Source organism: Lepidochelys kempii, chromosome 4, assembly GCF_965140285.1.
Source record: "Lepidochelys kempii isolate rLepKem1 chromosome 4, rLepKem1.hap1, whole genome shotgun sequence".
Classification (NCBI taxonomy): Eukaryota; Metazoa; Chordata; order Testudines; family Cheloniidae; genus Lepidochelys; species Lepidochelys kempii.
The window spans coordinates 120,400,053-120,472,141 of NC_136383.1; the positions used below are offsets into that span (position 1 = coordinate 120,400,053).

The 72,089-nt window shown below is 43.8% G+C and overlaps 1 protein-coding gene and 1 non-coding gene across 2 annotated transcripts; both read right to left on the reverse strand.

Annotated features, from left to right (window-relative positions):
- Window positions 1–19,683: 19,683 nt before the first annotated feature.
- Window positions 19,684–21,918, reverse strand: ADRA2C (adrenoceptor alpha 2C). Its single transcript, XM_073340140.2, has one exon. It carries the CDS (start codon window positions 21,115–21,117, stop codon window positions 19,813–19,815), a length of 1,305 nt encoding a protein of 434 aa, XP_073196241.1. The 5' UTR covers window positions 21,118–21,918; the 3' UTR covers window positions 19,684–19,812.
- A 41,411-nt stretch (window positions 21,919–63,329) lies between these two features.
- TRNAI-AAU (transfer RNA isoleucine (anticodon AAU)) lies at window positions 63,330–63,403 on the reverse strand. The gene has a single exon. It is a non-coding gene; the product is annotated as a tRNA-Ile (tRNA).
- Window positions 63,404–72,089: the final 8,686 nt, after the last annotated feature.

Sequence of the window (72,089 nt, forward strand, 5' to 3'; positions counted from 1 at the left end):
GGCTTTTCTCCTTCATCCATTCGATCTGGATACAAAAGCAGTCTTCCTCATGCTGCAGGCCATCAGCTCACAGGCCATCCTGGGAATGAATAGCCCCAGGGTGGAGTTTGCATCTGCGCTGGCAGTCAAGTTTTCTCAGTCAACATCTGAGATTGTTTGTGAGTCATATTCTATGATTGTTGTTCTGGGGTATATGGCTGAGTGTACAGAATGAGCCGATCAGATTTCAGAAGAGAGACACTGTTCGCTTTTAAAAATAGTTAAAATATTCTTCCACTTCATATATATCATGAGATATGGATACGAAATGTGCTGTGCTATCTCCTCCTGACTAAATTATACTTCTGTGATTTATGGAATCAAAAATGATCTGCACCACAAGGCAACATGACTCACATATCAGTCACTTCAGTACACAGGGGAAAACAGAAAGAAACTCCACCACGTGCTACAACTCACAGAATCATTCACTCTCCTCTTTTTTTTTTTTTTTTTACAGTAACATTTAAACCACTCCAAAGGCATGCTGGCCAACAAGGCTTAAAGGAGGAATCAGCAGTAGGGAGAAGGTTGTATCAGCCCCTTCAGGCACTGCCTTTACAGGCTAACTGTATAATCCTGAGAGTTATGTCTTATACTTGCATTGTAAGCTCTTCAGGCCAGGGACTTTGTATTCCTTGTTTGTACAGCACCTAGCACAATGGGGCCCTGGTCCATTACTGGTGCTCATAGGCACTATCCAAATACAAATAATATGTGTGGTTGGAACACGATTGGACCAAATGTCGACATGTGACACAAGCCATCAAAATGGCAAAGGCCTGAAATGGTTAAAAGCTGGGTTTTGTGGTACACGGTGCAGCAATTTACAAATTGGACTAGATTTTAACTGTGGTTGCCAAGGTGTAGCAGATGATGTGGCCTTACTGGTCAGTTTCCCATTTGGAGGTGAAATAGTATGTGCAGAGTCAGGGTATTTTCTTATTGGGATTTGTTTGTAAAATGTGCACAAGCCGTGTTTCCTCTAACAAAGGCAGCTACACACTGCATGTGAACAACTCCCTTTTGCAGGCATCTCAGCCACAGCACGTTGGGGACCAAAAAGCAGGCTTCTTGGTCCCTTTGCCTCTTGGTCCCTCACTCCAATATAGTTGCTTAACACACAGCTCCCTCTTCCTGCTCCTGGTCTTGACCTGGGAAACCCCCAAGTTAGGAACTCCTTACCTGGGGCAACAGAACCTTGAAAGATGAACCTGAGTGTCAACCTTCCTTTAGTGCAGCTATTTTACATACAAAGTAACCTTGAAAACTGTACTAACAGCTAAAGGTGAATGCTTTGACCCGGACAGTCTCTTGAAGGTGATCGGGGTAGTTATATGTCAGTGACTTAACAATGTGCAAGCCATTGACTGCTAGCACTTAATCATAACCCTGTTCGGAAAGGATGGTTCCTCATACTGTGAATTAAATATATAAAACACATTCCATCATATGTAACTGTAGAGACAACATCAGTCTTTTGCAGGGTTTGAATCCTGGACTTTCATATCCCTAGCACAGGCACGCCTCTTGTACTGAAATAGTGACCGTTATCTAAGAACATGAGAACGTCCCTAGTGGGTCAGACCAAAGGTCCATCTAGCCCAGTATCCTGTCTTCCAACAGTGGCCAGTGCCAGGTGCCCCAGATGGAAAGAACAGAACAGGTACTCATCAAGTGATCCATTCCTTGTCGCTCATTCCCAGCTTCTCGCAAACAGAGGCTAGGGGCACAATCCCTGCCCATCCTGATTAATAGCCATTGATGGACCTATCCTCTATGAATTTATCTAGTTATAGTCTTGGCCTTCACAACATCCTCCGGCAGAGAGTTCCACAGGTTGACTGTGCATTGTGTGAAGAAATACTTCCTTTTGTTTGTTTTAAACCTGCTGCCAATTAATTTCATTTGGTGACCCCTAGTTTGTGTGTTACGAGAAGGAGTAAATAACACTTCCTTATTTACTTTCTCCACAACAGGCATGATTTTATAGACCTCAATCATATCCCCCCTTAGTCATTTCTTTTCCAAGCTGAATAATCACAGGTTTATTAAACTCTCCTCATATGGAAGCCATTCCATACCCCAATCATTTTTGTTGCCCTTTTCTGAACCTTTTCCAATTCCAATGTATCTTTTTTGAGATGGGGCAACCACATCTGCATACAGTATTCAAGATGTGGGCATACCATGGATTTACATAGAGGCAATATGATATTTTCTGTCTTATCTATCTCAATGATGCCCAGCATTCTATTAGCTTTTTTGACTGCCACTGCACATTGAGTGGTTGTTTTCAGAGAACTATCCACAATGACTCCAAGATCTTTCTTGAGTGGTAACAGCTAATTTAGACCCCATTATTTTATATGTAAGGTGGGATTATGTTTTCCAATGTGCATTACTTTGCATTGCATTTATCAACATTATCAAGATCAGCATTTCTCAATTGCAGCCACCAGTGGGTGATGCGGGTGGGGTGGGGGGGCAAAGCAGCAGACCCCTCCCCCAGGGCCACCAGCAGTGATTGGGCCCTGGCCACCTCTGGAGACACACAAGCTGAAGGAGCAGGCAGCCAATGAGTTCCCCACCTTCCCAGGGCTGGTGCGATCAGGCTTCCACCTTTGGGTGGCAGGCTCCAGCCATGGGGCTTCAGGTCCGTTCCCTGGCCTTACAGTGGAGGGCTCTAGCCTCAAGGTCACCCCTCCTTTCCCCCACCAGTCCCCCTGGTCCCCACTGCCTCCACATCCATCTCCCCATCCAGGGCTTAATTTGTCCCCAGGCTTGCTGGGGCTGAGTAAGTCTGCTGTGAAAAGTGATATTTGTATGTTTATTAATTTCACTTTTCATAGAAGATTTAGTAACTAGCACGTCTTTTTAATAAAGCAACCAAAAAAGCAAAAGACGTCAGAAAAAAGACAAGAATGCACAAAGAACCTTATCTGTGTTTCTGTTTAGGTCCAGTAAAGAATAGACAAGTGTTCATTATTTTTATTGAGTCTGGGGGAAAAAATCCTACATAAATAAATTACAATGATTTGGACATGTATATGTGCATATTTATTTGTTTTTCCTAACCTTAATTAAATATTTTAGGAAAAATTGTCAGAGCAGCCACCAGCAAGAGATGGTGGGCCGCACTCTGAGGCCACCAAAAAAATTGTGAGAACCCCTGATCTGGATGGGTCAGTCACTAGATCAGAACTGGCAGTGCAGTGGAGGAGGCAAGCTGGCTCAGCTGCAATGCAGACTACCCTGCAATATCCAGTACACTGGAGAGCTCTTCGTGCACATTTGACCTGGTAATTTTCAAGCTAGTTTTGATAGTCAAAATTATAAGAGGGTGGGGGCTAAAAATAGGGTTCTGACATGAAGTATGGAGATACTGTTATCTGTCTCTAATCAAGATAGCAGTCTGTTCTATGTATTACATTATTGCAGAATAAGATTTACCTTGTGTTAAGCCAGGCTGAGTTGCAGGACTGTGAGGTCCTGTAGACAAGAAAATAATAATCTTCTGGGAAATTTCCTTCTTATCAAGAAACCTTTTGAATACCCCTACCTAGTAGGGAGAAAATGTACATGGGAAAGCTTTAAAATATGTATAAACAGTAGTTTAAAAGCTGGACATTTTCTATAAGGGTTAACATAAAGGATCTGATTATAATCTCAGTAAAAAGAGCTGCTGTTTCACACTAAAATATGATAATGAACATAATGCAGGAGCTTTTAATTAGACCTGTTTAAATACGATATGCTAAATGTTTTCTAACAAGTAATTGTTGGAAGTTTTTTTTTAATTGGCTGTATTGTTTAGAAAGTAGAAACTCTGTTTTAAGAAGAGAACATAGTTAGCTAAACCACTGGAGAGGTAGTTAAAAATATTCTTCTGAGTGGGATTTTTATAAGTATTTGTCAGAGAGAAAATGGCTAAAACAAGGCATGTAACAGGTCTCTACGGTTGTAGATAGAGCTTTGGAGTTGCTTGTTATGTGCGTATCTCAAAGCTCAGCAAGTATAGCATGTATGTAAGCTTAGAGTTTGTGGCATAATGCATTGTATTCCACAGAATGTTGATGAACTGAATACTTTTATGAGCATTAATGACCCCTACGGTTATAAAAGGTACAACAATATTAAAAGGATAATCACATCTCACAGAAAAGTGTCTGCTGAAGACCTCCGTGACAGCAGAAAATGTTTCCAACCCCAACATGCAGTATTGCACAACTGCAGAATGAGTAGGTCTGTGTGAACCTTTTGTAGTAAACACTGCGTTCTTATTCTGAATCATCTTTAATGCATTAGCATCTAGAGGCTTCAGCCAGGTCAGGGCCTCCTATACAAAAATACAGTAAATGACAGTCCTTGCCTCAAAGCGTTTAGGGACTGAAATCAATGGGAGTTAGGTGTTTTTTTAAAATCCTACTAGGTACCTACCTGCCTGAGTACATTTAAAAATCTGGGCATTGGAAACTAAAATAACTGAACTGAATTCAATTATGCTCTTTTCTCTATGCACATTATGTACAGACAGAATTTGAGCCTTATTCACTGCTGTGTGAACCAGTTTTATGTCTATATAAACTCCACTGACTTCAAAGAAAAATGTACTGGTGAATCAGGGCTATTGTTCCTAGTTCACCAAGCAAACTTAAGGTTTATAGCTGCTGTTCACTGCCACGAGATGACGACAAATGAAACCCTATGGGAGAGCTAAATTTTTAGCAGGCTGCAGCAGTACATACTCCTGTCTGTGGTAAGTCCACTGTAAATGACTGAACTTGTATTTTGGTTTTATTGGTAACAAATTTTACTTCATGAATTTGGTTTTGGAACCCCACAGGTGACTCCATATTGCATAATATTGTTGTATATGCTGCTACACAAATAGAACAGCTTGGATTTCTCCTGCATTTATATATGCAGTATAGGGTTTACTCTTCAAATGTAAATGGGTACATGAGGGGGAGGGAGGAGGACTAGAACAACAATAAACATGACAATGAGCCCTCTGGGATGCTGCCCATGCTGACTCCCAACTGTTGTTCTGAGCATTATCAAATCAAAGGGAAAGTGTGCTAAGTGGAATGAGAATGAATCAATGTGTGGAAAACTGGGGGCAGTATAACACATACTTTGATCTTGTGGCACTGAATTATTTAGGCTTAAGACTGGAAAATGACCTTTCTGCATACATTCACTGACAGTGCAAGGCAGTAATCTCAAAACCAAAGAATATTTAATAACCTTAGTTCATTACCTCAGTAAGTGAAGTCTGTGTGGATGCAAACAGGAACAGTAAGGCCATGAAGTAAGACTGTACTATTTTCTTTAATAAGATCCTACTGTACATGACTGTCTCTGCCCTGCATATGGAGGACAAAGGAGAAAGCAGAGGAAGGAAAATGTAGGGCGTGAAATAGTTTTTGCTTTTAGAATTTGGCTTTGCCATTTCATGTAGGGTTGTTCTTTCCTGCAATGGCTGTATTGAAAATACAGTGAATACTGTGGGCCAAATCCTCCAAAATGAGCACTTTTGGAAACTTAGCACCTGTATTTGCAAATGATACACTTTACACATGGAAACCATATTTGGACAAATGAGTGTTGCACATGCAATTTCTCTCACCTTCAAAGACAGATGTTAGATTCTATCAAATGTGCCTGCAAGCACTGGGACTTCACAAGTGCACATAAAAGCCAGGATGAGGCCCCTCTGGAAATGTGGTCTTGCATGCTTTCTTTTTATACATTAATTCCCACTTGTATATGAATCATATGAGGCACTTTTGCTTTTCAGTTTCATATTATCCAATTGTTTGGTTCTATGAATGTCGTTGGTGATGCGGGAGGGCTTATCCTGCTTCTCTTTTGCCATTGGATGGGAGACAGGACCTTGTGTGCATGAACAATTGTATGTTATTGCAAAGTTACTATACTGATAGCTGCTTAATAGGCATCAAAGGACAGATCCTGCCTGATCTGTACATAGGAGGACAGGGAAAAGGCAGGGACTAAGGAAAGGCAAGGTAGGATTTTTGTAAAGGGACGTCTCACTGCAACAAAAATTACACTTTACTCACAGGACTGTAGGCTGGGAAAGCCACTGCTTTATTCAACTGCATCACAAACAAACTGTGTGGTGGTGGCGGGGAGACAACTCCCACTGACAAGCAGGAAGTAAGGAGAACTGGATCATGGCTCCATCTCATAGTCTGGGTAGCCCATGATGACCACTTTACTACTCAGTTCCAGTTGCAGCACTGAAGGGAGCACAGGGACTGCTCCCACCCTACTCTCTGAGGGGCAAAGAGGAACTCAGTGGAAGTGAGGTGGGGAAGAGAGAGATCCATGGCTCCACCTTCCTTCACAACGTTCTGGCAGCAGATCTGCAGGGTGGAGTCTGCTGTGCCCATTGAAGAAGCGGAGGTGTGTGTGTGTGTGTGTGCTGCCCCTGGGTACTGGAGAGGCATACTGTCTCTTGGAGCAGTGATGTGGCTCTGCACTGCCCTTACTGTGAGCTATGTGCAGTATGCACAAACTAGTCCCAAGTGAAGACCAGCACTCTGTTTTCACTGTGAGTTGGCTTTTTAAGGAAAACATCCATCATTTAGATTGTTCTCATTAGACAGACCCTTATAGTGGGACTATAAAATGAGGATTTACTAAGATTATATAGATGACACCATAGACAGTAAAAAGTGGAAAGTTACATCAGGACCATTTTTAAACATTCAATTAAGTGCACCTTTAATTGAATCCATCTTCACTGGGGATGCATCTGACCCTGGACTGATGATGCAATCTTGAACTTGCAGAAAACAGGCACGTAACAGCACATAAGGCCTCATCTGGAGTACTGTGCCCAGTTCTGGGCTCTACTCTTTGGGAAAGATGTGGATAAATTGGAGAAAATCCAGAGGAAAGCAACAGAAAATGATTAAAGGTCTAGAAAACATGACCTATGAGAAAAGATTGAAAACATTGGGATTATTTAGTCTGGAGAACAGAAGACTGAGGGGAGACATAATAGTCTTCAAATATGTAAAAGATTGTTATAAAGAGGAAGGTGATAAATTGTTCTCCTTATCCATTGAGAACAGACAAGAATCAACAGGCTTCAATTACAGGAAAGGAGATTTAGATTAGACATTAGGAACAACTTCCTACTTTAAGGGTAGTTAAGCACTGGAACAAATTACTGAGGGAGATTGTGGAATCTCCATCACTGGAGGTGTTTAAGAACAGTTTAGAAAAACACCTGTCAGGGATGGTCTAGATATACTTAGTCCTGCCTAGATGACCTATCAAGGATACTGGACTAGATGACCTATCAAGGTCCCTTTTAGTCCTACATTTCTATGTTTCTATGATGTAAGTAAGTCACTGATGCAAAAGTGATCAGAATACAGCTCTTAATTGTGATGTTGCCTATAGGTACGTCTCTGAATCTATTTACTTAGAAATGTCTTATGGACCTTATCAAGAAAGTAATTTAGTTCTTCAGCATTTGACATATTTAGAAATGCAAAGGTCTCTCTGTGTTTCTAAAGGCCTGTCAAGTTTAGATTGTATTAAGTGTCAGATAAAATATTCAGTGAAATGGTCTAAGCTTTCACCTTGCTTACCCTTAATTACCTTAATCTGATGTCATCCCTCATGTGTTTATTTTTCATTTCCTTTTAAGTCAAGAACAATCATTCCTGCAGCTTTGAGTCTGGTTACAACAACATTTGAATGTTGTTTTCGCCCACTCACATGTGGTGTTCTGCTCTTGCTAAGCACAAACGGATGTTCCTCTATCACTTTACTCAGTCTCTTTAATACTTTGTGTACTGTACCGACACAAAGTAATTGTTTTGCATGCAGTGTAATTGTAGCCGTGTTGGTCCCAGGATATTAGTGAGACAAGATGAGTGAGGTAATATCTTTTATTGGACCAACTTCTGTTAGTGAGAGAGACAAGCTTTCAATCCACACACAACTCTTCTTCATACCTTTCCCAGACCTGAAGATGAGCTTGATGTAGCTCACAAGCTCGTCTCTCTGACCAACAGAAGTTGGTCCAATAAAAGATATTACCTCGCCCATCTTGTCTCTCCAATATCGTTTTGTGTTCTAAAATGATATGCAAGCTCTGAAAATGCCACCTTTGCCACCGCACATCCCCAAAAACCATGGGATGGAATTTGAAGTGTTAGTGCACTGACAGGTCAGTCAGTTCCTCATTACCAATTTTCTTCCCTATGGTGTTGTAAGTAATTCCCCATGCTAAGAAATCAAAGGCAATATCAGTGATGCGCCAAAGTTCTATGATGAGGGAAAGTATATTGACAAGCTATCATCTTCTTGCATCACCATTATCCATTCAGATGGGTTTTAAACAACAAATTTTTACACAGCGTCTGCTCTACCAGCCTAGGGCTGGCTTGTAACTTTGCAATCTCCCTTGAGTAATGGGAAGCAGGTAGAAGTTGCCCCACCTCTGGAGCAGACCAAGAGAATGAATTGTGACTCAGTCTCATTTCTTCTACCGCTCCCTGCTTGGTCTGAGAGGGGAATAAATTATTATTCCCACTCCAGATGGGATGATTTAGTTGGGGATTGGTCCTGCTTTGAGCAGGGGCTTGGACTAGATGACCTCCTGAGGTCCCTTCCAACCCTGACATTCTATTTAGTCCCTTTCCATGGAGTACCTTACTCCCTGCCATGCATCAGGCCAGCTGTTCTGACTGTGAATAGCGGGACAGAGACAGGACTCCTTCCGCTCCCCACCCCCTACAGTTCTTGCCCACTCACTCATAGGAGGAGTGCCAGAGGAGCACCATTCCTCTCCCCAGGAATCACAGCAGTCCTTAGTCAGCCATGTAAGGGAAGCTTTATCTCCCACGTTCTCCCGTACAGCCAAGTAAAGACTGTGCCAATCTAGCCTGTAGGTCCAGTCCTGCAGTCTTTCAAAGCAACACTTCTGAACAATTCAGGAGAGAAGGTAAGCAATACGCTATCCAACTGAACCTGCAGGAGGGATTTGGGTAATAGAATGGAATTGCTTGAGTTGGAGTTTAGCCAGGACATCAAAGTTCAATGTTGTATTATTTTTATGAAGGTTTTTACAGATTCTGACAATGGGACATCTTTAAAAAATTCTACAATGGCAGTGGGATACACTGGGAAGAATACCAATAGAGTTATGCCAGCAGGAGTCCATGGGTTACCCATGCAGGGAATTTGGCCCACTATCTATTTAAATACAAGAGAATTCAGAAACTTCTATTGAGGGACAGAATGCAGTTAGAGAGAGCAATTAAATATCTGTTCTACAGCCAGCTGGAAATTGTCTTTGATAGCAGAATTCATCAGTGTTCATAAATGAAACATACCAGAGAGAAGATGAAATAAACCGAAATCTACTATTGTGATTACTGGAGTAACTAGATACATTTCAAAGCATTTTAGCATTTAGCTTAGTTCACTTGAAGCATACACATAACCATTGTGATTCAAGCTAAATCATCTCTACTGCTGACATAGCAATTGGAACGAGGTCTTCCCAAGGTTTTGACAGATACGCAAACTGTAATGTGGTTGCTCTATATACTCTACCCTGAGGATAGAACCCGTTTGCTTTTTCTTCCACGTGAATTTTCCATCACTCTTTGCAATTTATTTTCTATCTGTTGAGCATCTTGTTCTGCGCCCATCAGTGTAGTAGCTGACCATATTGCTACCCATCTGAGCCATGGTGCCCATCTTTCTGTTCTCTACTAAACACGTCCTAGCAAATCCGATCAATAAATCTCACTAGAGTCTAGAGAGAGACCTACACAAAACCCTAGGGGTAAACACCCTTGAACTTGAAGTTCACTATTAGAATCTAGATCTGAATTTTGTGACCTGAACCCATCTGTTATGTAAAAAAACAGGCATTCCCTCTAGGTCTAATATAAATGTCTTCCTCGCTGTGATTGCCTTCAGATTCTTTTGAAAAATGACATTCCTTTTTTTAATTCTCATCTTGCCAACTGCATTTTAGAAGATAAAAATATAAAACAAACCTTTGCTTCAGTAGTAGTGAGCTACCTCATTTTTCATATCTCCTTTTTTAAAAAATAACACACTTTCACCCAGGCATATGATTAGAAACATAACTCGACTTGCTAGGACCAGTTGGGTGCAGAGCTGAGCTTTTTCAAGTTTATGACTGTGTCCATTCACCCCATAATAAAGATGTCCTTGTTTTTACACAGTGCTTCTGAGTGGGGAAGTTCTGACTGTTAAGGACACCTAGGGAAGTTGTATTAAGTTTTCCAAGTTTCCGGGTAGGGGCTCGAGCTGGTTTGGTTCTGCCACATAAGCTTTCTTGTACGTATAATTTACTACCAGAAATTGCAGATGATCTAAAGAGGCTCTCAAGGCTAAAGATACCCAGAGTAACTGACTCATAATGAGCATTAAGCAAGACAATTAGAATATATGACTTCAGGTAAACTTAGTTAAGTAATGGCCTGCATCATGTTTGAAAAGGGACCTTGAATTTCCTGAATTAGGTTTAAAATTGCCCCTTCTTATTGTCCTCATTTCATTTCAATATTTCACTTCCCGCAAGATTCAAGGCAGATTTCCAGGCATAAAATGCGTACAATGACTTAAAGCAAAACCAAAGGAGACTGGAAAGGAAAGAGACAGATTTACTCTTTACAAATAAATTATACCTTGATATCCAATCAAAGAATACTACTACTATTGGCTGTTATATAGCACTTTCCATCCATCGGTCTCCCAGTGTTTTACAAAGAAAGGAAGTATCATTGTCCCCACGTCACAGATAAACAGTCAGAATTCCCGGGATGTGAAGTGATTTGCTCAGGGTCACACAGCAGGCCAGGAGCAGATTCAAGAAATGAACCCACATCTCCTGAGTCCCAGGCAAATGCCCTAGCCACACCATCCAGGCAATTTGAATTAGTGGCTCAAAAGCAAGAGAGAACTTTTATTCCAGCCTTCATACAGCTTCTTAATTGACAAGCAATGGCTGAAGAGTCTGGCTAGAGCATTCTGGCTTGCTGGCGTACATTACAAAGGCTTAAAGAAGTTGGGTCCAGTTTCAGCACCCTTACTCGCTCTGAGTACTGTCTGTTCCATCATTAGTGCAGTTGGAATAAATAGGACCATTTGTGGTGTGAGGTACTATTTGGTGTTAATAATGGTCCAAGATTTTTCTGATGACTGACCCATTTAAAAGGCAGGGAGAAGCCAGGCAGGGATGTGAATCGTTGTAAGCACCACTGCAGGTTGTTTACAGCAAAATAGAGAGGGTGGAAAGGAGGAATGGCTGGTGGTGATGAAAAGAATAAAGAATATTTGCTAGCAGTTGTGGAATTTGGGATAGGTACTGTGCTCAATCCAGGAACAAATCCGGATTTAAAGGGAGGAATCTGGGGTCAGGGGAAGGGTTAGCCAGTGGAACCATGATTATGCTCATTCTCTGGCCCAATCCCTCACATAGGCAGAGCTCAATTTTGCACAGAAGCTGCCTCTGCCCTGCCTAGCAGCTACAGACGGGCTCTTCTCAGACTTCACAGCACCTTTGGCCCTGTAAATCGTTGTTGTTCTTGAGCATTACCATATAGGTAATAAAAATATGTTGGCTCCTGAAAACTAAATGAAGGACTATATCCCTTCTTTAGGGTTATTTTACAGTCGTCTACTCAACGTATTTATTGCCAGCCAGCTAGCCGACCATTAGAAATATATTACTGTGATGTTGTGTCCTAGGGCACCACCAATGCTGAAGTTGTAAAAAATGAGTTGATGATTTGATAGGAAAAGGGAATTTGCAATTCCAGATGCGACAACAGGGCCATAATTTCAGGAAGCAAGTAAGCATTCTGAATGTGGGGAGTAAGTACCTGATCCTACAAAGAGGCTGTCGCTTCCTGAGAAATACTAAGCACCCTCAGCACTGAAATCCAGGGGTGCTGAGTGCCTTCAGTTCCCATTGAAGTGCTCAGAACTTAGCATGGTTGAGCCTTTAATCAGATATAGGCATGGAAACATAGTGATTTCCTCACTACTTTTGAGTCAATCTGGATGAATAACTAACTTTTCCGTTTGCTGGATGTTCTGAAAAATCAAAATCAAAATTTGGTTTGGGTCAACCAGAATATTTCACTTGATCTGAAACAAAACATTTTATTTTCATTTGGGGCATTTTTAATTGATTATTTTTAACAGCAAAAGAAATTTAAAAATGAAGGGCTAGATTCACAAGAGGACTTAGGTGCCATTGACAAAATGGGGGGGGGGGAGAAAGGTGGTGTCACACTTATACCCAATAGCCCAGTGGTTAGGGAACTCACTGAAGCAGGGATAGGTGTCTCCCCTCCCAGGTGAGTGCCCTCACCACCAGGCTATAGAGTCAGTCTCGTGCCGTCTCTCTCTATTTGACCCAACGACTATTTAATTTATTTATATCAAGTGGAACCACTTCAACAGGAGAGGTTGAGAGAAACCCACCCCAGAATACCCAGTATGTTAGGGCATTCACCGGGGAGCAGGGCATGACTTGGGTGTAAGTCCCTGCTCCAGTGCAAGGATTCAAACCTGTGCCCCTACATCCTAGGTAAGTGTCCTGGCTGTTGGGCATAAATGGGGGTGAAGAACACCACTACCTGCTCCTCCTTCTCATTTTTGTGACGGGTCCCTGACTGGAGCTCAGAGGTGCTATGATGATTACAAATAATAAAAATCTCTGCAGAGAACCAACAGCAGTCTATAGTATTGACAGATTTGTTAGTTCCAGTAGCTGCCTTTGACTGGTTTTGGTTTTATTACGTACTAACTGCCAGCTGTGTGCTTGGCGCATTACAGACAAATAAGGAGAAAGGCTTGGAGCCAAACCCACCACTTGGATTCACAGGCATTCTGACTTCAGGGGTGTTGCATTCCATTAACCAAGTAGTGAATTAGTTAATTGGAGTTTAGATTTATTTGTGACCACACATTTTTGAATGGTTAGGTTCCTATCCTGTTCACTTCAAATGTTCAGATTCACATCATTCAAAATGGGGGGTAAAATATGTGTTTTGTGGTTATGTAAAATCATTCTTTGCAGTGTTAGAGTTTTTTCCTCCTCTGAGGGAAAGGGTACAGAAGAGAGTGGGAGAACAAATAAATGGTAGGGTCTGTCCTGAATTAGCAGCAACAAAATACAGAACGTAGGACCCTCTTTGCAACTGCCTTGAAGGCAGCTTCAATCTATATGACAAACAGCCCGAACTGGAGATGAGCTACTGTTGAGCCTTTCCTCCAGTGAGCTAGTCACAGAAAGATTTTTTTTTTCAGTCAACATTTACCATGCGTGACTTTTATTTTTACTTGGTGTTTTTCCCTTTAATAACCATATTTAGGGACAAGCTCTGCTCTCAGTTGCATGCACAGGACTCCCACTGAATCTGGTGGAAGTTGACTGTGCATATCTGAGGGCAGAACTGCCAGAACCATTCAGATTTTTGTTTCTCTGACCATGTCACTTGCTAGAAAATATTCCACAACAACCACTCCTATTGGCCTGTTTTAATTTATAGAAGGAAGATATAATGGAACTAATTCAGAAAAACACAAATCCTCATTATCTGTTCTCATTGTGTTGATGTACATCTTTCTTTGAATCAGCTGAGCACACAGGGGGAAAAAATGCTGTTCCCAGAAGTGCTGATAACTCATACAACTAACTGACATTAAGGCAGAAGAAAGGGAAATACCTTTATGGCTATACCTTAAATGTGGGCATTTAAAAATGCATTTGAATTGATATGTTAAGACAAATTGAATAAGTAATTGTGTTACTTTTCATTAGATTTTGCAGAACAGAACAATAGAGAAAATTTGTGTTAAAGCTGAATTATACTGACAAGAAAGCACTTTGTTCCTATGTAAAAATAGCATAAATGTAATCTTTTAAAGATAAAAAAAATTATGCTATTTTGTGTCAATTTCAATTTTTTAAAATACATATATAAAAGCTGAAAAATGAAAGGAAGTCTGGTCTTATGACAAGGCACTAGTCTAGTACTTTGAAGACCAGTCTTCAATTCCCAGGTCTGCCACTGATCACCTAAGTGACCTTGGACAAGTCACTTAGTCTTTCTGTGACTCAGTTTCCCTTTCAGTAAAATAGGAAAAGCCTTTCCCAACTTTGTAGGGGTGTTCTGAGGCTAACCCCATAAACATTTGGAAGGCACTCAGATACTATGGGGAAGGGTTTGTATAATTGAATTGAAAAATATACTCTATAAAATATAGTAAAGGGCTTAAATGTTCTTTGTTGTAATCCAAGGACTTTGGTTTGAAAGAGTTAACTGAGTATGTCTCACAGTGAACATGTACCCAGATTATGCCCAAGGAATAAAAACTCACAGAAGGTCCAAGAAACTCCACCTCCTCCTCTTAAGAATAGTAGCACAGTTGTCTACTCTTATGGAGGGGGCATGTGTCGGCATTCACATGAAGGCCTGGTGTTTCCTGTTTTCTAGGGACTATACATCATCTCTCCCTTCTTATGGTAGCCTGGTTCCTTCAAGAGCCATATAGCCACTGGTGCCCTGCCTGTGTATGCCCCCAACACTTCCTTGAGGGTGAAGTGATTACCTTTGTGGGTTCCAAACCATACTACGTCAGACAGAGTTAGTATTGTCTTACATGGGGAAATCTCTACACAGTGGCAGCGTATAACGCCACTGAGAGCTGCTCTCCCTTGACCTTTCCTTCCTTGTCTAGCCATGTCCCTTCCCCCACCACTGCAGAGTGACACTTGTGTAGGTTCAGTCTTCCTCTCTCTGACAGGATTTGGCCTATTTGGGAGAATGTCTTCTATTTTCTGTCTCACAGCAGAGATTTCATAGGCCATCGTATGGATCAATGATTTTTGCAAACAGTGGGCCACGTGCAGCCCTGGTGTAACATTGCTGACTCCGATGGGCTGGTGTGTCATGAAACTCTAGGCACCACATTTTGCTTTTGTCTTCATTTCAGGTAGATAGTGCAAGTTTGGCCTTTATGCAGCTGTGCAGGGGAGTAAAATGGGTCTGAGGCTCCACCCCAGCTACAATGTGGTGTGCCTAGATCACAGGTCTGGGTGCGAGGGAGAGAAGATTTTGTGGGGATGCTACTTCCCTCCCCCCAGGAGGCAGAGGAAGTAGCATCCCCTTCAGTCTTCCCCTCAATGTGTTGGCCAGCAGAGCTGAGCTGGTGCAAGGAGGAGGAAGTAAATTACAATCTATACAGGGCTGCAGTAATTTGCTCCCTGCCATCGGGCTCCTCCTAGGGCAGCTCAACTACTCATGACCTCATATTCATAGCTGGGTCACAATTTAGCTCATGGTGCTTGTCCATTGCAAAGGATATTACAAGTATCATGTTGCACTTGGTTTGCAAACCCTTTTGTTCTTTTTCATTCTAGCTCCTCGGGTCACGTAAATCTTTGCAAGGCTTTGTCTACCTTAAGCACTAAATGGGTGCTGCTGCGATCAATGCAGCGGCGTCCATTTAGTGGGTCTGGTGAAGACACGGTAAGTTGACATAGCTTCTGCCTCTCATTGAGGTGGATTATGTCAATGGGAGAACGTCTCCCGTCAACGTAGCACAGGGTAGACACTGCTTTAAGTCGCTGTAAGTTATGTCTACTTAAGTTACTTAACTTACGTAACTTAACTAGCGTAACTTACATTGACTTAGGCCTAGTCTCCACTAATACTGTAAGTCATGCATGGTCAGAGTTTAAGGTTAGTAAAAACAGAGTTGAATGTAAGGCATCCAGTATTAGAAACGTGCTTCTGGAATACATACCATGACCCTGACTTTACCAACAGTGCCCCACAAATGGAACAAAACCACTCCCCCTCTATGATGCTGCTCTAAACAGTACCGAGTGCCAGAAACCAAAAGACAAACATCTTAGTTCCGTGAGAAGTTGAGAGGATCAAATAAACTTTATATGGCTTATTGAAGGAAATGCGGTGGAGTCTGTTGCTCAACCAGTGAAGTAAATCATTGTTCATGTTATCTGACTCTCTCCATCCCAGGGCTGAACAGTGATTTATCTGAGGAATTTTTTGCATCAATAATTAAGTAAATATTCACGGATAATTATTTACACAATCAACCGCATCTACTGAGCAGATGTAATCTGTGGAGAGGTTGCTCACACTGAGTAGCTCTTTCATCCACGGGTAGCTCCACTGAAGTCAATGAGATTACTAGTCAGTGTGAGTAAGGCTATCAGAATCTCACCCTCAGTCTTGATATTGAACCTTAAAGATTGCATTAACTGCAATGGTCTTTCCATCAAATCCTAAATGGAGATCACACAGATTAATTAGGGGCCAGATTCTTATTTTAGATACTGATGTAAGGAACTGATGCTGCTAACCACCTGTGCATAAAGCCTATTGTAGCAAATGGAGGTTGATTCTGCAGTTCTCATTCAGGCAAAATGAATGAATTCCCTCCAAAGTGAATGGGAGTTTTGCCTGAGTAAGGACTGCAGGGCTCTCATCCTAACCAGGTCTGTGATATCTGTGGTGGTAACTTACAATCCTGCAATAGTTACACTGGTCAGGAAACAGACTTTTTATAAACATCATATAAACGTCTCACACTAGACTGGAGGGGACTTTTCTGCAAAGTGAAAATGAACAAGTATAAGTCACTGGTCAGGTGCTTGTTGTTAAAATCATTTATGGCTTTACAGGAACATTTAATTCCTATTGAATAACTGAGTGGGAACGTTTTAACCAGCTCAGCAGATCTGATCAAAGATTCCTCTATGCAAAGCTAAAGGACACAAATCCCCTTTCAGTAGAAGCACAACTACAGGGTGAATTGTAAAGCTGTAAACTTTTTATGAAATATTAACACACAATATGTTAACAGGCACACGCTGATCATCACAACAAGTGATAACAGAATACTGTACTTAAAAAAATAAATTGGTTCCTATTGTAATTATTTGAAACATATTCAATAGTTACATTAAAAAAAACTTTCATAGAAATCCACTTTATTGACTGATTTGTAGGAAAATATACTTACAAATGGACTTATGCAGTACATCTTTAAGCCAGTCAGGGTGAATATTAGTCTATGTATCAGTCAAAAGAAAAAAAGTTAATATTCTTTGGGGGAGTTCAGTCAAATGAGTAATTGTAAATAAAGGTAAAATAAAACCACAGGGAAATGCCCTGCTTTCAAGTGCATTGCTGTACAGATCAGATGGTCAGCATCTGCAGAAATCTTTCCTTATTCAGTTACGTAAAAGCAAAAAACCAGAAAATAAAGCCACAGTTTGTTACATGTTCCAACCAATTAAAATGATTTTATGGCAAAGAAATTACTTTTAAGGCATATGTCCTCTGTTCCATCCGTACTTCACCCCCACTCAAATTTAACTGTCAACCATCTTTTCTCTTTCAGACTCCGTCTGTTTTTACAAAGAAAAACACAGGGAAATGACTGTTTATGGCACGCCAATCTGATTTAAAAATTAGGAGTGCAACAGTGAAATGTGTCTGCAGAGTGAGAAGCCACTCCAACCTGAGCACCCAGTGACAAATACAAACCTTTCTGGTGGTAAGAATGGATATTTTAATGAAGCTTTCCAGCATCTCCGAGGTAGCATATTTACCATGTGTTGCTTTGGTTGTTCTGACAATTATATAGTTTATTGACTTATTTAGCCCCACACTGCCATCTCATGCTGCCCTCAAACTACCTGAGTTTGCCTCACCTCCCCTTCATGCCATTTTAAAATGAATTCTCCATTTTACAGAAGGGAAAATGGCTTATATTTTTCTCATCTCCGCCACTTCCATTATTTTCTAATATTAGCAGCCTTGTGTGTGCACTGCATCAAGACGGCTGCTTTCATCTAACCATCAGTAGTTTGCAAAGGTGGGACAGCCCTTCAAAACAAGTCTTAATGACTCTTCTTTCAAGAGTGTGAACATTTAAACCAAGTTTGATTCTTTTCATCACTTGAATCCTTATTTCCCCCAAAAGGCTATAGGTTAAAGAGCCTGAATTTGAAAATGTCCCAATTTGGTTTTCAGCTGAACCATTCAAACTCAGTGGGCCACAAGCTGTAGTCTTTACTTAGGCAAAACTGCCATTTGAGTTAGTCCTGAAGGGAAACAGTCTATTAAATCTACACCTAAACCTGAACCACTGAAGACCTGCATCTATGCCCAAGATTAGTCTAAGTGAACTGAGCAGTAATAATATAAAGCAGATAAAACAGCCTAAGTTACTGGTTTATCATTTCTGACATAGGGATCCCAAGGGAAGAGGGTCTGTTGACACCTTCCTGTAAAACAGCCAGCAAGGAAGTGGATATCTCGTGAATCAAAGCTATAGATTTGATTTGGATGCTTCAAGGTGCCTGCCGTATTAGATTAGATCTCCTTCCATTTCAAGGAGTTGTTTACTAGGGAAAGGTTTATGTGGCAGATGCCAAATCCTACTGCCTATGGAGGGAATGATGTGCATAATAAGACAGAGCAGAATTTCCTCCCTCAGACAAACGCACCTTGCAGCAGTACAGTTGGAGAGGGACTCTTCGATTCTTTAAATGTTGGCTGTTGGCAACAGGCAATTGGAAATCTGTTGATGAATGCACAGATGCCATCCTGTTTCTCATCCTACCCATCAGCAGTTATGGGATTTCATAAATCCCTAGGAGGGGGGAGTGTTTGTTTTAATCATTGCTCAAAACACAAATTTGGACTCAAACTATAAGTGCAAATAGAAAAATGAGAGATTAATATTAAACGGTCATCCATCCACAGAAATGTGTTCTTGTATCTCAGTGATCATCGCCTGCTTTTGTTTCTCATTTTAAAAAGTAAATCTAATGGGTTTAATTTGCCCTAAGATTGTAAATGTGAAGGATTTAAAGCATCTGTGGTGTGGGGATTGCTGTTCCTTTGAACAGCTGCACAGCAGGGTGCTGTCAACTGCACATGTGAGAATGAGTCCAGAACCCAAACTCAGCCCCTGAGACTAGCCCCTTTGAGGGGTACTGAGGGAGAGAGGAACAGAAACTCTCAGGGGTATATGCAAAGGGCCACTAGAGGGCAGAAAGCCCCAAGTACCTGTTTTCACTTAAGCCCTATGTAAAACCACAATTGAGAAGGTTTAGAGTACAAAGATTTATTTAGAAAAGAGTTTGGATTGTTCTTTAGAATTTTTTTTGGCAAACACTTAAATCCTTTCAGACTATCAAAGACTGTCAGTGGCTATTACCTGGCATCTTCTTTCTCACTTGTCCCCCACCTCACCAGTAAAACCTGGTTTCTTCCTGGGATGAGTCCAGCACAAGTCCCAGCTTCTCTAACTGCTAATAAACACCTGCTAATAAATCTCCCACTCCACCACCAACCCATCCCTCCCTCTCCCCATCTTTGATTGATTGGCTTCTAGACCTCAGAGACCTTTACAGTTGTGGTCATGCCTGAAACATAATGTCCCACCCTCTTCTTTATGGTTCCCCTCCTCCCCTCCAAGGTCAAAATGCAAATTCATCTCCCCTCCCCTTCATTATTTATCCCTCTTTACTCAAACACTGGTTCCCCCACCCCCACTTCACTCCACTCCAAGGTCAGTGAACTCACACCCTTACTCACATCCCCCACTTCTTCACTACTCTACTCCAGCACTCAGGCCCCTCTGCTCTCCACTCCAAGGTCAGTGCAGACCCTTCCCCTCCACTCCAGCTCAGTGCAAAAAATTCTTCTTCTTCCTCTTGAAGAGGATGTGTTTGAAAGACCTGCGGAAGTCCTGGTTGAAGATTGTGTAGATGACCGGGTTGAGGGAACTATTGCAGTACCCGATCCAGAAGAAGAACTTGAAGAGAGTCTCGGGGACCTCACATGCCTTCCGGCAGATGCCATAGAGGCTGTAGCTGAAGAAGAAGGGGAACCAGCACACCACAAAGACCCCCATGACCACAGCCAGCACAAACGTGAAGCGTTTCTCCCGGGCCTGGGTGACCTTCTTACGGCAGACGCTGCTGCGTTTCCTGCGGCGGTGAGAGGAGAAGAGATCCCTGGAGCGATTGCTGGAGCGCTTGGAGGAGTAGGAATATGAAAAGGACTGGCTCTTACTGCTTTTGCGGGGGTGCTCATCCCGGCTCCGCCTCCGCCTGCTCTCTGAGGTGCTGCTCTCCTCCAGCTCAATGTCCTCCAGCTCTGAGGCTTTGCGCCACTGGTGCACCGAGTAATGTCCATTCTCCCCTGGCTGCATCCTCAGTGACGTGCAACCCCGAGGGGCCCGGCTCAGCCCATTCTCAGACAGGGAAGAGCCCTCAGGCACCGTGCGCTTCTCAGAAAGGGTCCTGGTCCTCAGCTTGGCCACCCGGTAGATGCGGACATAAACCAGCACCATGATCAGGCAGGGGGCAAAGAAGGAGCCAATGCACGAAGAGAGGATGTACCAGGTTTCATCATTGAGTTTGCACAGGGGGAAGAGGTCCCCCTCGGGGTCTCGGTACACGGAGATCAAGGGGGGGAAGGAGATAACAGCTGAGATGAGCCAGACAGTGAGGATGATCCCCTTGATCCTCCGTGGGGTCCGTTTGAGGTTGTACTCCACCGCCTGGGTGACAGACCAATACCTGTCCAGGCTGATGGCGCACAGGTGCACTATGGAGGATGTGCAGAACAGCACATCCAGCGCCAGGTAAATGTTGCACCACGCTTTGCCGAAGTACCAGTAGTCCATGATCTCATTGGCCAAGGAGAAAGGCATGACCAAGGTGGCCACCAGGATGTCAGCGCTGGCCAAGGACACCAGGAAGAGGTTCTGCGGGGCTCGCAGCGCCTTGCTGGTCAGCACGGCGATCACCACCAGCACGTTGCCCACGATGGTGAAGACTATCAGGAAACCCACCACAGCTGCCAAACTGGCCACAGCCCCAGGGGAGTAGTGGGAGGGAGGCTGCTGCAGGGGCGAAGTGGAGGGGAAGGCAAGGGAGCCATTGGGGGTGCCAACACTGATGTTCATCAGCACCAGCAGATCCATGGTGGGAGTGGGAGGGTCCTATTCAGCCATGGGGGCCAACCTCCCAGCCCCGGAGACCAAGCCACTGGGGCTGCCTCTCCAAGTTGGTGCCTTCATCCCCACCAGGGGGGAGGAGGCTGCTTCCTTCTGTCACACAGCCAGCTGGAGAGCGGGGCTCCCCCTCCGCCCCCCAAACAAAATATCCTGCCCCCTCCCCCGGCTGCAGGCTTTCCTCCTCGCTAAGTACCCAGGCACATGGCCGAGCCCAGGAACGGCCGGCACCGGGCGGGCTCTGCCTTCCCCCTGCTCCTGTAATCCTGCCGGGGCGGGCAGCGGAGGTCAGGAGGCGCCCAGGTGTGCAGGTTACCCCCCCTCCGCGCCGCTCTCCCGGGTCAGGAGGGAGCCAGCACCGCGGAGTGGCGAGTGCCCCTTGCGCGGAGAGCTCCGAGGCGGCGGCGGCGGCGGCAATCCCATTCGGCGGCGCCTCCTCCGTTCGCCCCGCGCCGGAGCGAGCTCGGCGCGAAGCCGCAGCTGCCCGCTGGCTCCGCTGTAATCTCACACGCGGCTCCCCATCAGCTGCCTGCCCGGGCGATCTGAGCATGCTCCGTCCCAGCCCCGAAGCCGCCGCTGCCTGCAGCCCGCGCCCGCCCCTCGCTCGCTGGCTGTTACAGGCTGCAGCCCCCGAAGCCGGCTGGCGGCGCGCCCTCCTCTGCCGCCTCGTCGCGCCCAGGCGCCGCTCCGCCGCCCGGTGCTGCAGCCGGGGAAGGGGCCGACACGCGGCGGCTGCGATCCGGCGGCCGCTCCATCGCCTTAGCGCGGACCCGCCTTGGGTTGGTTTTTGTTTGGGTTCCCCCCACCCCCCCCAATACTTCCGCCTCACTCTGCAGCCAGCGTTGCCGCCCCTCGGCGCCCCGCCATGGAGGGGATGCAGTGGCCAGAGTCCGTCCTCCTGGCGCCGTTTCCACGCCAGCCCTCGCTGCTCTATTGTCTCTTCTGGTCACAGCACTAACTTTGCGGGTCCGATCGCGCCCCGCACGCTGCCTTGTGAAGCGGCAGGTCAATGCTGTGCCCGCTAGAGGCCGCTCTGACAGTGCCCGTCCCACCGCAGCTCGGGGTGGGCAGCCCAGCGGGAGATGAAGCGGACCACCGCGGCGTTTCATCTCCCGGCTGTGTGTTCTGTGAGTAACGGGAACGGCGCTGGCAGTTTGTAGGACCGTGCGGGGGGGTTGAATTTCTTGATTTTTTTTATTTATCGGGATTTCGTTTTAAGCCTTGTACATCTAGCATGCTGCTTCCCCCCCCCCCCCAAAAAAAAAAAAACAGAGTCTGGCTCTCCGTCTTCACTCTAGCTGGAATGGATTGGAAAGGTGGTTTATAACTGATCTTTAAAAATGCACTCTGTTTGCGTTTAGATCTGCAGATCAGCTTGAAACACACAGATCGGATTGTGAGGTGCACCTTTATAGAATTAAGGGTAATACTCTTCTAGAGCTTGGCTTTCCTATTTAAGGCAAAACTCCAGCTGATTTTGATGGGAGCTGGATTGGGCGCTTAAAAAGCCCATTCAGCTCATTAAGTTTAGGAAATAAGTCTTGTTCTCTGGAAGAACTCAGTGGCACAGGAGACTATTATTAATCTCTGGTATCTGGGGACCAGGTTCAGAACGTGATGTTCCCTTGTGGTCATTTCTTGTGACAAGCCAAAGGCTATAACAGGGCATGTTGAGCTGTTTTCTTCTCTCAGACCCCAGACCTTTGCACCTGTCCAGAAGATGTGAGCTAATAACATAAGCACAACTGCAACAAATATGTTACTTCCTCTTCTGAACATCCAGTCTTCTCTGAGTCTGTCTTTTTGATTACAAGTTCTTGGGGCAGTGTCTCTCTCTCTCTCAGTCTCTCTCTTTAGTGAAGCAGTGAATTTGCGAATGCTTTAATAATAACATAATTTTGCTCACACGGTTAGTCCCACAGATTTCAGGTGAGCTGGCCTTGGAATTCAGTGTCCACTCCCGTTAGTGTCAGTGAGGGCTCTGAATTCAGAGCAACATATGGCCTTTAAGATTGAGCTTTTGTTGACAGAGCTGAATGGAGATGTTTGTGTATTACCAGCAAGTACTATGCTTGCTCCTTGTAGCCTGTTTAATAATCCTTCATGCTCATGAGCACCAAAGGCACACTGGAATAATGTAAACAGTAAGGATACGTTTGATGCTAACAGGAGTGGCTTTTATTGTCTCTAGCTTAGTTACTTTATAAAGGATTGAGTCAACAATGATCAGACACGATATTGCTTGATTAAGTGCTAACAACATCCCCATTTTCCATATTACAACTTTAAAAAATGCAAAACAAATATATGCAATATAACAATCTCTGCCTTGTGAAAATTAGGGAAAAGCTGAATGTCTTTGAAACAAATGTTGTCACAATGATGGCTTTTTACATATTTAAGGCTTCTAGAGCATAGTAATGTAGGGCTGGCAGGGACCACATGGGGTCATCCAGTCTAACCCCACATGCTGAGGCAGGAAAAAGTAAATGTTAATTTAGGGAAATTTTCTTGATTTTTTTTTTCATTTCTTCTCATACTCAAAATTTAAATGCTATGATCAGATTTTTTGGTCTGACCCAGCTGACTTTGGCACAGGACCAGTGTTGTGATGAGGGCAAAGATGACTTGCCCACCTTTGTGTCTCCTGGATCAAGCTATGGAATGGTCCGTTCTCTAGTGTAAGTTAGAGTAGCCTTTAGACTACTCTAATTACACCCAGCTGTACACCGCTCCAAAGGGATGTTCTTCCAGCTGGGGATAGCCAACTGCAGAGGAAATGCCACTGGACCAGGGGCCAGGATCTTGCTCTGGGCCTTTTATAGTAATTTTTGTCTATGTGTAGGACATTAGGTTCTGATATTTCCTCTTCTGAAAAATACATTTCAAGATTGTGAAAAAACCTGGGTTGATGGCAGTGGTGCATGACATCCACCAAAGAAATGCAGTATCAGTAGTGCTGATTCCCCAGTGCCAAACCAATATGCCTCAGTTGTTACCTGGAAGGAGCCACTCTCGGACCAAGCAGGTATTTCAGTAACTCCATCCACCAGTCAGGCCTTGGCCGTGCTCTTCAAAGCCAAATCTCAAAGGTATCAATTAGTGTCAAATCCTCAGAGCCATATCAACCCACCCCAAATCTTCAAATCCTTCTCACCCCACTCAGAAAGGTAGTCTTGCTGACTTCAGGGGACTAATTATATAAATAAGGCAAGCAAGCTGGATCTGAACCATTTGGTGAATACATACATGCTAAATAAGTTCAATAAACAGTACAAACCTACTCGTGTACGGAGACCTTGCAAACGAGTGGTAAAGATACTACCATATGCTGTTGACTTTGTTTGCTATTTCCCTCACCCGCCCCCCCCCCCCCGCAATCTGTTTGGGCCCTGTTTGAAATCTTTGATAGACTTCAGTATATCTCTGTAGCTAAGAAAGGATGGTCTGGTGGTTAGGGAACTAGTCTAGCACTCAGGAGACCTGGGTTTAATTGCCTGTTCTAGCACCAACTTCTTGTGTGCCCTAGGACAAGTCACTTAGGAACCCAGGCACAAAGAGACTATCTGTAAAATGGAGGTAATAGTACTTCCTTGCCTTACAAGAGTATTATGAGGATAAATGCATTAAAGATTCTGAAGGACTCCGCTACTATGGTAATGGGGATATATAAGTACCTAAAACAGAGTGTATTGTTAGTTCATTTTTTTAACTCAAAGTATTATGAGAACGCTCGCTGCCCACTTAAAAAAAAACGTGGTGAAAAAATACAAAAACTGAAAGTTATCAAAATGAATGAAAAGTAAAATCATTGATTCATGATTAAAGTATAACTTCATCATATTTTGGGACCAACAAGCCAAGAAATGTTGAGAGGATTATAAAACAGCTTGAAGCAAATTTGTTTCTTTCATTTGATCTGAAGAGAATGAAAATACATCTAAGAGAACAAAACTAGACAAGAAAACAAACAAATACGACTTTATAGGGAAGTTAGCCCCTACTTCACCAAAGTGCTTAAGCACATGCTTAATTCTAATCGCATTGAGTAGTCTCGTTGACTTCAGTGAACTACTCGTGCTTAATTTTAAGCATGTGCTTAAGCGCCTTGCTGAATTAGAGCCATACATATTTATGGTTCAGTCCTGGAAGGTACTGAACACTCGTGCAGAGTGTGTAACTTACCAACTTGCTTACCACAGTGCAACACTCGGGTTTCAGATGGAGTGGAAGGTGTTCAGCACTAAAGCTGGTTGGGACTTTTCCAGTGAACTGCTTTTTTGTCAGAAAATGCTGATTCATGTAACCAAAATTGTTTGCAGGTATGAGCTGGCTTTGACAATTGTTTTGCCTTTTGAAACAAGTTTTGAACCATCAAATCATTTTGTTTGGGCATTTTCAAAATGGAAAATTCTGGTTTTTCCAGTTGAAAATGACTTTTTGTTTCCAAATTAAAGCTAATTATAGTAAATAATTAAAATGTTCAAAATTGAAATAAAACACTTTGAAATTATCAAAGTATTTCGACTGACCTGAGCCAATCTTTTTTCCAGATTTTTGTTTCACGAATATTTTCACGATTTTGACTCTCTTTGTCCCATTCAGGATGGGAAATTTTTTTTTGACATCTTGAAAATGTTCACAGGATGGAAAACCAGATTACCCCTGTGCTCTCCCTAGCCCCTCACAGGAGCAATCAGCATCTAGTAGGAAGGAACCTTTAAGGTCTGATTTTCAAAACAGGCATGCTCCCTAAATAGGAGGTCAGCAAAAGCGCTGGGTGCCCAGCACCTCTGAAAAATTCAGACCCTTAGGGATTATATCAAGGGGTCCCATTGGCACTGCTGCAAGTAAGATTCGAGGTTCCCATTTTAATTGCCTGTTCTCATGGATCCAGGGTTTTGATCTAAGGCTCTGGATACTCTAGAGAACTTATAGCAGGGCAGCTGCAAGCTTTCTAGTGTAGCCACACTAAACTGACAGGAGAGAGTTCTCCCATCAGCTTAGTTATTCTATCCTCTACAAGTGGCAGTGTCAAGGTTCCTTCCCCACCCTGAACTCTAGGGTACAGATGTGGGGACCTGCATGAAAACCTCCTAAGCTTACTTTTACCAGCCTAGGTTAAAACTTCCCCAAGGTACAAACTATTTTACCCTTTGCCCTTGGACTTCCACTGCCACCACCAAACTTTATCTGGGTTCCTAAGAAAACGTTGTTTGGAAACGTCTTTCCCCCCAAAATCCTCCCAACCCTTGTGCCCCACTTCCTGGGGAAGGTTTGGTAAAAATCCTCACCAATTTGCATAGGTGACCACAGACCCAAACCCTTGGATCTTAGAACAATGAAAAAGCATTCAGTTTTCTTACAAGAAGACTTTTAATAGAAGTAAAAAAGAATCACCTCTGTAAAATCAGGACGGTAAATACCTAACAGGGTAATTAGATTCAAAACATAGAGAATCCGTCTAGGGAAAACCTTAAGTTACAAAAAAGACACACAGACAGGAATATTCATTCTACTGAGCACAGCTATTTTCTCAACCATTTAAAGAAATCATAATCTAATGCATATCTAGCTAGATTACTTACTAAATTCTAAGACTCCATTCCTGTTCTGTCCCCGGCAAAAGCATCACACAGACAGACACAGACCCTTTGTTTTTCTCCCTCCTCCCAGCTTTTGAAAGTATCTTGTCTCCTCATTGGTCATATTGGTCAGGTGCCAGCAAGGTTACCTTTAGTTTCTTAACTCTTTACCGGTGAAAGGATTTTTCCTCTGGCCAGGAGGGATTTTTAAAGGTGATTACCCTTCCCTTTATATTTGACACGCCCCCCAAATCTCAGCTAGGGTGAAACGCTGGCTGGGATTTTTTCCTGGAGCTTTAGGGAAAAAGAGAGTTAATAAGACACATGCACCTCTAAATATACTACCAAGTACATAAAGCCTAACAATATTTTCCACATTTCAAGGACGATTTTAACCATTTGATTCTGGGAAACTTTCACGGGAGAGTGCATCAGCCACTTTGTTAGAAGCTCCTGAGATGTGTTGGATGTCGAAATAAAAATCTTGGAGAGCTAAACTCCACCGCATAAGTTCTTTGTTATTTCCCGTGGCAGTTTGAAGCCACCGTAGTGCAGCATGGTCGGTTTGCAGGTGGAAACGCCGTCCCCAAACATAATGGGCGTAGCTTTTCTAGGGCGTAGACAATGGCATAACATTCTTTTTCACTGACTGACCAGTTGCTTTCCCTCTCAGACAGCTTCTTGCTGAGAAATGCTACAGGGTGTAATTCTTGATCCGGTCCTTTCTGCATTAAAACTGCTCCCACACCACGCTCGGATGCATCTGTGGTTACTAGGAACGGTTTGTCAAAGTCTGGGGCCCTTAGTACAGGGTCAGACCTGAGTGTCGCTTTAAGCTGGTTAAAGGCCTTCTGACATTCTTTGGTCCACTGAATGGCATTTGGCTGTTTCTTTTTGGTTAGGTCTGTCAGTGGGGCGGCGATTTGGCTGTATTGCGGTACAAATCGTCTGTAATAACCGGCCAAGCCTAAGAAGGATTGAACCTGTTTCTTTGATTTTGGGACAGGCCACTTTTGGATAGCGGCCACTTTGGCCTGTAGGGGGTTGATAGTTCCTTGACCTACCTGGTGTCCAAGGTAAGTCACTCTGTTTAGGCCTATTTGACACTTCTTAGCCTTAACAGTTAGTCCTGCCTCCCTTATGCGCTCAAAGACTTTGTAGATGTTCCAGGTGTTCTGCCCAGGAATCCGAAAATATGGCCACATCGTCAAGGTAGGCGACTGCATATTCTCCTAATCCCGCTAGGAGACCATCTACAAGTCTTTGGAAGGTGACTGGTGCATTTCGCAGCCCGAAAGGGAGTACATTAAATTCATACAGCCCGAGATGTGTGGTGAAGGCTGACCTTTCCTTGGCAGATTCATCTAGCGGTACCTGCCAGTACCCCTTGGTTAAGTCCAAGGTAGAGATGAACTGGGCCCGTCCCAGTTTCTCTAATAGTTGATCTGTGTGTGGCATTGGATAGTTGTCTGGGCGAGTTACAGCATTTACAGCGAGTTACAGCATTATAGCTTACGGGAGTCCACCCAAAAACGTATCTCCCCATCTGGTTTGGGAACTAGAACCACTGGAGATGCCCATGCACTTCCAGAGGGGCGGTTTATACCCATCTGTAACATATCCTGGATCTCCCGTTCTATAGTAGTTTTATCTTGATGAGACACCCTGTAAGGTCGGACTTTAATTGGGTGAGCATTACCTGTGTCAATGGAGTGGTATGCCCGTTCAGTCAGTCCTGGGGTGGCTGAGAATGTCGGCACGTAGCTAGTGCACAGCTCCTTGATCTCCTGTCACTGCATACGCCCAAGGGTCATGGAGAGGTTCACGTCTTCCACGCCACCAGCACTTTTCCCTTTGTAGTAGACACCTTCAGGCCACTCAGTGTCATCTCCTCCCTGGGCTATAAACTGACAAACATTTAATTCTCTGGAATAAAAGGGCTTTAGAGAATTAATATGGTACACCTTAGGCTTTCAGTTGGAGGTGGGGAAAGCTATGAGATAATTAACAGCTCCCAGGTGCTCCTGGACCGTGAATGGCCCTTCCCATTTTATGGGCCTGGAGCGCCTTTAAGACCATGACCTGATCCCCTACTTTGAAGGAACGCTTTCTGGCATGTTTATCGTACCAGGCTTTTTGCTCTTTTTGAGCATCCTGTAAGGTTTTTTAGCAAGTGCTAAAGAGGTTTGGAGGGTGTTTTGTAGGTTGGTTACAAAGTACAGAATGTTAGTTCCTGGAGAAGGTGTAAATCCCTCCCATTGCTGCTTCACCAACAGTAATGGCTCTTTAACCTCGCGGCCATATACAAGTTCAAATGGTGACAACCCTAAACTGGGATGTGGTACAGCTCTGTAGGCAAAGAGCAACTGCTGCAACACTAGGTCCCAATCATTGGAGTGCTCATTTACGAATTTACATATCATGGCCCCCAAACTTCCATTAAACTTCTCCACCATGCCATTTGTTTGGTGGTGGTAAGGAATGGCAACCAAGTGATTTACCCCATGAGCTTCCCAAAGGTTTTCCATAGTTCGTGCCAGGAAATTTACTTCCTGCATCTGTGAGGATGTCAGAGGGCCAACCTACCCTGGCAAAAATGTCTGCTAGTGCCTGGCACACACTTTTAGCCCTGGTGTTGCTTAGAGCTACTGCTTCCGGCCATCGGGTGGCAAAATCCATGAAAGTCAGTATGTACTGCTTTCCTCTGGGTGTCTTTTTTGGAAAAGGACCCAGAATATCCACAGCTACTCACTGAAATGGAACTTCAATGATGGGGAGTGGCTGGAGAGGGGCTTTGACCTGGTCTTGGGGTTTTCCCACTCTTTGGCATACTTCACAAGACTGGACATAGGTAGAAACGTCCTTGCCCATTCCCTCCCAGTGGAGTGACCCCCCCAACCGGTCTTTGGTCCTGTTCACCAACAAACCTGGATCGATTAGAAGAGCTGAGAGGTGGTAGGTTGCTCCGTGCCGCCGTCCAAGCTCTCTGGAGGCTTTCATCTGCTTCCTGTTCGGTCTGGAACTGTTCCCTTCATGCTGGAGACATCAGTTCCTCATTGGATTGTGGACCTATGCTTGGTCCCTCTGGAAGCGATATAGGAGATGGGGCTGTTTCTGTTGACTGTGAACCGCTCTCCGCTGGGGCACTATGTTGGGATTCAGGCTCCGGCTGAGCCTCTTGTGTAGGGTAATGGGCTGCTGCTGGTTCAGGTTCGGTGGGACCCTCTGATGTTGAGGTTGCAAGTACTGGATTCCGTGCTGGCAATGGGTCTGCTGCTGGTTGTTTCGCTGGTTCCAGGTCTGGGACTGGATCCGCTACTGCTGTTGCAGACGTTGGCCTGGGGTCCGGGTCCATCACCTCTGACCGGGTCCTGATAGAAGTTTCCGGAACAGAGCTAGGCGTCACGGCTTGTTTAGCCTGGCTGCGGGTGACCATTCCCACCCTCTTGGCCCGCTTCACATGATTGGCCAAGTCTTCTCCCAACAGCGTGGGGATCAGATAATCATCATAGACTGCAAAAGTCCACGTTCCTGACCAGCCCTGGTACTGGACAGGCAACTTGGCTGTAGGCAAATTGAAAGAGTTGGACTTGAAGGGTTGAATTGTTACTTCGATCTCTGAATTGATTAAATTGGGGTTGATTAAATTAAATAAGGAAGCATGGATACCTGACACTTGTGCTCCGGTGTCCCTCCACGCGGTGACCTTCTTCCCGCCCACACTGAGTTTCCCTCCGCTCCAAGGGTATCTGGGAGGTATCTAGGCCTGCGGACCTCTGGTGTGATTCTGGTGCAATGAACTGTAATCTGTTGGGGTTCTTGGGGCAGTTGGCCTTCACATGCCCCAGCTCGTTACATTTAAAACATCGTCCAGCTGATGGGTCACTGGGGCGATGTGGGTTGCTGGAGAAGAGTGTGGTGGGACGATAAGGTGTGGGGGGGTTCTTTGGGGGGTAGATGGGGCCTTGGGCAGCCCACAGTAATAGGGTGTGGTCGGGGGTTGTCCCTTCTGGTCTCCGCTCCAACTGTGACCAGTTTTCTTTTTCTCTGCTACCTCCACCCATTTGGCTCCAATCTCCCCCGCCTCGATTAGTTTTGGGCTTTACATCTAGGATGTATCTTTCTATTTCCTCAGGAACACCCTCTAAGAACTGTTCCATTTGCATGAGGAAGGGCAACTCTTCTGGAGATTTAATACTTGCTCCTGATATCCAGGCATCCCAATGTGTCACAATGTGGTAGGCATGTCGGGTAAATGACACGTCTGGTTTCCACCTTAGGGCTCTGAACCTCTGACGAGACTGCTCGGGTGTTAGCCCCATTCTGACTCTCGCCTTGGTTTTAAACAGTTCATACTTGTTCATGTGGTCCTTAGGCGTTTCAGCCGCCACCTCAGCTAAGGGTCCACTGAGCTGTTGCCTCAGCTCTACCATGTATTGGTCTGTAGAGATGCCATACCCAAGGCAGGCCCTTTCGAAATTTTCTAAGAAGGCCTCCGTATCATCGCCTGCCTTGTAGGTGGGGAACTTTCTGGGATGGGAAGTGGTACCTGGAGAAGGATTGCTAGGGTTTGTTGGTATATTCTGCTGAGCCTTTACCTTCTCCATCTCCAAGTTATGCTTCCTCTCTTTCCTTCCCCTCCTCCACATGCTTCCTCTCTTTTTCCTTCTCCTCCGGTTCTTTGGCCCTTGCCTCCATTTCTTTGTCCCTTGCTTCCATAGCTCTCCTGTGAGCAGCCGCTTGGTGGTGTTCTGCCTCTTTCGCTGCCTCCCTTTCTTTGTCCTTTGCCTCCATTGCTCTCCTGTGAGCAGCTTCTAGGGCTTTTTCGGCTTCTTTCATTGCCTCCAGTTTGGCTAACTCCAATTTGGATAGTGCCTTGGTGTCTGTCATCTTTACCTCTCTGTTTTTAACTAACTTTACACCCAAGGGTTAGAAATAAAAACAAACAAAACTTGGCTTGTAAAATTTTGCTGTGCTGGAGTAGGATACCTATATTTTCTGATAGTGATTATCAGCCTACAGAAAAATCCAAAAAAAAAAAAAAAAATTAAAAAAAAAACCCACACAAACCAAAACCCTAACACCTTTTTCTCCAGGCAAATAGGCAGAAAAACCCCTCTAGTTACTTTTAGGGGGGAAAAAACTTCAGGTTTGTGAAGACTTGTGAATTTCCCTGCAGGAGGTTAACTACTCTGCCTCCAGGCAAAGAAAACCTGCAGTTCACAAAAGGTAATTCCCTTTTGTCTCTGCTCTGGCCCCAAAGCAAAGAAAAAAAAAATCCTTTTTAAAATCTGTGTTTCTGGTTCAAAAAAATCTCAAATTGATCTCAAAATGATTTCAGGTTAATTCCACCGCTCTGCCACCATGTCAAGGTTCCTTCTCCACTCTGAACTCTAGGATACAGCTGTGGGGACCTGCATTAAAACCTCCTAAGCTTACTTTTACCAGCTTAGGTTAAAACTTCCCCAAGGTACAAACTATTTTACTCTTTGCCCCTGGACTTCCACTGCCGTGACCAAACTTTATCTGGATTCCTGAGAAATCGTTGTTTGGAAACGTCTTTCCCCCCAAAATCCTCCCAACCCTTGCAACCCACTTCCTGGGGAAGGTTTGGTAAAAATCCTCACCAATTTGCATAGGTGACCACAGACCCAAACCCTTGGATCTTAGAACAATGAAAAAGCATTCAGTTTTCTTACAAGAAGACTTTTAATAGAAGTAAAAAAGAATCACCTCTGTAAAATCAGGACGGTAAATACCTAACAGGGTAATTAGATTCAAAACATAGAGAATCCCTCTAGGGAAAACCTTAAGTTACAAAAAAAGACACACAGACAGGAATATTCATTCTACTGAGCACAGCTATTTTCTCAGCCATTTAAAGAAATCATAATCTACCGCATATCTAGCTAGATTACTTACTAAATTCTAAGACTCGATTCCTGTTCTGTCCCCGGCAAAAGCATCACACAGACCGACACAGACCTTTTGTTTTTCTCCCTCCTCCCAGCTTTTGAAAGTGTCTTGTCTCCTCATTGGCCATTTTGGTCAGGTGCCAGTGAGGTTACCTTTAGCTTCTTAACCCTTTACAGGTGAAGGGATTTTTCCTCTGGCCAGGAGGGATTTTAAAGGTGATTACCTTTCCCTTTATATTTATGACAGGCAGTAACAATGTCAGCGAGAGAAGCTCTTCTGCCAACATAGCACTGTCCACACTGACGCTTAAGCGTGCATAAGTTACATTGCTCAGGAGGACATGGCTAATTCACACCCCTGAGCAACATAATTTATGTCGATTTAAGCTATAGTGTAGTCATAGCCTAACCCCGTCTCTGCTGAATCTATAAACTTTCAGGTAAGAGACTTAAACACAACATGCACCTTACAGTGCTATTCCCAGGAGAACCATTCCCAATGTGAGTTGTCTCTTAGATCATATACAGCAGCAATATCATTAGAGTAAAGTGTGACTGCAAGTCTTACTCTAAGACTGCAAGTCTTACTCTATAAAATGGGGGCAAGTCTTACTCTAAGACTGCAAGTCTTACTCTATAAAATGGGGGCAAAACATTGTCTGCTTCAATTTCTATACATGGGCCCAGATCGGCACACTTTTCTCCATGGCCTTTACTCATAGGAGGAGTCCTATGGAAATCAACAAGGTTAGTGTGAATAAGGACTTCTCTCATGAGTAAGGATTGAAGAATCAGGCCCTATTTTTGCTCTTTGATAAATTATTTTTACTCTTTGATAAATGGCCTGTCATTCAAACTTCAGCATGATATTTATTATTATTACAGTAATACCTAAAGGCCCCTTTCAGGGGGTCAGGATCCCATTGCTCTATGCAGTGTATAAATACATAAATGCTGCTCTGAAGTGCCTGCAATTTAGCTAGAGTAGACGGACAAAGGATGAAAGATAGAAAGCATTTTTTCCATGTTACAGATGTGGAACCAAGACACAGATTAAATGACTTGCCCAAAGTCACACAAGATTTCTGTAGCAGAACCAAGAACTGACCCCAAAACTCCTCGCTCCCAGTATAATGCCTTAACAACAAGACCATGTTACCTCCTGTTGCTATAGGGACACTGTGAGATTAAAAAAACATGGACTTTTATATAACAAATTCTCCGGCATAGGTTATAAACAGCACCTTCAATTATTAAAACTGAAAGAATTTTAAAGCTCCAATTTGTTTGGTTATTTATGTTGTACAAATACTTTTTTCTCATGGCTGGGACAACATACCTCAGATGAAACCATGTCATTTTTATTTATAGTCAGTCTCATCAATTTGACTTTCAGGTCCCCATGCACTAGCCCGGTGGTGTAATATGTGGGTTTTAGAGACAAGGTGGGTGACGTAATATCTGTTATTGGACCAGCTTCTGATGGTGAGAGAGACAAGCTTTCGAGCTTACGCAGACCTCTTCTTCAGGTCTGGGAAACTAACTCAGAGCATCACAGCTAAATACAAGGTGGAACGGATTGTTTAGCATACCTAGTTAACACATATCTCAAGGGACCATTCAAGATGAAGTGGTCCATTAACACCCCTCCAGTCATAAGGAGGAAAAGAAGGGGAGACAGCATTTGGTGGGGATGTTATTTGTGGGTTACAGATTGTTCTCTTCTTTCGTATGGCTGGTGCAGAGCAGCAACTATAATGTCACCTGAAGCTGACGGAGCCAAATTGCCACATCAGGAGTAGCAGAATTTATTGCAGTGATGCCTCCTTCATGTTTATACATTGGGCAGTAGGTAGTGATATGTTCGAATGTCTGTCATGGGGAACCACACTCACATGCTGGGGGAGTCCTTGATTTTCCATTTGTGCATTAGATGTCTGCATCTACCATGGTTGGTTTGGATTTGGACGGGTTGTTGTAGTAAGCCATAAATCCAGTGTCTCTATTCAGTCCATGATTTGTAAGGTCTGGCAAAGTTATGAATTTAAGCTCCCAGGCTCACCTTTTGAAAGTGTTTTGCAGGTTTCTTTGAGGACGAGGACTGACAGATCAGATATAGAGTGATCGCTTTGTGAAAAGTGTTCACCACAAGTGATAGGGTGTTTTGGTCTTTTATCATTTACCTGAGTGAGTTAATTCACGAATGCAGTGGTTGTCTGCTTTCACCCACATAGTTGCTATTGGGGCATTTAGTGCACTGGATGGGGTATATTACATGTTGTGATAGGCATGTTTAGGACCCATGCATGACAGGTGTTGATCATTGTAGCAGTAGAGATATATCTGCAGGTTTTGCAGGTGTTCTGGCAGTGTCTGGTGCCACTTTGAGTTGCTGTGTCCTGGCCTGTGGGGAGATTGCTTCTGATAATGAGGTTGGGGAGGGGTTGTTTGAAGGCCAGAAGAAGGGGTTCAGGAAAAATTTCTTTCAGGATGCGGTCCCCATTTAGTATGGGTTGTAATTGTTTGTTGATATCCCACATGGGTTCCAGTGTGGGGTGGTAGGTGACAACTAGGGATGTGCAGTCAGAGCGGGTTTTATTTCTGTATTGAAGAACGTTCTCTCGAGATTTGGGTGGCCCATTCTGTGATGCAATCTACTTATCTGGTGGAGTGTCCATGTTTGGTGAAGGCAGCTTTTATAGTACCTGGTGCACCTTGTCTATTCAACATCCTGGTACCAGCACAGCCACAACACCACAATATCTGGGTTGTTAGTACTGCATAAAAATGTTTAATTTTTTTTTTAAATGCTTCAACTGGATATGGGTTTTTTTTAGGTGTTTGTTCATCTTAAATTAGGTAAATATATAATTTCACAAAACCTACCTTTGAGTTCACCTTTGCCCTGATGGTGTTTCTTTAACATTGTCATTTTATAGAAGTGGATGTTGATTTTTTTTTATGATACTTTGTTGGCATAAGAATGTTTAAGTGATTGGATTGCATGTATGCGATTGACAATAGATGACTGCAAATGGTAACTTAGAGTTCATCTCTGTCACTGTCTAATACAGTGGCAGCTGGAAGCAGTTGAGGTACACCAAGTAGTAGCATCTTGGTTTAAGTGGAAGGGAACTGACATATGGTGCTTTCAGGGGAGGGTCATTGACTCTAGAACTCATTTCCTCCATCCTCCAGAAATTACGGGGCCAAATTCTATGTTGTGTTTATGCAGGAGGCCAGAGTAGATTATCATAATGGTCCCTTCTGGCCTTAATATCTGTGAAATAAAAATCTCTGAAATCTGTTATCCAACCCTGATATGAATCCTTTAATGATCTACTCCTATACAGTGAGTGAGAGTCACCAACAGGCCAACTCTTGGCAACCTCCAACACTGGGCTTCACAAGAAAGCTGTGATTTGAAATCCCAGGATTTGGGACTTGAAATAATCCCCTATCTAATGCTAGTGGGCAAAATGATCCACCTTGCTCAGATATTAGCCTAAAATTCACCTAGTAATTTGACTCTCCTGTAGGGATTTATTTATCCTTTGCTTAAAATAAGTTGAAACAGAAGGTTTGGTTCAACAAGAACCAAAACAAACAAATATCTGAGACGGTGCGATTATTTGGCAGTCTTGATACAGAAAAAATAAATTTCAGTTGTAATTATATAAAAACAATGATGAATAAATGTACAATATATCTGTATTGTTATTTTAGTAGTTACTTCTGCAGTACCAAAGGTGAGAAACATAGCACTGAAAGAGGGAAATCAGTACAAACACAATAGTCCATGTTCTTATTTTGTTACACCAGTCTGATCCCAGTGTAATTTCATTGAAGCCAGTGGAGTGACTCCGGACCTTCATTAATATAAGGTGAGATCCCAATGTGGCCCACTATATGTAATTAGCAGTATACCACCCCAGCCTATGAATGCACAAGTGGGAAAGCTCTCTAGAGTACAGGTGCCAAAAATGGTTCAGCTTCAGAGAGCTCTGTTGACTTCACTGGGGGGATAATGAGAGCTAATCCTAAACATCTAGGGGGGATTTGGAAAGCACAAATAGCAGTGAGGCATCCAACTCCAATTAGAAGTTACTTGGAGTTAGGGCCCAGATTCTCAGATTTATTAAGGTGCCTACCTCCCAGATCTGGACTTAGGTGCCTGTTCGTTTATGTTCTACGGGGAGATTCTTCAAAACAAAGACTCTCTCCCTGACTGCAGTGGGCTTTGGGTCATGTCCTTAGTTCACATCCTTAGTCTTCTATAAGGCTTCGTGAAAACTACTGTGACTAGTGCTCTTTGTAGCATTTATAGTTGAACACACCCGCACGCACTGTTGACATGTTTGTATGAGAGCCAGAAGAACTTGGAAGAACTCTCTGCTGAGCTAGTTCTTTCTTTTCACAGGGATCTTCCAAGTATACAGAATGTTCAACAAGGTTATTTCTATTTAAAAAAATAAGAGCCTCCTGCCCCCTTCAAACCGCAAAGTTATTATCATTGCAGAAAGGGATACGTCTCTTTTTTCTAATAAATAAGGGGAAGAGTTCAAAGGGCAGGTAGACTTCAACTCCCATTGACCTAATGGCCCTTTGTGACTTGGAAAACACCCCTAGATAAACAAAAAGGATGATAGGGCAACCTGATCTACTAAACATCTGGAAGTTCTCTTTAATCTTTAAAAGTAGACTCAACATCAATATTGAAAATGATGCAGACTCACCAGTTGTAAAAGCAATTCATCTGCTGACAATACATTCGGTGCAACTGTACACTGGTAAGAGACATGATTTGTGTTATAAATCTTCTACATAATGCCGAGATCCAATTGAATGGATGAGCTGGAAGTTCTGTAAGTAGTTAAGGAGATAAGCTGGAATACAAGCCATGGGATATCAAAATGAGATAAAAGGCAAAGAATGAGTAGCCTGTCCTAGATTTATGCAGTTACATTGTGAGGGATTCAAAGCATTTTTAAATTTGAACATAGGTTTCAGTGGGTGTGTGACTCTAGGGTATGATATAAGGATTAATGTCCAGATTTTTAAAAACCCTAGGGGTAGTCTTTCAGGTGTTCAGCACCCACATTTGGGGCCAGATTTTCAAAAGTGCTCAGCCCCACCACTGCTCCCATTGTCACAATTATAACTAGATTTGTTGAGCTCTTTTGAAAAATTCACCATTTATGTTGATGCTTACATTGGAATTGAGCTCTTTTGTGAAGTCCGCCTCCAGTGAGAGCTGAGCTCTTTTGAAAATATGGCTTATAATCTTTTTATTTTTCTTTCAGTTGGGGTGAATGAGGTGTCCCAAATCAGTGGGTGCACAGTGCCTGCTTCTGCTTGCCCTACCAATGGTTGGCACAACCACTGGCAGTAGCATCCTCTGCCACAGCACCACCAACCATAATCCCCACTCGGAGGAGAGGGGACGGCCTGGGGGTGGGGCTTGGAGAGTGAGCCCACCCTACATTCCACCCCACAGCAAGGGGTACTGTCCCATGGTGCTGGGCCTGACTCCTCACTCTGGGCGTGGTGACTTGCTGGACACAATCAGTGTGCCACTCATTCAAATGTGGCCCAGCTGCCTGGCTATTATGACAGAGAGATGGCTGGGCTAAACCTGAGATAGGGGCTCTCTGCAATTGCACCCATCAACCCCAGGTAAAGCTGCCACTGCTTTCAATTCATTAGGGCTCTGGTTCAGAAAGCACATGTTTAATTTTAAGATCATGCAAAGTCCCATTGGTTTTATCTGCAGTTGGTCAGAAGAAAATGGAGGTTTATTCCACAGAAAATTTCGTTTTGGTCAAAAAGTGAACTTTTCAGCTGAGAACTACTAAAACCACCAACCTTTCAGGCAACAGTTGCCAAAAACAGAACATTTTTTGGCCATAAACCAAAAACTGTACAGTAAAGAGCCAGTCCTTTCATCTGCTAAATGTGCTGAAGGGTGGCTCTTCTGAAGCAAGAGTATTTAGTTCACAGTGAAAGCACAGCAAGCGGTCTAGGAAGCACTGTCATGTGTGGACCCACTGTTACTCCTCGCCCATGCAGAGGGACTCGAGATATGGCTACCCTTCCTCTCCCACCATCTCTACCTTTTTTGGAGTGTGTGGCTGGCAGCATTGTTGGCTAGACATTGTTCCCATGGGAATGCACAACTTGCCGTTATGTCCAGTCCTTGCAGAGGAGACCCCTTGAGATCTTCCTCTCTGTACATCAGTCAATCCGTATCAGCCAATCTGGCTCTAAGAAAAAAATAATTTAAAAAGATAGTTAAATTGTGCATGCAATTGAAATCTGAGAGGGAGCTACGGTTTTAAAGGCGAGAGCAGGGAAATGTTGCACTTGTGGTGTTTCAGTCAAAATAATGTAAAGCAATGTCATAACCAATTTCTTTGACAAACTCCCGGAAACCATTCCCCCTTGTTCAATTACCATTTCCTGGCTTCCTGGCATTTAAGCCCCATAGGTCATGTGACTGTTTTGCCAGCTTAATTCTGTTCACACAGATACTCAAGACAAACTCAGTCAGCAACCATCAGAAGAGCAGTCACTCACAGGCTGATATTTTGGCTTTCATTTAAGTCAAAGGTTTTTGGGCAAAAGCCCTGAGCAGACTGTCATCTCTCCTGCAGTGCACACTCTGCTGTTCAGCCTAGCTATAACCAGCATAACAAGTCCATTTCGTCTCCTCTTACCGCATGACTTATTCTGCCCCATAAAGAAAACAAATCTACAATCAAATTATTGAAAACTTGAAGATCAGCATCATTTTGCCATTCCTTCTGGTGCAGCTACTTGCTAAAGTGCATTGAATACAATGTGGGATTTAATATTAATTAGGAATGTGCCTATATTGAAGCATATGAATTACAGGCAGTGAAAACAGATTATTCTGCACTGTCATGAGACTTGCATAGTTTTAAAAATGTAAATGCAATAATATCCAGCACTAGGCATTAATTCATTGTATACTGCCTTTCTGTACAGATAATGGGCCTGGGTATATATGTTATCATTTACGTCCGTTTAACACCAGTCTAAGTTGATGGACTTCAGTGGAGTTCCTCCTGATTTACACTGAAGTAAGTGGCAGGAGAATAAATTCCAATGTGTCCTTCCAAACAGACATAGACAATTTGCTAAGGTAGCATGTGATGTACTTTGAAGAACAAACAACAACAAAAAATCCTATTAACCTTAAGGGCCATATTGTGTCTGACTGTTCCAGTAGTCTTCAATGCAGGGGGTGGAGGGAGAAAAGGACACAAGAAGTCCCCTGTCATGCTCCTTCACAAAAGCTGAGCCCCACTGCAGCCCTCCCTCCCCCTCTTCTGGAATAGGGACTGCTCCCTTCTGGCTCCTCCTTCAGAACAGGCTGTGGGTGCAGGGAGGAGGCAGGACCACAACGCCACTTCTGTAATAGCAAAACTGGCAGGGCACGTATGTGCTGCTCACCCTGAAGGTGCACTCATCGTGCAAGCTGGAGATCTCTGGCAGGAATTCTGACACCATGAGGATGAATTCTACCTGCAGGTCTCACTAAGGTAGTGGAGCGCCACACTACCCTGCCATGGGTCAGTGCCAAACAGATGTGACTGAGCCTTATAGCAGCAAATTACATTTGAGGTTTCTTAAATGGCCTCTCCCCTTAGAATAATACTAGAGTCTAACATTTTTTGCCTTATTTTGAAAGGTGCATCCAAGCATCTATTTTCGTGAACAACTTTGTGCATATTTGCAAATGGAAGGAGAGCAGAAACTGCAGCAGACTGTACTTTAGTTGATAGCCTCAGTAGCTGGAAGGCAGTATGGGGATGGGATGGTGATCTAAAGATTACTAGCGATATGGGAAGGAGGAGGCTTTTACTCCGAGCTTTCCAACAGCAGTATCTATTATTCTTTACAAAGAATTGCTATGACATGTGGGCTACTTTGTGTGTAAAACAAACCGCCCATTCCATGAGTTCTTCTTGCAGGTAACATGAGATATAGATGAAAGTGGATATGTGGTTGTTCATGAAGAGCATACTGTCAAGCATACACATACTGTGTTATCTTCTCTTTTTTCAGACATGAGAAATGTTTTTAGAGGACTTCAAGAACAAACCAAATTTCAGGCGGTTTAGCTGGTGGAGTGTCTCGAACCGAAAACCTTCTGAAGAACATATATTAGTATCACTGCACTGCTAATTTATTTTGAAAGGAGAAACTGAACAACTATTGGAAATGTATATTGTAATGGGATGCAGAAATATATTATTTACTATGCTTGAGATTTCCAGCTTTTCAAAGGATCATAGAATCATAGAATATCAGGGTTGGAAGGGACCCCAGAAGGTCATCTAGTCCAACCCCCTGCTCGAAGCAGGACCAATTCCCAGTTAAATCATCCCAGCCAGGGCTTTGTCAAGCCTGACCTTAAAAACCTCTAAGGAAGGAGATTCTACCACCTCCCTAGGTAACGCATTCCAGTGTTTCACCACCCTCTTAGTGAAAGTTTTTCCTAATATCCAATCTAAACCTCCCCCACTGCAACTTGAGACCATTACTCCTCGTTCTGTCATCTGCTACCATTGAGAACAGTCTAGAGCCATCCTCTTTGGAACCCCCTTTCAGGTAGTTGAAAGCAGCTATCAAATCCACCCTCATTCTTCTCTTCTGCAGGCTAAACAATCCCAGCTCCCTCAGCCTCTCCTCATAACTCATGTGTTCCAGACCCCTAATCATTTTTGTTGCCCTTCGCTGGACTCTCTCCAATTTATCCACATCCTTCTTGTAGTGTGGGGCCCAAAACTGGACACAGTACTCCAGATGAGGCCTCACCAATGTCGAATAGAGGGGAACGATCACGTCCCTCGATCTGCTCGCTATGCCCCTACTTATACATCCCAAAATGCCATTGGCCTTCTTGGCAACAAGGGCACACTGCTGACTCATATATCCAGCTTCTCGTCCACTGTCACCCCTAGGTCCTTTTCCGCAGAACTGCTGCCTAGCCATTCGGTCCCTAGTCTGTAGCGGTGCATTGGGTTCTTCCGTCCTAAGTGCAGGACCCTGCACTTATCCTTATTGAACCTCATCAGATTTCTTTTGGCCCAATCCTCCAATTTGTCTAGGTCCTTCTGTATCCTATCCCTCCCCTCCAGCGTATCTACCACTCCTCCCAGTTTAGTATCATCCGCAAATTTGCTGAGAGTGCAATCCACACCATCCTCCAGATCATTTATGAAGATATTGAACAAAACCGAAATGTTTGTTTTCAAATGCCAATGATCCATGTTTCTGGTTGCTTTTTATGTGTTTCTGAATAGATTGCCGTTGGAATTAATGGCATATATCAGGGCGTTCATTGTTAAGTATGAGTAAGACTGTCAATTTTGTCACCATGTTGCCTTTTAGCTCTTGACTTATCTATCTTCTTGTTTCCATGAAATGGTGCTTCAATATCCTTGCAGTGACAACACTGAAACACCTATATAATTGAAGTGTGTGTGTGTGTGTGTGTGTGTGTGTGTTTGAGAAACTGACAAAGAATACTTGACCTTGAAGAGTAAGGGTGTATGGGAACAAGGGAGCAAGATTTCTTTGCTTTCAGTTGAAAATTTTATTATGATAATTTGCAACCATTTCACCCCCTTCTATTTCCTTACACAACCATCCTGGGAGTCACGATCCACCACTTCAGAAACATTGACTGAGTGAATCATCACAAATGCAGTTCCAAATTAGTGAATATAAGTTGGAACATAGTCCAATTAGGTTTTTAATAATGACAATAAAGTTATCAGATATGTAATTCTGCAGTCTAATTAATTAGTGGTCACGCTTTATTTATTATTATTATTACCTATCTCTTGTAGTTTTTTTCATCAGCAGATTTCAAAGTACTTTACAAAGGAGGGCAGTATCACTATCCTCATTTTGCAGATGGAAATAGAGGCAAAGAGCGTGGAAGTGACTTGCTCAAAGTCAAGCAGTAAGTTGGTGGCAGAGCCAAGAATAGAACCTCGCTCCTTAGTCCCAGTCCAGTTCTCTCTTCCCCAAGGCAACACTGCCTTCCTTTGCAGGGCAGGGGAAGTAGGTGTATGTTTTAGCTGCCATGATGGTTAAATAAAGATGTAAGCAGTGTCAGGATGAGATCCACCCTGACATCTGGTGGTGAGGTGTGGCAAGTTGTGGAAAAGAACTTCAGGGGCTGATCTCATTTGCATAGGCACACCCACCCCGCCTAGAATGAGGCCATAGCTGCCCAAATGGTCACTTTGACTGCTGTGGGATCCCCAGTGTCTCTGTTATTGGGGCAGGAAGAATAAATTATTATTACCCTGATTATGGGAACTGTGCTTGGAACTGTACTTGGCCTTTTGTTATGATGGAGGGACTCACCATCAACTAAGTAGCACTCGCTAGGCAAGGGTCATGGGTTTTAAAACTCTGTGAGTTGAGAGAGGCTGGGGACAAGTATTAATACTTGGTGGCATGGGTCCTTTGGTGAGGGCGTTACATGCTAATTGCACTTCCTCCTCTCTCCACTGTGGAATATCAGAGCTAATTTTGATTTTATTAGGAGTCTAGTTACAGGCTGCTGAGCTCACTTTGGGCTAATGGTGTACCAGCACTGAGGCTCCCCTACTACAAGCTGAATTCACCAAAGAGCTGAACTGACTAAGAGCTGAAATCACTGAGTGTTGTGTTAAGTAGTGGGGGAGCCTGAAGGTATATTGTGGAGCAGTTTGCGGGACGGCTGGAGTGCCTTGTGGACAGGCTAGGGGAGCAGTTTGTAGGATGGCGGGAGCTGCTTGTGGGCCGCGGAGCTGAGTGAAGGAGTTCGTGGGGCGGCTGGTGGAGCGGAGCGAAGCGAAGGCATATGGAGCTGTGGGGCGGTCAGCTTCAGATCATGTAAGGTGCCTCTTACCCCCATCCCATTTCCACCCAGGTTGGGAGGTAAAGCTCCGCAGATAAACTTTTGAACTCTGGGGCTGCCCTGACCAGGGACAGAGACTTTTGGGTCATTGGACTTTTGGGACTTTGGGTGATTTGGGGTTGCTGGATTCAAGAACCAAAGGAAAAGGGGCATGCCCCAATTTGCTTGGGGTGGGTTTTTTTGCTCATGGGTTGTGTTATGAATCCTGTTGGTGGTGTTTCCCCAACATAATGCCACATTGTTTCTCTCTGTTATTAAAAGGCTTTTGGTACACTCAGACTATGTGCTTGGGAGAGGGGAAGTATTGCCTCTTGGAGGCGCTCAGCGGGGGTGGTATATATTTGTCCCAGGTCACTGGGTGGGGGCTTGAGCCGGTTTGCATTGTGTTATTGGAATGGATCCCCTAGATATTGAACCCGGCCCTTGTTGCTGCCAACTCTGACGGGCAGAAGGGTTACAAATAAAATGATTGTGATGCTGTATGGCATATGGGAGACACTTTATGATATTGTTAACACCAATATTATAAAATGGCAAGGAATCTTACCTTACATGGCATATCTGGAATCTCTGAAAATGTTATGATTAGCCAAGTATGATGATCTTGTTTGTATCACCTTTGTATTGCAAGTTATAGATATGTATGGTGTATCTCAATTTCCAAACTTGTGCTGTGTTTCTGGGTGACGCCCCCAGACAGATTGGCATCAGCACTGCCTACCCTGTTCAGTGGTCCATCAAGGGTCATCAACGGTACAATGAACCCATTGAAAGGAGCCAGTGGATACACCTTAGGAGTCAGCAGGATTGTAGGGGCATGCCTATGGACCAAGAACTCTAAGGCTTTTCCATGCAATGTGCTGGGAAGCTTGTGTTTGGGACACAGGAAGTACATGCCACACGGCAAAAGGAATATAAAGAGCAGCTGCATCATGTCTATTTTGTCTTCATTCCTGCTTCTTACCTCTGAAATAACTTTTCTACAAACTGTAGCTCTGAACAAAGGACTGAATGACCCATCCAAGCTGTGGATGTGTTCCAGAGGGACTTTCAAGCCAGCAAACTCACTAATACTGCTAAGAACCTGATATATGGACTTTGAAGTCTCTGTATGTATCTGACTGCTTTACCATTTAACAGCTCTCTTTTCTTTCTTTCTTTCTTTTATAATAAACCTTTAGTTTTAGACACTAAAGGATAGATTGGCAGTGTGGTATTTTGAGTAAGATCCAAACTAATATTGGCCTGGAAATATGGTGGCCTTTTGGGGTCAGAAAAACATTTTGTATAGTGAGCAGAGTTTCAAATAACTTTTCACTGAACTGGACCTAGGTGCAGATTGGGAGTCAGAGAACTGGAAGGCAATAAAGGGGGCTGTGTGATTTCTTCTTAAGCTTCTTGATAACCAGTGTGGGGGATCAGGAGCACAGTTTGTGACTGGTTGGTGGGTCTAACTTCAGTGTTAACCCCCAGTTTGGGGACAATCTGATCTTTTTACAACCTGCCCTGACCTTGGCATTTTCAGTGAGGGCTGCCCCAGGCATACCAGGTCACAGTGATGACCCTGTTGACAGAATTTAAGGGAGGAACCTGTGTGCATGCAGCTCTACTAGGTTAATAATATTTAAGGAAAACACACGGGAAAAATCTGGTGCCTTCTGGGTTGCCTGGCTCCCTGAGCTCCCAGGCTCCCCACTTACCCAGACTCTCCAGCTAGTTGGCTGCCTGGCTTCTTAGGTTCCCTACCTAGCCAGGTTCTCTGCTTTCTGGCTCCCTGGGTTCACCAGCAAGCTAGCTCCTGGGCTGCCCAGCTCCCTGGATTGCCAGCTCCTCAAATGGGAAGCTGGTGTGCTGGCTAGCCAGCTTTCTGCCTGGAATTTTGAAAAAAATCCATGTTGGATTCCAATAAACCATTTTGGAAAGGTAATGTTTTCTGGGCAACAGAAATTCCAGTTTTTGCTCCCCAGTTCTGCTACTGCAACTGAGAGCACAATCCTCCTGGTTTAGAACATCAGAGGAAACACACAACTTTTGTTCCTATTTTCCCTAGTGTTCTTTAACCTGCTCTTTATCAATAACTGTTCTTACATGCATCCGATGAAGTGAGTTTTAGCCCACGAAAGCTTATGCCCAAATACATTTGTTAGTCTCTAAGGTGCCACAAGTACTCCTAGTTTTATTTTGTTCTTACAGAGTTTTCATTGCTTCATCATTGTCTGAGTTTCTTGTCCTTATTTGTTCTTTTAAATATCTGCTTTCAGCAAGGAGTTCAGTATTGAATTAGCCATTATTGAGTCATCATTAATAATATTTCATCTCACTTAGTAGTGGGTCTGCTTTCTCCCTAGCATCTCTTTTCCCTCCTATGAAAAGAGCCCTTACTCACTCTACTTGTTTTTGGCCCTTATCTTTTCCCTATTTTCTCCACCATCATTTATGTCCCATTTTGTTTTTTGACTTCTCTTCTCTAATGAAAGTGTGTGTTGTTATCTTAAGCAGCTATTCCTGCAATAGGTGTGGGCTATAGAGTGTCTATCTGCTTCTTCTACTTCCATGGTGCCTTAAAGAAAGGGAACTTAGCTGAGTATTGACAGTACGTTTGACACAAAAGAAAAGACACTTCTCCAGAAAGATTGGGAATTGGGTCCAGAGTGTAGCTAGGCACATTAATACTTGTATGTGTTGAGTATGGAATGGACTTGCATTCCTGCAAAATGCCCCGTCCCATCCGACATTCGGCATCTTTGCTGGACTAGTGTGCCAGGCTGTGCAGGGGGAATCCAGGACACTGTGAGCACAGCAAAAGTTTATAGTAGAAGGAGGAAGAATAACATTGCTTGTGACACCCCTGTGATTAGAAAAATGTGGTGGTGTTTTTTATCCACTGAAACTGCTGTCTGTAAAAATATGTTCACCTTTCCATGAAACTGGCATTTCTGCCCCGACGTAAGCTGAGTGTGTTTCCCTTACTGTGTGCAGTATTTCCATGACAATGTGATCTGTCTCTGTAAGAAACTGGCTGGGCTTTTTTTCTCCCCATGATTTTCATCTCTGTTCTGTCCTTGGTTTGTCTGGTGTGAGCATATGAGTAAATGTGATATGAAAGAACAGTGAAAGTATGTTATTCTTTTGTTTTGTTTCCTCTTTTTGCTACTCACTGCAACATTCGTTCATTCTTTTTATCCTTCCTAGAAAAAGGACAAATTTGCAAGTACTTATACCTGAGTGAAGAGCTAAGGGGGATGGTGGCTGGACTATTAATTGCAGCAGCCAGATAAGCATAGGTGCAGCTGGTTAGCAAATGGGAGTCTGAGTCACTGGAGTCAGGATTAGAAAACCCCAGAAATGTGAGGAGCAGGGGGTTAGCCAAGGAAGCTCTGGGTTAAGGCTTAATATGATTTTTGGCTAAGACCTCTATGCCATTATTTATGGTGTCATAAATATAAAGGGAAGGGTAAACCCCTTTAAAATCCCTCCTGGCCAGAGGAAAACTCCTCTCACCTGTACAGGGTTAAGAAGCTAAAGGTAACCTCGCTGGCACCTGACCAAAATGACCAATGAGGAGACAAGATACTTTCAAAAGCTGGGAGGAGGGAGAGAAACAAAGGGTCTGTGTGTCTGTCTTTATGCTGCCTTTGCTGGGGATAGACCAGGAATGGAGTCTTAGAACTTTTAGTAAGTAATCTAGCTAGGTATGTGTTAGATTATGATTTCTTTAAATGGCTGAGAAAAGAATTGTGCTGAATAGAATAACTATTTCTGTCTGTGTATCTTTTTTGTAACTTAAGGTTTTGCCTAGAGGGATTCTCTATGTTTTGAATCTAATTACCCTGTAAGGGATCTACTATCCTGATTTTACAGAGGGGATTTCTTTACTTCTATTTACTCCTATTTCTATTAAAAGTCTTCTTGTAAGAAAACTGAATGCTTTTTCATTGTTCTCAGATCCAAGGGTCTGGGTCTGTGGTCACCTAGGCAAATTGGTGAGGCTTTTTACCAAATCTTGTCCAGGAAGTGGGGTGCAAGGTTTTGGGAAGTATTTGGGGGGAAAGACGTTTCCAAACAGCTCTTCCCCAGTAACCAGTATTTGTTTGGTGGTGGTAGCGGCCAATCCAAGGACAAAGGGTGGAATATTTTGTACCTTGGGGAACTTTTTGACTTAAGCTGGTAAAGATAAGCTTAGGAGGTTTTCATGCAGGTCCCCACATCTGTACGCTAGCGTTCAGAGTGGGGGAGGAACCTTGACATAGTGGCAGAGCGGTGGGATTAAGCTGAAATCATTTTGAGATCCAGGTGAGATATTTTGAACTAGAAATACAGACTTTAAAGAGAGGATTTTTTTTTTCCTTTGGAGAGGAAGTCCAGAAAGCAGCTGAAACTGAAAGCAGCTTGTTTTTTCTCTGCTTTGTGGCCAAGCAGAGACAAAAGGGGATTATCTTTGTGAATTGCAAGTTTTGTTTGCCTGGAGGCAGGGTACTTAACTCCTGCAGGGAAATTCACAGTCTTCCAACCCAGAGTTTTTTTTTTCCCCTAAAAGTAAAGGGGGGGGGGGTGTTCTACCCATTTGCCTGGAGACAAAAGTGGCAGGGGTTGGGTTTTTTTTTTTTTTTTTTTTTTAGGATTTTGATTTTTTTACAAGGAGCACAAGTTTGAAAAGGATTTTTTTTTTCCTTTGGGCTGCTGGTAGGCAGGTTTCCAAGTAGTTGGAGGTTTTTTGCTTTGATTTGGGCCCAGAGCAGAGACAAGGGAATTGTCTTTTTCTGTAGGCTGACAATCACTATCAGAGAATAGGTATTCTATTCCAGCACAGCAAAATTTTACAGCCAAGTTTTGTTTGTTTATTTCTAAACCTCGGGTGTAAAGTTACTTAAAAACAGAGAGGTTAGAATGACAAAATCCACAGCTCGACAAAAGCTGGAATTAGCCAGATTTCAGGCTGAGGAAAGACAAAGGGAACTGAAAGACAGATAGAACTCATGCGGCTGAAGAAGGAGGAGAAGGAACAAGAAAGGGAGGCAACGAAAGAGGCAGCACAACACCAAGCGGCTGCTCACAGGAGAGCTATGGAAGCAAGGGACAAAGAAATGGAGGCAAGGGCCAAAGAACTGGAGGAGAAGGAAAAAGAGAGGAAGCATGTGGAGGAGATGGAGAAGATAAAGGCTCAGCAGAATATCCCAACAAACCCTAGCAATCCTTCTCCAAGTACCACTTCCCATCCCAGAAAGTTCCCCACCTACAAGGCAGGCGATGATACTGAGACCTTCCTAGAAAACTTCGAAAGGGCCTGCCTTGGGTACAACATCTCTACTGACCAATACATGGTAGAGCTGAGGCCGCAGCTCAGTGGACCCTTAGCTGAGGTGGCAGCTGAAATGCCTAAAGAAGGACCAAAAAGTGTCAGAAGGCCTTTAACAAACTTAAAGCGACACTCATGTCTGACCCTGTACTAAGGGCCCCAGACTTTGACAAACCGTTCCTAGTAACCACAGATGCGTCCGAGCGTGGTGTGGGAGCAGTTCTAATGCAGAAAGGACCTGATCAAGAATTCCACCCTGTAGTGTTTCTCAGCAAAAAACTGTCTGAGAGGGAAAGCAACTGGTCAGTCACTGAAAAAGAATGCTACACCATTGTCTATGCTCTGGAAAAGCTACGCCCATATGTTTGGGGACGGCGTTTCCACCTGCAAACCGACCATGCTGCACTGAAGTGGCTTCACACTGTCAAAGAAACTAACAAAAAACTTCTTCGGTGGAGTTTAACTCTTCAAGATTTTGATTTAGATATCCAGCACATCTCAGGAGCTTCTAACAAAGTGGCTGATGCACTCTCCTGTGAAAGTTTCCCAGAATCAACTGGTTAAATTCGTCCTTGAGATGTGGAAAATATTGTTAGTCTTTATGTACTTGGTAGTATATTTAGAGATGCATGTGTCTTATTAACTCTGTTTTTCCTAGAGCTCCAGGAAGAAATCCCAGCCAGTGTTTCACCCTAGCTGAGATTTGGGGGGTGTCATAAATATAAAGGGAAGGGTAAACCCCTTTAAAATCCCTCCTGGCCAGAGGAAAACTCCTCTCACCTGTAAAGGGTTAAGAAGCTAAAGGTAACCTCGCTGGCACCTGACCAAAATGACCAATGAGGAGACAAGATACTTTCAAAAGCTGGGAGGAGGGAGAGAAACAAAGGGTCTGTGTGTCTGTCTGTATGCTGCTTTTGTCGGGGGTAGACCAGGAATGGAGTCTTAGAACTTTTAGTAAGTAATCTAGCTAGGTACGTGTTAGATTATGATTTCTTTAAATGGCTGAGAAAAGAATTGTGCTGAATAGAATAACTATTTCTGTCTGTATCTTTTTTGTAACTTAAGGTTTTGCCTAGAGGGGTTCTCTATGTTTTGAATCTAATTACCCTGTAAGGTATCTACTATCCTGATTTTACAGAGGGGATTTCTTTACTTCTATTTACTCCTATTTCTATTAAAAGTCTTCTTGCAAGAAAACTGAATGCTTTTTCATTGTTCTCAGATCCAAGGGTTTGGGTCTGTGGTCACCTATGCAAATTGGTGAGGCTTTTTATCCAACATTTCCCAGGAAAGGGGGGGGGGGGTGCAAGTGTTGGGAGGACTGTTCATTGTTCTTAAGATCCAAGGGTCTGGGTCTGTAGTCACCTAGGCAAATTGGTGAGGCTTTTTACCAAACCTTGTCCAGGAAGTGGAGTGCAAGGTTTTGGGAAGTATTTGGGGGGAAAGACGTTTCCAAACAGCTCTTCCCCAGTAACCAGTATTAGTTTGGTGGTGGTATCGGCCAATCCAAGGACAAAGGGTGGAATATTTTGTACCTTGGGGAACTTTTTGACCTAAGCTGGTAAAGATAAGCTTAGGAGGTTTTCATGCAGGTCCCCACATCTGTACCCTAGCATTCAGAGTGGGGGAGGAACCCTGACATATGGTAACTCTTATTGTGTGCTGTTTTTTTATTTTGTTCCTTTCACCAGAGAGGGAAAGACTAATAAGGGGGGTTTTCTTTTACATTGACTGCACTGAAGCACCCTTTTTTCTTTCTAAGATGACTCAGCTGTTTAGTCTTTACGGCCATTTCACTTTGCTCCATTTAAGCAGGGTTGCTGATATGTTGGCGAGGTTGGCATTCATTCTTGTATGAGTAGAAAGCTCAGCATCCCAGGTACTAAACTGGCTTCCTTCTTTTTCTCTTGAACTAAAGACCTGCTTCTTTAAAAATCATGGTAGTAATAGTCTGGGACAGAAACGAAGAACCAGTACGATTTTGTCAGTAGGAAGATTTCCTCTACTGAAGGGGAAAGAATAGCTACCTTTAGCATTGCTGTCTCTTCTTCTAGCCTCTCAAAATGTAGCTGAAGGAGGCGTTAAAAGGTATGCATAATTATCTGAAGCTATACTAGACTGTTTTTACATACAGCAATCTAGAGGATGCCAGCCGGGGATAAGAAGATAATTGAATGAAGCAAGTGTACTCAAAGAAGGGCAGCTTAGTGGAGAGGTTGCTAGTGAAAGATATACCGCTCGGTGCAGTGTATATCAGGATTTATCTATGTACTGGAATGAGCCCACTGGCATTGGATTACTTACAGGCATTAATGAATTTAGGCTTATAGTAGTACCCCACTGAGAGTTCTTTGTGGCCTTGCTTATAAAATGACTCCCCTCCCCCATTTTACAAGTGCGACACAGAGAGGAAGTGGCTTAGCCAATCTCACATAGGAAGTCTGTGACTCAGCTGGACCTTGAACACCTGTCCCTTGAGTCTTGGGCTAATATGTTATACACAATACTATCCTTCTAGCACTTTGTGGGTGTGGAACGAAGAGGCCTATGCTATTCATACTCTCAATTCAGAGGGCCAAGCTCTGTCCTAAGATATAGACCGTGTAACCCCAGTGATGTCAAAGTCAAGACGAGAGCTGGATGAAAAATTACAATTCTGATTTTGAACATTTTCGGGGGGACACCCCTAAATGTCTAGTTTCTTTTTTAAACAAAAAAACCTCTGCAAAATAAAAATTTTGGGGGGAGGGGTTCCATTTTTTTCCCCTCTGCATTTTGTCACTGGAAAAGGAAGACATGGAGTAGGGGAATAATAACTAGAAAATGTTTTGTTCCAAAATCTGATACATTTACAGGCTTGCAGGAGGGGGGCATAAAAAAGGAGACCACATCAAACCAATTTTCTGTGAAAATTTTCAGTTTTGAGGAAAAAGCTATTTTTCACTGGAAAAAAATTGTTGAATGTAAAGTTTGACTAGCTGTGAAGAGCTTTCCAGCTGCTGGTTTTTATGTACACACTGTGGCTAAGTCTGACTCTGGATAACACACTGTGCAGCACCATGTAGATCTTTGTATCTGATTTTGAACTTGCGAACACTACTGTAAATAAGTGTTTGTTTAGAATCCCCCTACATATGCATATTTGCATAGGGTCTACTCTAAAGTAAGCTAGGTATATGTTCTCTAGCATGCCCCTGATGGTTACATGAATAATAATACACTCGTTTAAGGTAAGGTGGTAAGAGAAATTTGCTTGAAATATATAGAGCAGGAACTGTACTTCTTGAGATTAAAAAAGAAAATGCTATGACACACCAAAAACAGACAAGTATATCCAAACACATGTATAATATGTCTTCGTTAAATGCTTTATAATACAGGGACAGTTTTTCACTGTGCGTTTATCTATCTTGCTTTGGCCCTAAAGGATCATGATGATTCAAGGAATGTACTTTTGATCAATTTATAATTTTAAAATATTATGGATCTTATTTGATTCTTAATATGGTAAATTATTTACTAATGTGTAGTATTTGTAGTGCTGATCAAAATTTGGAATGTCCATCCTATGGAAGATTGAGATTTTGAAATTTGGTTTCATCCTGAATCATGAGGAAAAAGTGGAAATCTAAGACTTTTTCACAAAGTGAAATGGTCCACAAACAGTTTGTTTAGATCTTATTGAAACTTTTCAATAAGGTTGAAACACTTCATTTCAACTTTATTTCAAGGAACATATTATAATATAACAAAAGTAAAAATAATTGAAATGAAACATTTCAATTAGGTCCCATGAAAAGATCAATAAAATTATACATTTCCACCAAACTTTTTGGTTTATTTGCATCAGCACTTTCCAACAGAGAACTTTTTCCATCAGAAACGTTTGACCAGCATTACTTATTTGTATGTGATAATGGGATATTGACCTAGGTTGGAATCAATGATTGTGCTGTTCGTTCATTTCCTGTTCATGGCTTGATGGCTTTTGTGCGTGTGACTTCCTCAGGCAGGGAGCTTGTGTAGTGACAACACTTTAATATCAGGATATTAACCACCTGTGAAGCATTTATGTGCTTAATAAGGGATTATTTTAAATACAAAATTTTGGGGTGTGCTTCTCCTGGGCAGCATGGTCAGTGCATCAGCAGCACCATGGTTTTCCAGTGAGGAGCTCCAATCTTAAACGGCAAACAACACTCTGCGCACACATTTGTGGGGAGAAAAGGTGTTGGTGAGGTCATGGGCTGGGAGGAATGGAGACGCAAAACAGCTATCTCTTGCTTTTAGCTTAGCTGGAGGTGCCTCAGGAACAGACCTTTTATTTTTATGTAGTTTCTTAAAAATTCATTTGAAAGAACTTCAGAGACCATTCTGCAATTATTGCTGCAGCTAAGGCACTGGGTGGTGGTCACAGAAAGGGCAGCAATTGCCTGCAGTCACCATACCGTGATATCAAAGGTACCACAGTCTTTCCTCTTCAACTAGTATTGAAAGCACTGCAGTAAATCTCATGCTCCAGAGTGGTAAATATTTGTGAATGTTCATTTTAATGATGTCTCCTGTAATCTACTGCAAATTATGCCCATTGACTTTGTCATAAAAATAAAGGGAAGGGAAACCACCTGTCTGTGTGATGCTTTTGCCGGGAACAGATCAGGAATGCAGTCTCAAACTCTGTTAAGTTAGTAAGTAATCTAGCTAGAAATTTAGATTTCCTTTTGTTTAATGGATGGTAAAATACGCTGTGCTGGATGGAATGTATATTCCTGTTTTTGTGTCTTTTTGTAACTTAAGAGGGATTCTCTCTGTTTTGAATCTGATTACCCTGTAAGGTATTTACCATCCTGATTTTACAAAGGTGATTCTTTTACCTTTTCTTTAATTAAAATTCTTTGAAAAAGCAATCAGGTTCTTAAACATTGTTCTTAAGATCCAAGGGTTTGGGTCTGTGTTCACCTGTACAAATGGGTGAGGATTTTTATCAAGCCTTCCCCAGGAAAGGGGGTGTCGGATTTGGGGGGATATTTTGGGGGAAGATGTCTCCAAGTGTTGTTTGTTTAACATGCTTAGTGGTGGCAGCATACGGTTTAAGGACAAGGCAAAGTTTTGTACCTTGGGAAGTTCTTAACCTAAGCTGGTAAGAATAAGCTTGGGGGGTCTTTCATGCAGGTCCCCACATCTGTACCCTAGAGTTCAGAGTGGGGAAACGAACCTTGACAGACTTCAACATAATAGACACCATTAAAAGGTCACTATTTATTCCTTGATACCAATGCAATCACTGTTTCCACTATACCTAGAATAGGAAAAAACAGTCACCTTATATGTTACTGTCTGTTAATTATCAGTAAATACATTGACCACCCACAGTGAATAAAAATGGGGCATTTGAAACATACAGTGGATGCCACTTCTTTTTCATTCTCCAATGGATTCATGTCTTTAAATACTTTTATTCATTAATGTGTCAGAAATTAGGATGAAGATAAATATCAAGGTGATTACATTTAAAGCATTTTTAAAATATTTATTTCATTTTCTTTCAAATGCCTGCATATTATTCTAAGCAATCTAGGGAGAGGCGAGAAATATAAAAGTGAATTATTTATCCTTCTTATCCTTTAAATTGTTGTGCCTGCTTAAAACAGACAGAGCTTTGTATTATTCCTCATTCTATAATGACTTTTTTTAAAAAAGCAAAAGATTGCAGAAATCTTCACATTCTCCCCCTAGCTGGGGATTCATTCTTCCCAAATGGCCAGGTATCGGAGCTGTAGTTAAAGTGAATGACTCTGGCTCCGGTAAACAGTTCCGGTAAATGCTGAGGGCTGTAGTCCGTCTGCAGGGAATACTAAACAATAGCTGAGAATGGAGTACAGTGCATGCAGTATGATTATGAACATTGTTATTTCCCTTCCCTACTCCGCTCCCCAAAAGTGAGCAAGTTTTACCTGATTCTTTTTCTAGAAGCTTTTGTTATACGTTTCATTGTTTGGGGCCCGATGCAGTGCCTGTTAAAGTCAATGGAAATCTTTCCGACAGACTTTGGATCAGACCTTTCTATTCTTCCATTTATGAATTAATTGAAGGAAAAAAAAGATAAGTTCAGCCCACTTTTAAAATTAGTAAGTGTGTTTGAAACAAGGTGAATAGGGGATGATGAAACTGCTACATCTCTTATATTCTGGAAAAAACAAATTGTCTAGAAATATCCTAAATTAAAACCTAAATGAAATAGGTTGATCAATCATTGAAAATAAGCACAATGGGTCTGATTCTCCGCTGCCTTGCACTATGTATAGCCATTTACACCTATGCAAAGTGGCTCTAAAATGTTACCAGATCAGGACAGTGCACTGAACGTACGGTGGGATTGGAATTCACACGTATATTTGTGGGAGGAAGTTTGTAATTATATCCTCCTAACGAATGGATTCATTTTTGCAAAGGATGTCTATGTTCTCCCATAAACAGCAGCAGGTTTTGAGGGCAAGAATTGTGAAATCTTGCTACAACGATAGGAAAGTCAATGAAATTGTGGTGAAAATTTGAATAGTGTACCTACATAGCTGCAATCAATATTGTCTCATTTTTTCCAAGCAATGGAACAAAGCTATTACAGGATGTTATTTCAGCCAATAAGAGTCAAGAAAAAAATGAACGTGGGCCCGATAGTCATGTAGATAAAATGCAATGTGGGGGGAGGGAGGTCCAGAAGTGGGGGGTGATTTCTAGCTCCCTTTACTTGTTTGTTTTTTAATTCATAAACCATAACTGATTATGAACTACAGTTTCTGTAAAATATAAATCATCTGACCTTTTCTTAGGAGACTTTCCAAATCCATTACTAAGGAAATAGGAATCAAAGCTGCAATGAAATAATTGTGCATAATTGCCCCAAAATGGAGGTTTCTTGCGCTGAGACAACTGATTAGGGGACATCAATAATTAATTTGCTGGCATTACAACTCTTCCAATTGACATGAAGAATAGGAGAAACTTACTCAGAAATTCTCTCTTCAGTGACTTCAGCTGTAAATAACAAAATTCTATATGCCTGGCTTCATACAGTCTCTTTACGTAACCCTTCTGCCCGTCAAAGTTGGCAGCAACAAGGGCCGGGTTCACTATCTAGGGGTTCCATTCCAATAACACAATGCAAAACCGGCTCGAGCCCCCACCCAGTGACCTGGGACAAATATATATCACCCCCGCTAGGTACCTCCAAGAGGTAATACTTCCCCTCTCGCAAGCACAGAGTCTGAGTGTAGGAAAAAGCCTTTTAATAACAGAGAGAAACAATGTGGCATTATGTTGGGGAAACACCACCAACAGGATTCATAACACAACCCATGAGCAAAAAACCCATCCCAAGCAAATGGGGGCATGTCCTTTCCCTTTGGTTCTTGAGGCCAGCAACCCAAAATCACCCAAAGTCCCAAAAGTCCAACAACCCAAAGGCTGCCCCAGAGTTTGAAAGTTTATCTGCAGAGTTTTACCTCCCAACCTGGGTGGAGATGGAGCGGGGTGGGTTTCGGGGCACCTTATGTGGTCTAAAGCTGATTGCCCCACCTCTCCATGGGGCTCCACTCTGCCAGCTGCCCCCATGAGCTGCTCCAGGCAGCCGACAAACTGCTCTGCTCCACCAGCCGCTCTGCTCTGCCGGCCGTCCCGCAAACTGCTCCACAATATATGTTCAGGCTACTTAACACAACACTCAGTGATTTCAGTTCTTAGTAAGTTTAGCTCTTTTGTGATTTCAGCTTGTAGTAGGGGAGCCTCAGTACTGGTGCACCATTAGCTTAAAGTGAATTCAGCTCAGCATCCTGTAACTAGACCCCTAATAGAATCAAAATTAGCTCTGATATTCCACAGTGGAGAGAGGAGGAAGTGCAATTAGCATGTAAGGCCCATACCACCAAGTATATTAATACCTGTCCCCAGCCTCTCTCCATTCACTGGGTTTTGGAATCCATGACCCTTGCCTAGCGAGTGCTGCTTAGTTGATGGTGAGTCCCTCCATCATAACAAAAGTACAGTTCCACTGTCCTTGATTCACATGATCAGGATAATAACAGTTTATTCCTGCCCCAATAACAGAGAAACTGGGGCTCCTACAGCAGCCAAAGTGACCATCTAGACAGGGTGGGTTTGCCTATGCAAATGAGATCAGCCCCTGAAGTTCTTTTCCACAACCCACTATGACTCGCCACCAGATGTCAGGGTAGAGCTCATCCTGACTCTGCTTACATTTAATTCAATGTGATTTCATACATAATTGTTTCCTATTTAAGATATGCCTTCTCTTCCCTCTTTCTGTGTATCTACTTTAATGATTTATTCAATACCCATTAAAAATGTAAGTAAGGTTCCCCACATTAAGATCTTTTGTTAAAAATCTTCAGAGACCATCCTCTTCATTCAAATGAGATGTTCCCTGGACAGTCCTCTTCCCAGTGCATTCAATCTGGTAATTTAAAATGTTACTTTATTTCAGTATAAAATCTTAGACCTGTTTTCCATCAAGACTCTCATTCTTTCCAGGTGAAAGCACGCTACTTTTTTTTTTTAAGGTAACTCATTCTAGTTCACTAAGCCTAGGCTTAGTTAAACCAGATTTTAAAAAAAATCCTCCTTCAAGGTGTTCGTGGTATTTTGGCATCTCCTGTCCAGTCATTCCTCCCAGCAGCAAGGGAGTTAACAAGTGGTATTGTGTAGTGTAGTTGTGTTGGTCCCAGGATATTAGAGAGACAAGGTGAGTGAGGTAATATCTTTTATTGGATCAACTTCTGTTGGTGAGAGAGACAAGTTTTTGAGCCACACAGAGCTTTTCTTCAGGTCTGGGAAACATACTCCCAGAGTCACAGCTAAATGCAAAGTGAAACAGACTGTTTAGCATAAGTAGTTAGCTCATACTGTAAGGGACCATTCAAGGTACAGTGGCCTGTTAACATCTCTGCAGTCACAGGACAGAAAGAGGGGATTAGTGTGTTACAGATTGTTGTAATAAGCCACCAAGCCACCATGGATGTCACTTTCCTAAATACCAACACTCCTCATCAGAATGGCTTAGCTGCCTGCTTCAAATATTTATAAGAAAATGGACAACCCTCAGATCACCAAACCCTCAGATCCAAACACATCACCAGACTCATTCATTTCATCCTCACCCACAACAATTTTACATTCAACAACAAACACCTTGTCCAAAGCATGGGAACTCCAATATGGCAACTTCTTAATGGGTAACTTTGAAGAAGAATTTCTGGACAAATGCAACATAAAACCGATGATATTTTCTTCCTCTGGACAAACAGCTTAACTTCCCTCATAGATTTCCACTACAACTTCAACAACCACCACCCATCCATTATCCTTTCTCTGGAATGCTCCCTTACTAGTATCAACTTCCTGGACACCACAATCAGCTTCAACAATGAAACAATGTCTGTATACAGACAACCATATACAAGAAACCCACATCACTACACCTATCTTCACAGATCTAGTAACCACCCCAACCACACCAAGAAATGTTATCTACCGCCAGGCATTCAGATACCACCAAGAATATGCTCCAAGAAGCAAGTCTGGGATATCCACCTTAGCACACTTAAAACCATCTTCATCAAACAACTACACTCCACCAGAGAAGGAGATCACATCATGAAATCAGCCACCCAAATACCCTGAGAGAACTTGCTTCAATAAAGAAATAACCCCTTCCCCATATCCCTAATTGTCACCTACCACTCCACACTGGAACACATAAGGGGGATCATTAAACAACCCATCCTCGATGGGAACCCCATCTTGAGGGAAATCTTCCTGAACCCTCTCTTCTGGTCTTTAAACAACCCCCAACCTCATCCTCAGAAGCAAGCTCCCTACAGACCACCATCTCAAAGCAGCACCAGGACATTGCAGAACAACAGATGCAAAGCCTACAGACATCTACACTGATGAAAACCCCATACAACACACTTTTCAAGATCCATGGATTCTAAACATGTGGTAGACCTCATCCAGTGCACTAAATGCTCCAATAACATCTATGTTGGTGAAACCAGACAATCACTATGCTCTCAAATGAACTCACTCAGGAAAATGATAAAAGTCAAATACACAACACTACATCAAATTCACGGTCATGAAAAATGCATCACGGACTGGGAAATCTGGTCTCCCCCACCCACACCCCCCCGTGAAATCTGGTCTTTTGTGTGCTTTTACCCTATACTATACAGATTTCCCCGGGGAGACCAGCATTTCTCAAATTGGGGGTCCTGGCCCAAAAGGGAGTTGCAAGGAGTTACAAGGTTATTTTAGGGGAGGTCACGGTATTGCCACCCTTTCTTCTGCGCTGCCTTCAGAGCTGGGCAGCCAGAGAGTGGCAGCTGCTGACTGAGGCCCAACTCTGCAGGCAACAGCACAGAAGTGAGGGTGGCAGTACCATATCACGCCGTCCTTACTTCTGTGCTGCTGCTGGCGGCGGCTCTGCCTTCAGAGCTGGGCTCCCGGCCAGCAGCCGCCGCTCTCCAGCCGCCCAGCTCTGAAGGCAGCGCCACCGCCAGCAGCAGCACAGAAGTAAGGGTAGCAGTACCGCAACCCCCCACACAATAACCTTGTGACCCATACATGCACACAACTCCTTTTTGGGTCAGGACCCCGACAGTTACAACACCGTGAAATTTCAGATTTAAATAGGTGAAATCATGAAACTTTTATGAGTTTTAAAATCCTATGACCATAAAATTGACCAAACTGGACCATGAATTTGGTAGGGCCCTACGTGTGGGTGAACACTTTTCACAAAGTGATCAGTCCTCATCCTCAGGGGAAACCTGCACAACACTTTCAAAAGATGAGCCTGAGAGCTTAAATTCAGTACTCTGGTAGACACTTAAAAATCATGGACTGAATAGAGACACTGGATTTATGGTTTACCACAACAATCTATAACCCACTAATCCCCTCTTTTTGTCCTATAACTGGAGGGGTGTTAACATGCCAATCTACCTTGAATATGTCCCTTACAATATGTGCTAATTACTTACGCTGAACAATCTGTTCCACCCTGCATTTTGCTTTGCCATTGGGAGTACCTTTTCCCAGACCCAAAGAAGAGCACTGTGTGGCTCGAAAGCTTGTCTCTCTCACCAATGGAAGTTGGTCCAATAAAAGGTATTACCTCACCCACTTCGTCTCTCTAACGAATGGTATTGTCTGTCAACTCCCTCTTTCTATTTCCTTCTTTTGGTGAAGACAGTTGGATTTTTTTGACGGTTGCTATGAACTGAGAATATCAACACCCAAACTGGGGTTAAGGAGGTGGCAAGATACAATAACAAAGACACAACTGTTCCCCAACAATTTCTGTGTTTGGATGTAGAAATCTGGCCGCACCTATCCCCATTTCACAAACACTTACGTATGTGAGCAATATTCAACTCAGTGAAACTGGCCAAATGCTGTAAATTCAGCTCCTATGTGTTTTCAGGATTAGGACCATGGAGATCAAACTCAGCCAGCACATGATTTATTAATTATACCCTGCCATGTGAATGGGCCATCAGCTAGTTATTAATTTTAAATTAATTTCAATTTTTAAAGTAAAAATCTCTGGTGCTATCCCTGCAGTGGAGCTATTTTTCAATTAAAGAAATATTTGAATCATTACAATGAATGAAAAATGTGATATGAATAGTAGACGTGCACAGGGATATATTCTAAAGCACGTGCAGAAAATGAAAGCTTACTCAGCTTTGGCATTTTTGAAAGATTTAGTATTAACTTAGCTAACTGCTCTTATTAAGTGCAGAAAAGTTTTTCATACTCTTTTTCTTACATCAAATATTCTGTAATCTTCCTATGCATTATGTAAAACAGGATTATTATATAATAAAAATTCAAATAAGTGTTTGGATTAACCAGCTGAAGAAGATGAGTGGGCATTTTTATAAAAGTGAGGCACTATGCCAATCCCTCTGCAAACACACACACACACAATACCAATATACAAACCTACCAATCTAAAACATTCCACATATAACTATCCCCTTGGGGCGAGGATAAGGGAGAACAAACCACACATGACAGATGTTAATCTCATCTCTTAATACACTACTGGAAGGTGTTCAGCTATCACAATGATGGGGTCTGTACAAGAAGCTTTCAGGTATGTCTACACTGCAATAAAATACTCACGGAACAGCCATAAGTGGCCCAGATTGGCTGATTGGGCTCACAGGGCTCAGTCTGTGGAGCTATAAAATTGCACTGTAGATGCTTGGGCTGGAGCCCAGGTTCGGAGCCCCTCTCTCATTGCAGGGTCTCAGTGCCTGAGCTCCAGCCCAAACACCTACCCTGCAATTGTTTTGCTGCAGAGCCTGAGACCCATGAACCTGATTCAGCTGACTCAGGTGGGGTGTGGTCTTTTTACTGCAGTGTGAACATACCCATATAGACTTCACTAGACTAAACTAAACTAGAAACCTGCAGTTGGATGGATCCAGAGGGGTGCAGTCTTTCTGAAGCTTATTGCAATCTTTCTGACTGACTGTGCTGAAAATCCTAAATTGTTGTAAATACCTCTCCAGTTGTGTTATTTCCAGATCGGGTGTCTGACTTCATGGAAAAGGAGGTAGATGGTATAAGCATTTGACATAATAAATTACTCAAAATTAAATCTACTTTAAATGATATATTAATATGGCCCAGGCAGTACAATGAAGGATGAAACATGAAGAAGACATTCCAGAATGTGAGTACTGACTATGAGTATGTCTGTACTTGAGCTGGGGTGTAATTTCCACCACAGGAGGGAGGATTGTTTCGCTGTATTCTGTGCTAGGGGCCACGGAGCCTGTGTGAGCCCGGCTAGAGTTCCTGAGCTGGGTTTGGGTTTGACTCTGCTTGGGTTACAGAAAAGAGGTGAAGATAAGAACAGCCCTCCTGGGTGAGACCAATGGTCCATCTAGCCCAGTATCCCATCTAGTGACAGTAGCCGATGCCAGGTACTTCAGAGGCAATGGCCAGAGCAGGCAATCATCAAGTAATCTATCCCTGAGTTGTCTTCTTAAGCATGGTGCTTATTCCTGGGGCTAACTCTCAGCCCCCAACACACTCCACGGAGGGAGCATTTGTGTTTGAGCCAAGGCACGTGGCAGGGACTCGGGCCCCTTCCCCAACTCTGGGTAGCCCCCCAACTCAGGCTATGTTCTCCTTAGGGCCACGGACTCCTTGGCTTTTTTTTCTGGTGCCTGGGAGTCAAGCCAGCTGTGGGGAATTAGCTCAAGTGGTAGAGTGCTCACTTTGCCTGCGAGAGGCAGTGGGGTCGATGCCCACATTCTCCAAGCAGTTGACTAAGGGCACCGATGAGATGGTGGGTCGTCCGGCCAGGTAGATGGCTTTTGGCCTTGCTGTCTGTAGCAGTCAGGCCGAAAATCAAAAGCCATCCTCCCCAGGCCCACAGCCACCCAGGGGCTCCTTTGCCCCATCTTGGCTTCATTAGTGCCACACTCTGACCAGCTGAACTAGGCAACCCACAGGAAACTTCTCAAGGTGTTCCCCTGGGGTGGGCACCAATTCAAAAAGCACCTGAAAGTTCATCAGCTGTTGCAAGAAGTGTGATTAGTAGGAGTAGTGACGGGGCTGTAGCTTTTGGGCAGCTTTCCATCCCCCTTTCTGTGTATTGTCCCTCCCACTGGTTTCATTTGCGGAGCTGTACAATTCTGGCAGGGTGGCCATTTAGAAATCTTTTCCTTTCTTTTCTTTTAACATTAGGACTGTTTGGGTGTTTCAGTGTGGGTGTTTTCCCATTTGGAGCCATTTGGCTCCCATTTGGAGCCTCCTGCTCCTTCCTGTCTGGGCTCCAGTGTGGGCTTGGGGGGCTGCCTGTGGGCAGTGGGAGGCTGGGGTCCAGGGAACTCCCAAGCTCACCTTGTGCAGGCCGACTCTGAAGCCTCTCCCCTAGCTCGGGGTGCCGATTATTAAGCCTTCCTCTGTGGCTGGGGCTGGAGAGTGTGATCCGTTCTCAGGTACATTTGGGTGGAGATGGCGGCCGGCAAGAATTCGGGCCATCAGGGACAATGGGGGTGAGCCAGTAGCCCTGCGATTGTGCTTTCTGGGCTGCAAGCTCAACCCTCATCTCCTCTGAGCTGGGAAGGCAGCTGGCCAGGTTCAACCTTCTCCTCTTCTCCCCTCCCTGGGCTCATGTTTTTCAGCCAGCTGGTCAAGCAAGGAGCCAAGAGAGGGGAGGAAAGGAGGTGGGCAGACCCTCGTCCTGCCAGCCTCTGCACTGGCTGGCCAGCCCCTTCCCCCACCAGGGCTCTTGCCTGCTCCCTGCAAGCGGCTCAGCCCATCTTCTTTTGGCCTCTCCGACCCCCTAGCAGTCATCCAAAAGAGCAGAAGCCCCCCTTTCCATCCTGCACACAGAGTGGCCAGCATGGGGCTCGAGCCCATGACCTTGGTGTTATTAGCACCACGCTCTAACCAGCTGAGCTAGCCAGCCCACAGGAAACAGGTACTTGCCTGTCCCTTTTGGAAGGAACCACCGGTTGGTGCAGGGACGGTGTGGACTCAGGTATGACATGAGTGGATCAAGAGGCCTGCAAGCAAGACAGGGGAATTAGCTCAAGTGGTAGAGCGCTCACTCGCTTCACACACGAGAGGCAGTGGGATCAGTACCCACATTCTCCAGCAGCAAGGGAGCCACAGTCCCTTCTTTTAGAAGCCATTGACAGTCAGCGGGATGAGCTCTTCCAGAAGCCTCCATCCCTCTCCCTGCTTGGCCTCCCAAAAAGCCAGCCCTTGCGGAGCAGAAAGCTGTTCGTCCAAGGCCCTTCTCCCATTTCCGGTGGCGGGGAGGCTGGAGACAGGTTGGGGAAGTTAGCTCAAATGGAAGAGCATAGGAGAAGTAGTGACATCGACACACATATTCTCCAGCCTGCTCTGCTGTAGTGGGGGACCTGCCCCTTTCTTGCTGAGCTGTCACTAGAGCACGATCCCTTTCCCACTCTGTCCCTCCCTGCTAGTCGACAGAAGGCTGATTGGCTGGGAGGGAGTGCCACTCAAATACAGAATTACTCACATCCCAGGGGTCCATGAAGGGAATGAGGAGATGGGCGAGGGGGGGGGCACATGATACCACCTCAGCTGAGACCATGTAAACCACACAGCCTCCTGATCTCAGCCAGCATGGCAGCCGTGGACCAGAGCACAAAGACGGCTTGGAGAAAGCCAAAGCGGGGCAGGTCAGGACCAGTGCGTTGGTCCGGACCAGTGAGTCTGTGGGTGTCTATCCTGGTGGAGGCAGGGTTGTTTTGCTGTATGCTGTGCCAGGGGCCAGGGAGCCTGTGTGAGCCCTGCTAGAGTTCCTGAGCTGGGCCTGCTCCTGGCTTTGCTTGGGTTAGAGGAAAGTGGTGAAGATAAGAACAGCCCTCCTGGGTGAGACCAGTGGTCCATCTAGCCCGGTATCATGTCTTTTGACAGTAGCTGATGCCAGGTGTTTCAGAGGCAATGGCCAGAGCAGGCAATCATCAAGTGATCTATCCCTGCGCTGTCTTCTTAAGTTTGGTGCTTATTCCAGGGGCTAACTCTCAACCTCCGACAGACTCCAGGGAGGGAGCATTGGTGTTTGTGCCAAGGCTAGTGGCAGGGACTCAGGCCCCTTCCCCAACTGTGGGTAGCCCCCTATCTCAAGGTGTGTTCTGCTTCGGGCCATGGAGCCCTTGCTTTTTTCTCTGGTGCCTGGGAGTCTGGCTAGCTGTGGGGAATTAGCTCAAGCGGTAACGTACTCGCTTTGCCTGCGAGAGGCAGTGGGGTCAATGCTCACATTCTCCAAGCAGTTGGTTAAGGGCTCTTGATGAGCATGGTGGGTGGCCAGGCAGCCTTATTTTGGCCTTGCTATCCTCAGCCACCCAGGGACTCCTTTTTACATTGGGAGCTTTAGGACTGTTTGGGTGTTTCAGTGTGTGTGTTTGTGCCGAGGTGCAGGGCTGGGACCCAGGATGGAGGACCCCTTCCCCAACTGCTGGTGTCTCCGCCATTTGAGACGCTGCTCTGCTTAAAGCCCTTTCCCTGTTTGACTGGCACCTGGGCAATGGGCCAGTGGTGGGGAATTAGCTCAAGCAGTAGAGTGCTCACTTTGCATGCCAGATGGAGTTAGGTCAATGCCCACATTCTCAAAGCATATGGTTCAGGGCTCCTGGTGAGGATGGTCGATCGGCCCTCCCCACCCCCCACCTCCTCTTGCCCTTGCCTCAAGAGGGGGAGGCAATTTACCAGGCTCGCCCTGCTCACCCTCTGGAGCAAGTCAAGGAAGGAGCTGAGAGAGAAGGAGGAAAGGAAGTAGCTGGAGTCTCCTCTCACCAGGCATACCCTGTGCAGCATCTGTGCTGGCTGGACCCACAAGGGCTTGCCTTAGGGGTTGGAGGGATGCTCAGGTGCGGTCCTGCTGATACTTCCCACCCATGTTACCTGCCAACCACCTGTGAGGGTTTAGAGGCAACGAGTCAGGCAGTGCAGCCTCTGGAGATGGTGAAGGGACCGAGCTCCTGCAGGGTCAGCTGCATCACCCAGGTGACTCCTCCAAAGCAGGGGTGTCCCTCCTCCACTGCCATCTGCTGCTGTTCCTGCCCCCCTTGCCCATGGAGCCATCCCTGGCCAATCTGCTTGGGAACTGGAGTTTGTCTGCTGTGCAGAGTGGGGTTTATGTGAGGGGGTGCTGATGGTGGGGTATCCCCTGCCGCCTGCTTGTGTATCTGGTTTCTGCTGAGCTGGGGTGAGGGTCAGGGGGAGCGTGTTTGTGCTGGTGTCTCCGGCTCCAGAGTGAGTGCTGCCGGCCCTGCTGTTCAGGCTCCTAATGCTCTTCTTAAAGAGACAGCGCTCTGACACACTTACTCAGGCACCCACACGCACTCCCTCCCCCAACACACACACACACACTCCCTCTCCCTAACACACAATGCGCGCCCGCACACATACACACTCTAACACACACACTCCCCCTACACGCTCCCCCCTCTATCTCTCACACACACACACAGACACATTCCCCCAACATACTCTCTCTCAGACATGTGCACCCCCCCAACACACTCTCTCTCTCTCTCACACACACACACGTTGTTGTTGTTGTTACTTCTTGGTTCTTCCTGTAGAAATGTGCAAGGCACACATAGTCTCTGTAATTTTATTCTTTCAATGTTCGTTAAGGATTACAGTCCTGTTATTTTGGTTTTTTGACTAGTCTGTGCCTTTCATATTTTTTTCTCTTATGCTTAAATTTAAGTCTTTGAGTAGTGAGTTCTACAATCCCTAACCTGTCCTTGTTGGAGTAATTATCACTATTACTTTTTATTACCATATTGTGCTCTGTCATTCATTATTTAAAGTGGTACAATCAAATAATAGTATCCTTCTAGAATGTAAATTTAGCTTTTGCCAGTTTCAAAAAATTAGCTAAACACATAACTTTAGACACTGTGCAGATGAAGGTCAGTTATTTTCAAATGGTATTTTTAATTATACCTGTAAAATAACTTATAATTTGTACAAAAATAAATGTGGTTCAAAGTCTGATACTAATAGTAATGATGGAGTCAAATGTTAGTGAGTTACATGCATGATTGTGATCTTAAACATAACGTAAATGCCAAAATAATTAGAAAAATAAATTCCTGTTCTTTATAAAAGAGAAAAAAACCTTAATTGCATATGTTAAAATTAAGTAAATACGTTTTTAGTGAGGTGAAGAACAACTGACTAAAATAAAGTTAGATAATGGCAGTACCAATGAGTGTGTCTGTTAGAGAAAGTAAGCAGATTTACACATATTTTATTTATTTTTATTTATCTCTACAAAAGATAATGTACAATGTATCAAATCTGTGTTTCTGATATCTGTGTTAAAGCTCCAGAACTGATACCTCAAAGTTTGGGATTGGGAATATCTCGCTATATTATCTCCTTATTATTCTAAAATTACATATAAACTTAAAATGTGGCTTTAATTGGTGTTTGTACATATTTTTTTTCTTTATAGAGGAATTAGATACAGTGTTCCTAGGGTTGCCAACTTTCTAATCTCACAAAACCGAACACTCCTTCCCTGCCCCTTCTCCAAGGCCATGCCCCTGCTCACTCCATCCCCCTCCCTCTGTTGTTTGCTCTCCCCCAGTCTCACTCACTTTCACCGGGCTGGGGCAGGGGATTGCAGTGCAGGAGGGGGGTGAGGGCTCCAGCTGGGGGTGTGGGCTCTGGGTGGGGCCAGGGATGAGGGATTTGGGGTTAGGAGGGGGCTGGCACAGGGTGTTGAGGTGTTGGGGGGTGCTGGCTCCAGGAGGGAGTTTGGGTATGGGAGAGAACTCCGGGCTGGGGCAGGGCTTGGGGGTGCATGAGAGGGTTTAGCGTGCGGGGTCCTGGCGGCACTTACTGCAGCTCCCAGGAAGTGGCCACCAGGTCCCTGCAGCCCTTAGATGCATGAGCAGCCAGAGAGGTTCCATGCGTTTCCCACGTGCCTGCAGGCACTGCCCCAGCAGCTCCCATTTTTGTGGTTCCCGGCCAATGGGAGCTGCAGAGCCGGTCCTCGGGGCAGGGGCAGCGCACAGATCCTCCCTGGCCGCCCATGCGTCTAGTGGCTGTAGGGACTTGGCGGCCACTTCCGGGAGCCACATGGAGCTAGGGCAAGCAGGGAGCCTGCCTTAGCCCTGGCCCCTCGCTGCGCTGCCGACCAGACTTCTAACAGCTTGGTCAGCAATTCCGAGTGGAGCCACCAGGATCCCTTTTCAACCAGGCATTCTGGTCGAAAACCAGATGCCTGGCAACCCTAAGTGTTTCTGTCAGATAATTTCTAAATTATTATCTTCAAAAAAATCTAGAGTTTTCAGATTAAAGTTTCCCCCACTCCCAAAATCGGAAATGGGTCCCCGTGTGAGCCAGACGTGGCCAGAGAGCTGTGGGATAGCCATGAGCTCAGGCAAGATGCAGCCCCCCTGTGCTAGCATGGAGTCTACCTTGGGCTCAGCACCAGATACTGCAAGCTGCGGCAGCAGTGCAGAAGTAAGAGTGGCAATATACCCTATATACCATGCCCCCCCTTACTTCTGCACTGCTGCTGAAGGCAGCGTTGTCTTCAGAGCTGGGCGCCCAGCCAGCACCAGTCACCCAGCCATTGCTTAATTTGTGCTGGGGCTGAGACCTGGCACCTCTTTCAATACAAATTAAGCACTGCGGGGAGGCAGTGGGGCCCGGAGGTAATGGGGGAGGTGCGGAGCAGTGGGGGCCAGGGACGATGGGGGAGTAGGGAGTTTGTGGGGTCTCAGGGAGTGGGTGCCTTCAGGGCTCAGGGACACCAAAATACAAGTTTGCCCAGAGCACCATTTTGCCTAAGGCTGGCCCTGATTATAAATACTTAGTAGTCTCATATATTTATGATCTCAGTCAAAATTTAGAATTATCTAACTGGGTAATAATGTTACCTTTCTCTCACCCTCTGTTTCATCCATTTAGGCCCCAATCCTGCATGTGATTGTGTGCAGGATGTTGACTTCAATGGGGTTCCGCAAGGAAACAGGGCTGCAAGCACATATAGTTAACTGTGGGATCGGGGCCACTTGTATGGTTCTACAGTGCCTAGTACAATGGGCCCTGATCTCATTTATGGTTTCTACATGCTACTGTTATACAAATATTAATAAAACTAATAATAAGGCTAGAATTACTGGGTCTGATTCTGATCTCAGTTAAAATGGTGTAAATCACAAGTAATTTTATTGAAGGTGATGATGGTTTCATCCCAATCTAAAACAGATATAAGTGAGATCAGATTCAAGTCGGGTTCTAATCTGAGATAAAATGACTAGGGAGGGAGAAAAAGAGGAATAATCTGGGCTCTAATAAAATCCAGATAATCTGTTTAAAGCTGCTCATGAAAAAATGAGAAACAGCTATATGCCTTTCCCAAAGCAATGCATCATTGCACTCTTTTTTCATGTAAAGAAATGAAGTTAATTTGACTGGTGCACTGTGCATAGCAATACAGATTTACAATAAAAAGTGCACAGAATAGTTCTCCTGATTCAAAGATTGATTTCTATTTTAAACTAGAAGTGGTCACAAAAATTTGATGCAATTTTATGCCATCAAAAATGTTGTTTCATTGAAACAAAAATGTTTCGCAGAAATGGGGAGCAAGAGTCTAGCCTTGCCAATATCTTAGTCATTGGGCACTTGCCTGCGTTGTAAGAGTCCTAAATTCAAACCCCTTCTCTTAATCAGGCAGAGCAGGGATTGGAACCTGCATCTCCCAGGTGAGTGCCTTAATCACCAGGTGACTGTCCATCCTAGGATGGGTTGTGCTCTCTACATCTTCATTTTTTTAAAAAGTTTTCCCTATGAAAAAATTCAAAAAGTCTCCTTTTTATTCTGCGCTTACATTTTTCATGAAATGGATTTGCTGTTTTCCAGCCAGGCCTAATTTAAACTTCCATGTATCTATTGTGGAATTGCTTTTCTTATGACTAAATAAGAGCAAAGTAAGCGCAAGAGATTGCACTCGATTTTACATCCATGTAAGAAATATAAAAGTGGGAAGAAGTTGTAATGAAGCTGCATCTGCTAGACCATGTATGTTTCCACACAGAAAACAGAAATTGCCAAACCCTGATTGCCTTATGTATACAAGTAGCTCTCTGAATTCATTGGAACAACACACATGAGCAAAGGTGGCAGGATTTGTCCAGAAAATTAAGTCCATATAAAACAAGGCTCAAGGGGAGGGATAGCTTAGTGTTTTGAGCATTGGCCTGCTAAACCCAGGGTTGAGAGCTCAATCCTTGAGGGGGCCATTTAGGGATCTGGGGCAAAAATTGGGGGTTGGTCCTGCTTTGAGCAGGGGGTTGGACTAGATAAGGTCCCTTCCAACCCTGATATTCTATGAACAGGTATAGTGAAAGTGACTATTAATATAGGGCCAGATTGTAAACCCTTTACTCCCATTGATCAGAAATTCCTCACCTGACATATTCCCAGTTCAGTCAATGCAATTACTTGTGTGAATATTCTGATCACCCACAGGAGTAAAGAATTGACAACGTGGGCCTCATGTAGAAAATAGTTATAGTGTCTTAGTGTAATTGTCACATATGTTGAACATTACATTGGAATATATAAACTATTAGCTAATTGTGTACAGCAGATATCATGCTTTACATCTGCAGTTATTAAAGCCATATTGAAAGAGAAATAAAGGATAGCTCTGTGTCAAGGCTGAGTCCTGCATCCTCACTCTATCATTTCGAGTGCGGAAAGTGGGGGCCTGCAGGAATTCTAAAAAATAATACTTGTCACTCCAGGTTTGTATTAAACTAAAAGGTTACAGCTTTTCTCTGACCTTGGCTTGATAAACGCTGCCACCACCCAAATGCAAAAAACCCCCTTGGACCGAGGAAGGAGCACTTGGGAATTCCTCCCTGTGGTATCCTCAAGCCCTTTCACCCCCCCCCCCCACGGGGAAGAGCTGAGAAAGAAAACAAAGGAAATTAGCTGTGGCCACCAGCTAATTAAACAACATATGCACAAACCTCTTAGGACACCAAAAATTCAATCCTGTTCTTAAAAAAGGTAAATTTTATTAAAAACAAAAAGAAAGAAAATAAATTTGGAACTTAGGCTTTTGCTAGATTTTAAAAGAGCAATTCCAAAAATTAAGCACCCAAAATACCTTTCTTGGGGGTTCTCCTTAAAGGTTACAAACAAACAAAAGCATCTAGGGTTAGCACAGAGGAGATCCACAAGCCTTAAAAATAAACAGAAATAAACCTGATCATGTCTAGCTATACATTCTGATCTATGTACACCTTTGGGTTAGTAAAAGTAGTTCTAGTTATGATCCGATGATTTTCATATCTGGTTCAAACTTTACACAGCATTCCTGCTGCCCCGTCTCTTCAGCCCAGTGAGCAAGGGACAAAGGGAAAGTTTCTTTCCCATTTTAAAAAGTTCTACCTTCCCATTGGCTCTTTTGGTCAGGTGCCCACACCTTTTCTTTTACCTGTGGGCTTGTTAACCCTTTACAGGTAAAGCAAGCAGAGAACAGACCAAAAGGGATTTTACAGTTAACTGGCTGGCTGAGTGTCCATCAAAGGGACACCCAGCCAGCGACTCCGCCCCCTTCATGTATCACACTCTGCTTAAAAAGACAGCTACATTTACATGACAATGGTAGACAATCAACATTTATTGGAAGAACAATTAAAACAGGTTGTATGTGCAATAAGTAGGAGCTGCATGTTAATTGACTAAATACCCTGATGAGGTCAAAATGATCATCTACATTATTTTTCCATCTTTTGTTCCATACAAATGCAGCAAAAAGATGTCCTCTGCAGAATGACCATAATTCAATAGGGAAAGATTTCTGGACACAGAACACAAGGCCTTGGGTTCAGGATGCATTGGGAAAGGGACTAGTTTCTAAATAAGAACATTTTAAGGTTTTGGTTTTCCTAAACTAGAAAATTGTTGCACTAGCTATTTTATCAACTGTATTGTAGTAGTCTTAGCAGTGAGATTTCCTATCTTGTTTTTTGCAAAGGCTGCCATTATGGTCTAACAAAAAACAACTCTGGAAGACTTTGAATCATCTTGCTTTTCGGTATTGCTTTCTCCTGTATCACACATGTAGCTGAAAAAGGTGTCCCGCTGTGTGGTCTAAATTGTCCTTTATTCTTTATCCTCAGCCTCTATATGCTAGGAGACTGTCCGTCTACTTCAGTAGGATTTGGATCAGGCCCCTGGCCTTAAAGAAAGGTGAATATTGCTTTATCCTCTGGCATCCAGAAGATAAGTTCCAGTATATAAGAAAGAACATTGAGATCCTTCCTCCTAGATAAGCTATCAGCTACTAGAAGTCATAGGGAAAATAAATAAAGGAGACTGAGATTAGTTCACATCATGAGTTCCTCGGTAACTCTCTTTATACTTAGCATCTGCCATAAAGTTAATTTAACTATTAAGTGTATTCTCTCTGCAAGACATGAGGTAATTTCCATTAAAGTTAATGGGAGTTCTTCATGCATCAAGGAAACAACATGCCTTAATATTTCTAGGTTTCCATTCTCTTCTCTATTTACAGAGTGGCTGCTGCAGGATCATTTCTAGAGGGACAGTTTAATATGGAATTGGCAAGTTTGGTA

Coding starts and splice junctions, on each gene's coding strand:
- ADRA2C (XM_073340140.2), bottom strand. CDS start 21,117: ATGGATCTGCTGGTGCTGATGAACATCAGTGTTGGCACCCCCAATGGC.